This window comes from Bombina bombina, chromosome 4, assembly GCF_027579735.1.
Source record: "Bombina bombina isolate aBomBom1 chromosome 4, aBomBom1.pri, whole genome shotgun sequence".
Taxonomy (NCBI): domain Eukaryota; kingdom Metazoa; phylum Chordata; class Amphibia; order Anura; family Bombinatoridae; genus Bombina; species Bombina bombina.
In genome coordinates this window covers 290,361,984-290,434,072 of record NC_069502.1, presented here as the reverse complement: position 1 = coordinate 290,434,072, position 72,089 = coordinate 290,361,984, and positions in this window count along the sequence as shown.

The following is a 72,089-nucleotide window of genomic DNA, read 5'->3' as shown; positions in this document are numbered from 1 at the left end:
TCGGCAGATTAGGGGTTAATACTTGAAGTTAGGTGTTGGCGATGTTAGGGAGGGCAGATTAGGGGTTAATACTATTTATTATAGGGTTATTGAGGCGGGAGTGAGGCGGATTAGGGGTTAATACATTTATTATAATAGCGGCGCGGTCCGGTCGGCAGATTAGGGGTTAATAAGTGTTGGTAGGTAGCGGCGACGTTGGGGGTGGCATATTAGGGGTTAATAAATATAATATAGGGGTCGACGGTGTTAGGGGCAGCAGATTAGGGGTTCATAGGGATAACGTAGGTGGCAGCGGTGTGCGGTCGGCAGATTAGGGGTTAAAAAATTTTAATAGAGTGGCGGCGATGTGGGGGGACCTCGGTTTAGGGGTACATAGGTAGTTTATGGGTGTTAGTGTACTTTAGAGCACAGTAGTTAAGAGCTTTATAAACTGGCGTTAGCCCAGAAAGCTCTTAACTACTGACTTTTTTCTGCGGCTGGAGTTTTGTCGTTAGATTTCTAACTCTCACTTCAGCCACCACTCTAAATACTGGCGTTAGAAAGATCCCATTGAAAAGATAGGATACGCAATTGACGTAAGGGGATCTGCGGTATGGAAAAGTCGCGGCTGGAAAGTGAGCTGACTGACTCCAAATACCAGAGGGCGGTAAAAACCAGCGTTAGGAGCCTCTAACGCTGGTTTTGACGGCTACCGCCCAACTCTAAATCTGGCCATCCCTCAAATTCCGATTGGCTGATAGGATTCTATCAGCCAATCGGAATTAAGGTAGGAATATTTGCCTTTATTTAATTGTATTTAATTGTAGGTATTGGTAGCTAATTGTTAGGTTTAATTGTAACTTAGGTTAGGATTTATTTTACAAGTAATTTTGTAATTATTTTAACTAGGTAGCTATTAAATAGTTAATAACTATTTAATAGCTATTGTACCGAGTTAAAATAAATACAAATTTGCCTGTAAAATAAATATAAATCCTAAAATAGCTACAATACAATTATTTGTTATATTGCAGCTATATTAGGGTTTATTTTACAGGTAAGTATTTTGTTTTAAATAGGAATACTTTAGTTAATAAGAGTTAATTTATTTTGTTAGATTAAAATTATATTTAATTTAGGGGGGTGTTAGGGTTAGGGTTAGACTTTAGGGGTTAATACATTTATTATAGTAGCGGCGAGGTCCGGTCGGCAGATTAGGGGTTAATACTTGAAGTTAGGTGGAGGCAACATTGGGAGGGGGCAAATTAGGGGTTAATAAATATTATGTAGGTGTCGGCGATGTTGGGGGCAGCAGATTAGGGGTTCATAGGGATAATGTAGGTGGCGACATTGTCCGGAGCGGCAAATTAGGGGTTAATTGTATAATGCAGGTGTCAGCGATAGCGGGGTCGGCAGATTAGGGGTTAATAAGTGTAAGGTTAGGGGTGTTTAGACTCGGGGTTCATGTTAGGGTGTGAGGTGCCGACTTAGAAAGTGTTTCCCCATAGGAAACAATGGGGCTGCGTTGGGAGCTTAACACTGCTTTTTTGCAGGTGATTTTTTTCAGCCCAAACTGCCCCATTGTTTCCTATAGGGGAATCGTGCATGAGCACGTTTTGCCAGCTTACCGCTATCGTAAGCAACGCTGGTATTGAGAGTTAAAGTGGCGGTAAATTCAGCTCAACGCTCCCTTTTTGGAGCCTAACGCAGCCCTTCAGACAACTCTAAATACCAGCGTTGTTTGGAAGCAGCGATAGGAAAAAAAGCCGCATTAGCTACGCAGGTCTTTACCGACAAAACTCTAAATCTAGCCGTTTGTGTTTTACGAGTGTTCATTTTTAGCTTAAATTCCTTTTGTGGCACTCCATATAGTCCTACTCCTACTAGCATTTGTTTTTGGTACTTTTATATCTTGGATTATCTAGTGAGCTGGACTTTAGCTATAACCCACAGGAATAGCTAATTGTGGTGTTCACCTCCACTACAGGTCTGTGGTCCCCCCCTCTGAAACAAAGTTTCCATCTACAAACCCAAAGATTGGACACAGTCTAAGTCTGTGAATAAGCCACTCTGGTTGGCTATATCCAAGTCACTTGACCAGAAGTCACTAGAAGATGGAGCACTCAATCTGAGCTGCATTTTCCATCGGTACAAGAGGTTAAGGTACTTTTCTCTCTTCGCTGTGCACAGCAGAAAAAAACTCTTACTCCACACTAACGTTGCTTATCTCCTATCCTACATGCTTTTTCAGCATTCTTCTTGATACATATTATATGTGTTGTATAACCAGTTCAAGACACCCCAAAGTTGCTGGACTTTTATTTGCTGGACTTTTAACCACTGGGATTTAGTTTGTATGTCTGTTTTTTACCAGCTCTTTCTAGTTTGTTACTGTGTAAACTAACGCCTTGCCAATATTGCCTTTAATCATATTATTCATATGTTCTTAACTACACTTACAACTACACTTACAGCTTGAGATATGACTTTTATGTCTATTACGTTTATGTTTTAGCGGTTAATAGTGTATGTTTTTTAGCTTAATAGACTGATGCCGGCATATTTTTAAATTGGAATTTGGATTTTGAAGTAGTCTACTACTTTAGACTGTTTTCGTTACTGTGTTTTCTATATACACTCCTGTATTTTGACAGTTCTACTCTTTTTTGTCCTTTTATTATAATCAGCTCTTTATATAGGAGCGCTTTTCCCTACTCCCAATGTAAAAGAAGTTTGGTCCAATATTATCTGGAGATTACATTGGAGAGGAGTAGAGCAGAGAAGCAGAGGACAGGCTACAGTTGCAGGAAAAGGTTAAATCAGGTGGCTAAGAAAGCGGTATTGAAGATAGGAGGGTTAATTTTAGAGCATCCATTGATTACAGCAAGGAAGGAGGCGCTCTACATAATGGATGGGGTACACTTGACCAATCAAGGAAACGACCAGTTCATAGCAGACATCAGGTACATCCTAAAAGGTCTGGTAGAGGTAAGAGCAAGGGGGAAGTAAGCAAGGTTACGGTTTATGTAAGTTGTAGGTGGCAGAAAAGAGGACCCTCTTTTGTGCGGCGGTGAAATTTGGGGACTGGCACATAGGTGTGGCGGTGTAGGGTGGGTAAGATCCTGTGGCATACCTTGACCTGCAATAGTGGTCTTTGGTCAAACTGGTATTGGGTCCTGCTATGCTGCTAGTTCTCCCTGGGCTTCGTCGTCATGCCACAGGGAAGTGTTCCCTCCACTGAAACATGGCTCCCAAGTTCATGTGTTAATGCTGGTGCATTTATTTGAAATATGGAAATTTATGGAAATTTGATTTATGATGATATTGGGTCACTCTATTCATTTTCAATTACTTAAAAGCGCGGCCTTTCCAAAATTTTAAATGCCAAGAACTGTGTCTGTGTCTTTATTTGGGAAGGTTGGGGTTTTATGGTTTGAACAAGGTTGTAATAGTAAAAGTTGGTTGGGCTTTTTCTTTTAAAACTTTTTTTATATATTTCCTGGATTCAAACTCTAGGGGCTCCGGACCTTTCTGTTACTGACATGCAGATACCCTTTGAGTACTACACAATCAATTTATTTTTAAGATACAGTAATTTACTAAAAACAGTGTTTTGCTCAAACATTCTTACATTGTCAGCAGTCCCATTTTTAGCACCTGAATGGTGTTGTACTTTAACATCCTATATAATAAAAGGCCAGGTATCTTTGTCAGATGCAGTCATGCACAGTAGAGAAAAACATTCCTGGCCTTCAGTGACAGAGTGTGCATAAGGCAAAACAGCTGTGATCTACACGTTAGTTGAAGAGACACATTGTGCGAGGCGGCCGCGAGACAAAACAGCAGTGATCCATACATTAGTTGAAGAGATAGAGGGTGCGAGGCAGCCAAGGCAAAATAGCCCGCCATTAGGAGCAGAGAGGGTGGACGGAAGCTGCCATAGTGGGGGGCATGGCCGACAGAAGCGCTGTGATGGTGGAGTAGCTGGGATTGGATGGATGGGGCAAGGGGCTTGGCCAAGTGGGAACACAATGATGGGGCGTGACAAGGTGGGCATGGCCAGTGGAAGTGGGTGTGGCCATGAGAGAGCGCAAAGGAAGGGGGAGAGAGAAAGCAAAAGAGAGGGGGTGAAAGATAAAAATAGACAGGGGGAGATAGAGCAAAAGAGAGGGGAGATAGAGGAAAAGAGAGGAGTTAGAGAGAGAGGAAAAGAGAGTGGGAGAGCAAAAGAGAGGGGGGAGAGAGACAGAACAAAAGAGAGGAGGGAGGGAGAGCAAAAGAGAGGGGGGAGAGAGCAAAAGAGAGGAGGGAGAGCAAGTGAGGGGGAAGAGAGAGCAAAATATAGGGGGGGAGAGGGAGAGAGCCAGAGAGGGGGAAGAGAGAGAGCAAAAGAGAGGGGGAGAGAGAGAGCAAAATAGAGGGGGGAGAGAGAGCAAAAGAGAGGGTGGAGAGAGAGCAAAAGAGATGGGGGAGAGAGAGAGCAAAAGAGATGGGGGAGAGAGAGAGCAAAAGAGAGGGCTTACAGAGAGAGCAAAAGAGAGGGGGAAAGAGCAAAAGAGAGGGGGAGAGAGAGAGCAAAAGAAATGGGGGAGAGAGAGAGAGCAAAAGAGAAGGGTTATAGAGAGAGCAAAAGAGAGGGGGGAGAGAGCAAAAGAGAGGGGGAGAGGCAGATCAATAGAGAGGGGGGAGAGAGAGCAAAAGGGGGGGAGAGCAAAAAGAGAGGAGAGAGATAGCAAGAGAGGGGAGAGATAGAGAGCAAAAGAGAGGGGGGAGAGAGAGCAAGAGAGGGGAGAGAGCAAAAGAGAGGGGGGTGAGAGAGATCAAAATAGAAGGGGAGAGAGAGTAAAAGAGAGGGGAAGAGAGAGCAAAAGAGAGGGGGGAAGAGAGAGAGAGAGCAAAAGCAAGGGGGGAGAGAGAGAGAGCAAAAGCAAGGGGTAGAGAGAGTGAACAAAAGAGAGGGGGGAGTTAGCAAAAGCGAGGGGGGAGAGAGAGAGAGAGAGAGAGAGAGAGAGAGAGAGAGAGCAAAAAGAGAAGCGGGAGAAAGAGAGATCAAAATAGAGGGAGAGAAAGCAAAAGAGAGGGGATGGAGAGCAAAAGAGAGGGAGGAGAACAAGAGAGGAGGAAGAGAGAGAGTGCAAAATAGAGGGGGGAGAGAGAAAGAGGGCAAAAGAGAGGGGGGAGAGAGAGCAAAAGAGAGGGGAGAGAGAGAGCAAAAGACAGGGGAGAGAGCAAGAGAGGGGGATGAGAAAGAGAGCAATAGAGAGGGGGGAGAGAGAGAGCAAAAAGAGAGGGGCAACAAAAGAGATGGTGAGAGAGAAAAGGAGAGGGGGAGAGAGAGCATAAGAGAGGGGGGACAGAGCAAAAGAGAGGGGGGGGGGGGAGAGCAAGAGAGGGGGGAGAGAGAGAGAGCAAAAGAGAGGGGGAGAGAGAGAGCAAAATTGAGTGGGGATATAGAAAACGAAAGGGGGAGAGCAAAAGAGAGGGGGAAGAGTGAGAGAGCAAAAGAGAGGGGGAGAGAGATAGCAAAAGAGAGGGGTAGAGAGCAAAAGAGAGGAGGGAGAAAAAGAGCAAAAGAGAGGGGGAGGGAGAGAGAGAGAGCAAAAGAAAGGGATGAGAGAGAGCTAAAGAGAGGGAGAGCAAAAGAAAGGGGGAGAGAGAGCAAAATAGAGGGGGGAGAGAGAGCAAAAGAGAGAGGGGAGAGGGAGAGAGCAAGAGAGGGGGAAGAGAGAGAGAGAGAGAGCAAAAGAGAGGGGGAGGGAGAGAGAGAGGGAGAGAATTAAGTAGGAAAAATCTGATTGGCTGATTGAATCAGCCAATCAGATTCAAGTTCAATCCGATTGGCTGTTCCGATCAGCCAATAGAATGCAAGCTCAATCTGAGTGGCTGATTGGATCCGCCAATCGGATTGAACTTGAATCTGATTGGCTTATTCAATCAGCCAATCAGATTTTTCCTACCTTAATTCTGATTGGCTGATAGAATCCTATCAGCCAATCGGAATTTGAGGGACGCCATCTTGGATGACGTCATTTAAAGGAACCTTCATTCGCTGTTAGGACGTCGTTAGAAGAGGATGGATCGGTAGTTTTGTATCACTGTTGTGTATCACCATTTAACTGCAGAGTTAGATCCCAGGTGAGTACTAAATGAGATTGGACACTTCCTGTTGGAGGCGGGGCATGCAGGTGGCTGCAGGTAGCTGCAGGTGCTGAGGACGCTCCGTGCCTCTGAGAGAGGCCTAAATCAAACACCAACACATGCATTGGTTTCCCTTGGCCGCATCCAGGCTTGGGAACACGGATTACGATCCTAGCATGGGAAGTCCAAGTTGCAGCCTAAAAGTGCACGGTGGCTGGTGCACACCATTTCTATAAAAGCTCCTAAGCATTGAACCACCACTATTTCAAGACAAGCCCTTTGTTACACTTAAGGCTTTATATTAAGGACTGGCAGCGTCTCTATCCATTACACTTGGCAGCTGAATGGCGTCTATAGAGAGGTTCTAGGCTCACCTGTACAAGAGTCGCTCCCTGAACAAACATATCTACACGCTGGTACACAGGACACAGAAGGTGGACCCTGACACTCACCTGGTTGAGTGTCTGGTGTGCCTAGTGGCAGTAATTCTCCCCTCTGGCGGTGCTGATTGGGGTATCTGGAGTTCCAGGTGCGGGTGAAGAAGGAGTCCCTCTCACGGGTTGAGAGTGGAGCGGTGGCGACGCGGAGCTTGCTGCAAGGAATCCGGGGCTCCCTCGTTGGGCAGACAGCGGAGTTGGTACCGCCCCCTTCAGCGTGAGTCATTGGGAGCGACGCGGCACTTCAGTCCTGGTTGCTGTGTGCCTAGGCCCCCCCTCGCCGATAACCGGCATCCCAGCTGAGAAGGAGGAGTGTCGGAGGTGTTCGTTTGATTGGCCGGCAGCTCCCTCTGGCGAGGACGCGCTGTCCCCCTCTCGCAGAGAGGATCTTCTGTCTTGGCTGCAGTTGGGGCGCTTTGGATCTCAGTACACCACAATCGTCGAAGAGCGAGCAGACAGGCAAGGCACGCTGAGAGTTTGGGTAACGGCTGTAAGGTACTGTACTCTGAGCTATGCATACACGCCTGCCGGGGGTAATTTCTTTTTGGATTCATTGATCTTAACTATGCAGCTGGCTTAAGCGCCCTAAAAAATCTTTTTGCACTCAGCACATTGGCCCTCTTGGTTGGAGCCTCAGAATGAATTGGCAGCTCAAGACTGACTGTATAAATTGGCTGCGAAGGCAGTAAAGACTATGTTGTAAAATATCATTTGAGCTGATTAGCATTATGAGAAAAGCTATTACTCTCTTTTGTGCGGATTGTCTATGTATGTATATCCTGCTTTAGCACAAAGTTCTTTCTACCTATATGCTCTGATATTATCTATGTATACTCTGCATTATTGGAAAATTCCCTCCTGTTCCAAGTTACTGTTTCTGTGAATGTAAGTTGTTGGGAGATAATATAGGCTTGAAAAGGTGGTTACAGTTAATCACTAGACATTAGAATATAGTGGCTGTATGGAATTCTCTCTTAACTAGTTTAATATCTGAATGAGCTTGTTCAGGCTGAGAGACATATACCTGAGGCTCACAATATAGATTAAGTTTCTGGTTGAATTCACTGAGATTAACACATAATACTAAGTCCCCTATAGGTGTGTCTTTGATAAATCAATTGTGCTAAATATTAAGACATCGGTCTATATTATATGAAATTAAGTCTAGAACTACATACTAGGGTAGACGTATATACACAAGCTGCATTGGGTATTTTTTATTGTGTTGTTCTACATTTTGAAACTGAGTATCTATGCTGATATCTATCTTTCCACACTAAGGCCTAGATTTGGAGTTTGGCGGTAGATGGGCTGTTAACGCTCCGCGGGCTTTTTTCTGGCCGCACCATAAATTTAACTCTGGTATCGAGAGTTCAAACAAATGCTGCGTTAGGCTCCAAAAAAGGAGCGTAGAGCATTTTTACCGCAAATGCCACTCTCGATACCAGAGTTGCTTACGGACGCGGCCAGCCTCAAAAACGTGCTCGTGCACGATATCCCCATAGGAAACAATGGGGCTGTTTGAGCTGAAAAAAAACCTAACACCTGCAAAAAAGCAGCGTTCAGCTCCTAACGCAGCCCCATTGTTTCCTATGGGGAAACACTTCCTACGTCTGCACCTAACACTCTAACATGTACCCCGAGTCTAAACACCCCTATCCTTACACTTATTAACCCCTAATCTGCCGCTCCCGCTATCGCTGACCCCTGCATATTTTTTTTAACCCCTAATCTGCCGCTCCGTAAACCGCCGCAACCTACGTTATCCCTATGTACCCCTAATCTGCTGCCCCTAACACCGCCGACCCCTAGATTATATTTATTAACCCCTAATCTGCCCCCCTCAACGTCGCCGACACCTGCCTACACTTATTAACCCCTAATCTGCCGAGCGGACCTGAGCGCTACTATAATAAAGTTATTAACCCCTAATCCGCCTCACTAACCCTATCATAAATAGTATTAACCCCTAATCTGCCCTCCCTAACATCGCCGACACCTACCTTCAATTATTAACCCCTAATCTGACGACCGGAGCTCATCGCTACTATAATAAATGTATTAACCCCTAAAGCTAAGTCTAACCCTAACACTAACACCCCCCTAACTTAAATATAATTTAAATCTAACGAAATTAATTAACTCTTATTAAATAAATTATTCCTATTTAAAGCTAAATACTTACCTGTAAAATAAATCCTAATATAGCTACAATATAAATTATAATTATATTATAGCTATTTTAGGATTAATATTTATTTTACAGGCAACTTTGTAATTATTTTAACCAGGTACAATAGCTATTAAATAGTTAATAACTATTTAATAGTTACCTAGTTAAAATAATAACAAATTTACCTGTAAAATAAATCATAACCTAAGTTATAATTAAACCTAACACTACCCTATCAATAAATTAATTAAATAAACTACCTACAATTACCTACAATTAACCTAACACTACACTATCAATAAATAAATTAAATACAATTGCTACAAATAACTACAATGAAATAAACTAACTAAAGTACAAAAAATAAAAAAGAACTAAGTTACAAAAAATAAAAAAATATTTACAAACATAAGAAAATTATTACAACAATTTTAAACTAATTACACCTACTTTAAGCCCCCTAATAAAATAACAAAGCCCCCCAAAATAAAAAATGCCCTACCCTATTCTAAATTAAAATCAGATTGAGCTAGCATTCTATTGGCTGATCGGAACAGCCAATAGAATGCGAGCTCAATCTGATTGGCTGATTGGATCAGCCAATAGGATTGAACTTGATTCTGATTGGCTGATTCCATCAGCCAATCAGAATATTCCTACCTTAATTCCGATTGGCTGATAGAATCCTATCAGCCAATCGGAATTTGAGGGACGCCATCTTGGATGACGTCATTTAAAGGAACCGTCATTCGTCGTCTAGTCGTCGGAGAAGAAGGATGGATCCGCGATGGAGGTCTTCAAGATGGACCCGCTCCGCACCGGATGGAAGAAGATCGAAGATGCCGCTTGGAGAAGATGTTTGCCGGTCCGGATGTCCTCTTCTTGCCGGATAGGAGGAAGACTTTGGACCCTCTTCTGGACCTCTTCAGCACCGGATGCCAGGACGGATCGGTGATACCTGGATGGTGAAGACAAGGTAGGAAGATCTTCAGGGGCTTAGTGTTAGGTTTATTTAAGGGGGGTTTGGGTTAGATTAGGGGTATGTGGGTGGTGGGTTGTAATGTTGGAGGGGGGTATTGTATGTTTTTTTTACAGGCAAAAGAGCTGATTTTCTTGGGGCATGCCCCGCAAAGGGCCCTGTTCAGGGCTGGTAAGGTAAAAGAGCTTTTACATTTATTAATTTAGAATAGGGTAGGGAATTTTTTATTTTGGGGGTCTTTGTTATTTTATTAGGGGGCTTAGAGTAGGTGTAATTAGTTTAAAATTGTTGTAATATTTTTCTTATGTTGGTAAATATTTTTTTATTTTTTGTAACTTAGTTCTTTTTTATTTTTTGTACTTTAGTTAGTTTATGTAATTGTAGTTATTTGTAGCAATTGTATTTAATTTATTTATTGATAGTGTAGTGTTAGGTTAATTGTAGGTAATTGTAGGTAGTTTATTTAATTAATTTATTGATAGGGTAGTGTTAGGTTTAATTATAACTTAGGTTAGGACTTATTTTACAGGTAATTTTGTTATTATTTTAACTAGGTAACTATTAAATAGTTCTTAACTATTTAATAGCTATTGTACCTGGTTAAAATAATTACCAAGTTGCCTGTAAAATAAATATTAATCCTAAAATAGCTACAATATGATTATAATTTATATTGTAGCTATATTAGGGTTTATTTTACAGGTAAGTGTTTAGCTTTAAATAGGAATAATTTATTTAATAAGAGTTAATTAATTTCATAAGATTTAAATTATATTTAAGTTAGGGGGGTGTTAGTGTTAGGGTTAGACTTAGCTTTAGGGGTTAATCCATTTATTATAGTAGCGATGAGCTCCGGTCGGCAGATTAGGGGTTAATAATTGAAGGTAGGTGTCGGCGATGTTAGGGAGGGCAGATTAGGGGTTAATACTATTTATGATAGGGTTAGTGAGGCGGATTAGGGGTTAATAACTTTATTATAGTAGCGCTCAGGTCCGCTCGGCAGATTAGGGGTTAATAAGTGTAGGCAGGTGGATGCGACGTTGAGGGGGGCAGATTAGGGGTTAATAAATATAATCTAGGGGTCGGCGGTGTTAGGGGCAGCAGATTAGGGGTACATAAGTATAACGTAGGTGGCGGCGCTTTGCGGTCGGCAGATTAGGGGTTAATTATTGTAAGTAGCTGGCGGCGACATTGTGGGGGGCAGGTTAGGGGTTAATAAATGTAATACAGGGCTCGGTGGGGTTAGGGGCAGCAGATTAGGGGTACATAAGTATAACGTAGGTGGCGGTTGGCAGATTAGGGGTTAAAACATTTTAATCGAGTGGCGGCGATGTGGGGGGACCTCGGTTTTGGGGTACATAGGTAGTTTATGGGTGTTAGTGTACTTTAGGGTACAGTAGTTAAGAGCTTTATGAACCGGAGTTAGCCCAGAAAGCTCTTAACTCCTGCTTTTTTCCTGCGGCTGGAGTTTTGTCGTTAGAGCTCTAACGCTCACTTCAGAAACGACTCTAAATACCGGCGTTAGAAAGATCCCATTGAAAAGATAGGATATGCAATTGACGTAAGGGGATCTGCGGTATGGAAAAGTCGCGGCTGAAAAGTGAGCGTTAGACCCTTTAATCACTGACTCCAAATACCGGCGGTAGCCTAAAACCAGCGTTAGGAGCCTCTAACGCTGGTTTTCACGGCTAACGCCAAACTCCAAATCTAGGCCTAATTTGGGTAAAAATATTGTGTTTCTATTTGTTCTCTTGTTTATCTGTTTTCTTAAATTAAGAGGATTTAGAAGTTAGGAATATTTTCCTCACACTTTAGATTAAATTAAAACTTAGAGATTTGAGGATCAGAAGGGATACTTGAACAAAAATGTTGTATCACATTTTGGAGAATAAATTTCTTAACTCATAAGAAAAGCTAGCACTCTAGGAAGGGCTACACAAAGAGTTTTACTTAGAGATAGTTTATTAAAGTATTATAAGTTTTGATATGCGCACTACTGTGCTGAATCTCCCAGATAATATATAGTACTTTGCAGACAAACACTAGCTGAGTCTTGTTCATGGATAAATATATGCAGCAAAGGAGCTCTCCCTCCAATATGCCCCCCAAATCCCGAGAAAAAAAGGGGAGCAGCAGGAACTTGGAGTCGAGCGCTATATCCCCTCTGGAAAAAAGTGTCTCCAATCCTTCTCCTAATAATCTGACTGAATTTGCAGCTGAAGTAGCTAAAATATTGACGCCTCAATTCGATATGATCAAACAGGAGATCATAAATGAGATATCAAACCTCACTTTGGAGGTTAGGCAGTTTTTAACCAGACTAGATGAAATTGAGAATCGGATCTCAGATTTGGAAGATAGATTTAATGTCATTGATCCAATAATGGACACTCATAGCAAATCTATTATTGCGTTGCAAGCCAAAGTTGAAGATCTTGAGGATAGATCGAGGCGCAATAACCTCAAAGTGATTGGCTTGCCTGAGTCTCCTGAGTTTCAAGATCTAATGAATTTTGTCACTATTACATTACCACAGGCTTTGCAGATCCCAGTTCCTGCTGCTCCCTTCCTGATCGAAAGGGTACATAGGATAGGCCAAAGACGTGAACAGAGTGAGGCCTCGAGGCCTAGGCCAGTAATCTTTAAATTTGTCAACTTTCAGGACAAATTAACATACCTTAAACATTACAGGAAATGTGGTTCTCTCTCTCTGGGCTCACATAAATTACTATTGTTTCAGGATTTCTCTGCAGAAACATTAACCAAGAGCAGAGATATGTCCTTTTTTATGGGAGGTTACAGAAAGAGAACTACAATATTAGATTAATTTACCCAGCAAAGCTAATAGTGCAGAAAGATGGCAGTACACATACACTTAACAATGTTATGGAGGCTGAGACCTTTTGTAGGGAGGCAGGGGTCCCATGATCATGTCTCTAACACAACGGGAAGAGGTTTTTTTCTTGATCACAGAATCTGAATATTTTATCACTTAGAGTTACTGAAATGAGTAATATGGTCTCTGAATTTAAGAATATGATAGTTTTAGAAATGGTGTTTTTATGTTTGTTATGGGGTCTGTGTGGGGTCGGGTTGTGTTCATTTTGTTGGTGTTTTTTCCCCTTTTTTTTTTTTTCTCTTCTCTCTCTCTCTATCTCTCTCCTCTCTCCCCCTTTCACCCTTTCACACCTTCCCCCTCCCTCTCGACTCTCTGTTATGGCTCACAGTGGAGACGGGTCTTTGTCTTTCCCTTAGGATAAACATAGTGAGACCCTTGACTCTTTGCCATATACTAGATCAGCAAGATGATCAGTTCTGATGATGTATAATCTTAATCTTTTATCCTGGAATATAGGGGGCATCAATTCACCTATTAAAAGAAAAGCTGTAATAAAATATTTGGGCAAATTCAACCCTGACATAGTCCTTCTACAAGAGTTACATCTTAACGCTATTGAAATACCCAAACTTAAATCTAAGTGGGTGGGGGAAGTTGTGGCGGCTCCATTTACCTCTAGGAAGAGGGGGGTGGCAATATTGTTGAACCGTAAGCTAGAATATAGGATAAGTAAGGTTGAACCTGATTCTGAAGGGAGATTTTTAATATTGGAGTTGGAAATTAAAGGTATTAGATATATACTCTGTAACATATATGTTCCTAATCAAGTTGACCATAATTTCTGGTCCGCCCTACTTGTAAAATTACATAGTTTCATAGGATCAAACTTAATTATTGCAGGCGATCTTAACCTACTAGCAGACCCCTTCTTGGATAACTCTAACAATAGGATGCGAAACAGTAGAGGTAGAAAATTGAGGATATTTCAGAGATTATGTTCCCACCTGGGGGTGGTTGACTTATGGCGAGTTCAGAATCCGGATGTTCACTCTTATACATGTATTTCGCATGCTCAACGATCTTTCTCTCGACTTGACTATTTTCTGGTTTCAGAAACCATGCTAGTTCAGAACTGGACCACCAGAATTGAAGACATAACTATTTCTGACCATGCTGTGATTGTATTGGGACTTAGTGCCGTAGGTAGGCGGCTTGGTAAGAACTATATCTCCTTCCCTAGATATCTGAGCAATAATATTAAATTTCAGAACCATCTTCGATTGAAATGGGTTGAATATCTCAATAATAATCATAATTATATAGACAAGATCGAGACGTTTTGGGAGGCTTCTAAAGCCGTTTTACGCGGAGAGATTAAGTCTTATACACTTCACTTGTCAAAAAGCAGTAGTTCAGGGGCCAGACAATTAGCCAACCGTGTTAAGAATACATATAGAGCGTATATTATTAGACGTACGAGAGAATGCTGGGAAGCCTATGTCACAGCGAAGACACTCCGGGACTCATTCTTGAAACAGATCAGTGCCCAGGAAGAACTTAGAATGAAAGCAAGGTATGGAGGGTTTACGGGTAGATCAGCGAAGTTTCTAGCAAGGCTAGTCAAATCTTCACCTAGATACACAATTACCTCTATTAAACAAGGAACCTTAAGATACACAAGCCATTCTGACATAGAAAAAGTATTTTTTGACTTCTTCCAGGATTTATATACCAAAGAGCCTATTAAACTACATAAAAAGGAGACATTCTGGGGAAAGATTAAAGTCCCACGTATATTTATAGAAGCCAGAGAGGCTATCAATGCTCCCATTACGGAAGAGGAAATAATTTGGGCAATTAAAAACGCGAAGCCCAATAAAGCATCTGGTCCAGATGCTCTCCCTATAGAATACTACAGAATCCTCCAACCCCAGGTGTTACCTATTTTAGTTAAGCTGTTTAATTTTTATTTTTCCGAGAATACGAGCTGTTCTGCATCCTTTACATCTGCAAATATCTCGCTGATCCTAAAAAAGGGGAAAGATCCTGAATTACCAAGTTCTTTCAGGCCTATCTCGGTTTTAAACACCGACTATAAGCTGCTCGCGTCTATCATAGCCCTACGATTAAAACCTTATATGGGCGACCTAATTCATGAGAATCAATCTGGTTTCATGCATGGACGTAAGCCGACAAGGAATATAAGGAAATTACTAATTCTGATTGAATCTTTTTGGAACATATATAAAACTAAGGAATCTCATGGTAACATAGATAAGGCTATTCTGACAGTTGACGCGGAAAAGGCTTTCGATAGGGTCAGTTGAGATCATTTGTTTTCCACGCTAGATGAATTCGGGTTCTCGGGTCCTTTCAACAACTATATTCGTTTAATTTATAGTAACCCCTCCTCTGCAGTAATTATCAATAACGCCTCTACTCCGCGTTTCAATCTGTTCAGAGGGACTAGACAGAGCTGCCCACTATCTCCCTTCTTGTTCAATCTTAGTATAGAACCTCTGGCCATTTAATTACGGCAAGAACTTGAGGGGATCTCATTAGCGGGTGAGAAGTTGATTCTTCTTCTCTATGCGGATGATCTTCTTCTATTTCTATCTAATCTTGAAGTGTCATTACCTACCCTACAGAGTATTACTCAAGAGTTCGGGGAAATCTCAGGGTTTAAGATTAATACATCTAAATATGAACTCATGTGGATAGATAAAAATCCTGCACTGCAGGTGAACCACCCTTACAGGGAGGTCCCTCAGATTACATATCTGGTCTTACGATTATCTAGAAACCCGGAGGATTGGTATGGATTAAACTACAGGACAGTAATGGACTCTTGCAAGAGTAAGCTGGATGAATGGACCAGGCTACCTATTTCATTATCGGCTCGGGTGACTTTGATTAAATCAGTCATCTTCCCAAAGCTCCTCTATATTATGCAAAATATCCCATGGTTTCTACATAAGAAAGATATCACTATATATAATAAGGCCTGTTCCAAATTCCTATGGAATGGCAAAAGACCGCGGATTTCCTCATATAGGCTTATGAATTCTAAGACATCAGCAGGTTTGGCACTCCCCAACATTCAGATATATAATCAGGTTATAATAGCTAGATTTGCACTTGATTGGCTAACTGGGAAGGAGCAAATTACGTCTTTCACCTGGGAATCACAGCTTGTGGCTCCATTCAACTTGAAAGCTCTTTTGCACTGTCCACTTACCTCAATCCCATCTAATGTATTCTATTTAGATACTCTGAAGAATGTCATTATCGCATGGCAAAAATTATGTATAGAAATGGGGAATTCGCCTTATGTTTCACAATATCTACCTATAGTGGGCAACCCAGAATTTAGTCCTGGCCTCTCGAACCGGATATTCTCAGACTGAGAATCTAAAGGTCGCCAAACCTTATGTCAGTTGCGGGACGCGGGAGGACATACATTATTATTCCAAGAAATTGTATCTCGGTTTGATATAGGGACACGTGAGTTCTACGCCTACCTGCAAGTTAGACACTTTCTCCAAGAGATGCTCACGAAATACAGGAACGACTGGTCCTTGGGTGAGCTGCAGACCAGGATCGCAATGTACGCAGCAGGAATATATGCAATTTCCCCTTTATATTTACTATTAAATCAGAAAACATCAAAAGCACAAGTAGACAAGATGGTTGTTAAATGGGCTAATTTATTTCCGGATATAGATGAGCAGATTATCATAGAGAGTTTTAAAATAACGCAACAGTCCTGGGTTCCGACATCTTGGAGGGAGTCACAGATAAAAGTCGGGCTACAGAGATATCTTACGCCTGCTGTCTTAGCCAAATGGTATAAAACAAAGGCTTTATGCCCTAGATGCTCAACTACAGGCGCTGATCTATTCCACTGTTTATGGAGCTGCCCAAAGGCACGTCAATACTGGGGGTAAATCATATATTGGATGACGGTTGTTTTAAAGATGGACTATAAAATATCCCCTATTGAGATTTTTTTTTGGTAAAATATCAGCACACAATTAAGAATTATAACTTGATAAATACCATTATATTAACTGCACGAAATCTTATTTTTAAGGCATGGAAAGCATCTGCTCTACCTACAATGGTACAATTTAAAAGGGCTTTGACTGATCAGTTCATAATAGAACAGACTAATATACCTTACCCACAAGACAAACACCTAGCGGTATTTCTTAAGAAATGGGAGATATTTTTAAGATCTTTGCCCCTAATGCATCAAAAAAAATTAATTAAACCAATCATTAATTCGGAATATTTACAGATGAACATTTTGGCAGGTCATTTCCCTGGTGAATGGGCAACAGACACGGAGTGAGTGTTTGGGGGAGAGGTGGGGGTGGGGGGATGAGAGGAGGGGAGTGTTTCTTCTTTCTTTTTTTTTTTTTTTTATGTCTGTTTTTTGTTTTTGTTGTTATTTGGTTTGGGTGGTCCGGTCACATTGTTTACCTGATACCATATATATAATGAGGGGGGTAGGTTACACTGTACATTTGGTAGCGTACACATAATGTGGGGTAAGAAGGTGAGAAAATAATTGAGTAGAAGAAAGCATAGCGAGTTTACTCAGGGCCACTTGATTACACTATATAATTTTAGTCAAATCTGAATGTTTACATTAAAAGATAGCAGTAAGAATTTTTTTTCAATTAGTCACAGATATTATTGACTCACTGGTTTGGTTCACCTTGATTGTATCTAACTATGTATGGATTTGTGTATAATCACTGTTTCTCTTTACCCTTAGTTTAAGAAAGAAGGTAATCTTTTAATTACAAATGTTTTCTCATATTTTAATATACAGACATATGCGTTTATGGATAAAGGGTTTTTTAGTAGATGTTCATATAAGCACATTATCTCTCACAAAGGATTCAAGACGATTATGTTTTTTCCTTGGTTCTCAAATTGTACTGTTTATGATGCACTATATTAACCTGAATATTATAGATATGTTTTTGTTCTTCTTTTTTTTTCCTCTTTTTCTTTCCTCTGTTACTGTATGTGGACAAAGTGTCTGTTTGTAATTATTCGTAATCTCAATAAAAAAAGATTTAAAAAAAAAAAAAAAAAAAAAAAAAAAGAAGAGGATGGATCCGCGCCGGCTGCTTCAAGATGGACCCACTCCGGATGGAAGAAGATAGAAGATGCCGTCTGGATGAAGACTTCCGACCCTCTGGAGGACCTCTTCCGGCCGGATAGGATGAAGACGTCGGACCCTCTGGAGGACCTCTTCTGGCCGGATAAGATGAAGACTTCGGACCCTCTTCTGGATGGATCGGATGGTACCCGGCTGGGTGAAGACAAGGTAGGAAGATCTTCAGGGGCTTAGTGTTTATGGATAAAGGGTTTTTTAGTAGATGTTCATATAAGCACATTATCTCTCACAAAGGATTCAAGACGATTATGTTTTTTCCTTGGTTCTCAAATTGTACTGTTTATGATGCACTATATTAACCTGAATATTATAGATATGTTTTTGTTCTTCTTTTTTTTTCCTCTTTTTCTTTCCTCTGTTACTGTATGTGGACAAAGTGTCTGTTTGTAATTATTCGTAATCTCAATAAAAAAAGATTTAAAAAAAAAAAAAAAAAGAAGAGGATGGATCCGCGCCGGCTGCTTCAAGATGGACCCACTCCGGATGGAAGAAGATAGAAGATGCCGTCTGGATGAAGACTTCCGACCCTCTGGAGGACCTCTTCCGGCCGGATAGGATGAAGACGTCGGACCCTCTGGAGGACCTCTTCTGGCCGGATAAGATGAAGACTTCGGACCCTCTTCTGGATGGATCGGATGGTACCCGGCTGGGTGAAGACAAGGTAGGAAGATCTTCAGGGGCTTAGTGTTAGGTTTTTTAAGGGGGTTTGGGTGGGTTAGATTAAGGGTATGTGGGTGGTGGGTTAGAATGTTGGGGGGGGTTATTGTATGGGTTTTTTTTACAGGCAAAAGAGCTGATTTCTTTGGGGCTGGTAAGGTAATAGAGCTGTTAACTTTTTATTTTAGAATAGGGTAGGGCATTTTTTTATTTTGGGGGGCTTTGTTATTTTTTTAGGGGGCTTAGAGTAGGTGTAATTAGTTTAAAATTCTTGTCATCTTTTTTTATTTTTTGTAATTTAGTGTTTTTTTTTTTAATTTAGTTTAGTTGATTTAATTGTAGGTAATTGTAGGTAGTTTAGTTAATTAAGTTATTGATAGTGTTAGGTTTAATTGTAACTTAGGTTAGGATTTATTTTACAGGTAATTTTGTAATTATTTTAACTAGGTAGCTATTAAATAGTAAATAACTATTTAATAGCTATTGTACCTGGTTAAAATAAATACAAAGTTGCCTGTAAAATAAATAATAAATCCTAAAATAGCTACAATGTAATTATTATTTATATTGTAGCTATATTAGGGTTTATTTTACAGGTAAGTATTTAGCTTTAAATAGGATTAATTTTTTTAATAAGAAATAATTTATTTAGTTAGAATAAAATTATATTTAACTTAGGGGGGTGTTAGGGTTAGGGTTAGACTTAGCTTTAATACATTTATTAGAGTAGTGGCGAGGTCCGGTCGGCAGATTAGGGGTTAATACTTGAAGTTAGTTGTCGCAGATGTTAGGGAGGGCAGATTAGGGGTTAATAAAATTTAGTATAGGGTTTGCGAGGCGGGAGTGAGGCGGTTTAGGGGTTAATACATTTATTATAGTGGCGGTGAGGTCCGGTCAGCAGATTAGGGGTTAATAAGTGTAAGTAAGGTAGCAACAACGTGGGGGGGCAGATTAAGGGTTAATAAATATAATATAGGTGTTGGTGATGTTGTGGGTAGCAGATTAGGGGTACATAGGGATAATGTAAGTTGCGGCGGTGTCTGGAGCGGCAGATTAGGGGTTAATAATAATATGCAGGGGTCAGCAATAGCGGGGGCGGCAGATAAGGGTTTAATAAGTGTAAGGTTATAGGTGTTTAGACTCGGGGTACATGTTAGAGTGTTAGGTGCAGACTTAGAAACTGTTTCCCCATAGGAAACAATGGGGCTGCGTTAGGAGCTGAACGCTGCTTTTTTGCATGTGTTTTGCATTTGCAGGTTTTTCTTCAGCCAAAACTGCCCCATTGTTTCCTATGGGGGAATCGTGCACAAGCACGTTTTTCAAGCTAGCCGCTACCGTAAGCAACGCTGGTATTGAGAGTTGAAGCGGCAGTAAATATGCCTGTACGCTCCGTTTTTGGAGCCTAACGCAGCCCTTCAGAGAACTCTAAATACTAGCGTTATTTAAAGGTGCGGGGGAAAAAAACACGCGTAGCTATTAGCTTACGCACCCCTTTGGCCACAAAACTCTAAATCTAGGCGTAAGATAGCTACAATATAATTAATAATTACATTATAGCTATTTTAGGATTTATTTTTATTTTACAGGCAACTTTGTTTTTATTTTAACTAGGTACAATAATTATTAAATAGTTATTAACTATTTAATAGCTACCTAGTTAAAATAAATACAAATTTACCTGTAAAATAAATCCTAACCTAAGTTACACTAACACCTAACACTACACTATCATTAAATCAATTAAATTAATTAACTACAATTACATAAAATTAAATACAATAAAATAAAATAAACTAAAGTACAAAAAAACAAAACACTAAATTACAGAAAATAAAATAAAAAGAAGTTTAAACTAATTACACCTAATCTAAGCCCCCTAATAAAATAAAAAAGCCCCCCAAAATAATAAAATTCCCTACCCTATACTAAATTACAAATAGCCCTTAAAAGGTCTTTTTGCGGGGCATTGCCCCAAAGTAATCAGCTCTTTTACCTGTAAAAAAAGATATACAACCCCCCAACATTAAAACCCACCACTCACACACCCAACCCTACTCTAAAACCCACCCAATCCCCCCTTAAAAAAACCTAACACTACCCCCTTGAAGATCTCCTTACCTTGAGCCGTCTTCACCCAGCCGGGCACAAGTGGACCTCCAGAGGGGCAGAAGTCTTCATCCGATCCGGCCAGAAGAGGACATCCAGACTGGCAGAAGTTTTCATCCAGGCAGCATCTTCTATCTTCTTTCATCCGGAGCAGAGCGGGTCCATCTTGAAGACATCCGACGCGGAGCATCCTCTTCCATCCGACGGCGACTAAAGAATGAAGGTTCCTTTAAATGACGTCATCCAAGATGGCGTCCCTTCAATTCCGATTGGCTGATAGAATTCTATCAGCCAATCGGAATTAAGGTAGGAAAAATCCTATTGGCTGATGCAATCAGCCAATAGGATTGAAGTTCAATCCGATTGGCTGATCCAATCAGCCAATAGGATTGACCTCACATTCTGTTGGCTGTTCCAATCAGCAAATAGAATGCGAGCTCAATCATATTGGTTGATTGCATTAGCCAATAGGATTTTTCCTACCTTAATTCCGATTGACTGATAGAATTCTATCAGCCAATCGGAATTGAAGGGACGCCATCTTGGATGACGTCATTTAAAGGAACCTTCATTCTTCAGTCGCCGTCGGATGGAATGGATGTAGGATGGATGGAGTAGGGTTGGGTGTGTGTGGGTGGTGGGTTTTAATGTCGGGGGGGTTGTATATCTTTTTTTACAGGTAAAAGAGCTGATTACTTTGGGGCAATGCCCCGCAAAAAGACCTTTTAAGGGCTATTTGTAATTTAGTATAGGGTAGGGAATTTTATTATTTTGGGGGGCTTTTTAATTTTATTAGGGGGCTTAGATTAAGTGTAATTAGTTTAAACTTCTTGTAGTTTTTTATTTTATTTTCTGTAATTTAGTGTTTTGTTCTTTTTGTACATTAGTTTATTTTATTTAATTGTATTTAATTTTAGGTAATTGTAGTTAATTAATTTAATTTATTTAATCATAGTGTAATGTTAGGTGTTAGTGTAACTTAGGTTAGGATATATTTTACAGGTAAATTTGTATTTATTTTAACTAGGTAGCTATTAAATAGTTAATAACTGTTTAATAACTATTGTACCTAGTTAAAATAAATACAAAGTTGCTTGTAAAATAAAAATAAATCCTAAAATAGCTATAATGTAATTATTAATTATATTGTAGCTATCTTAGGGTTTATTTTATAGGTAAGTATTTAGTTTTAAATAGGAATAATTTAGTTAATAATAGTAAATTTATTTAGATTTATTTAAATAATATTTCAGTTAGGTGGGTGTTAGGGTTAGGGTTAGACTTAGGTTTAAGAGTAATTAACTTTATTATGGTGGCGGCGACGTTGGCGGCAGCAGATTAGGGGTTAATACATTTAATAGGCTATGTGGGCTATGGCGGTTTAGGGGTTAATACTTGAACAGGTTTATTGCGTTGTGGGCTATGCCGGTTTAGGGGTTAATAATATACGCCTAGATTTAGAGTTCTGCGTTAGCCGTCCAAACCAGCGTTAGGGGGTCCTAACGCTGGTTTTTACCACCCGCTGGTATTTAGAGTCAGTCAGGAAAGGGTATAACGCTCACTTTCCAGCCGCAACTTTTCCATACCGCAGATCCCCTTATGTCAATTGCATATCCTATCTTTTCAATGGGATCTTTCTAACGCCGGTATTTAGAGTCTTGGCTGAAGTGAGCGTTAGAAATCTAACGACAAGACTCCAGCCGCAGAGAAAAGCCAGGAGTTAAGAGCTATCTGGGCTAACGCCTGTTCATAAAGCTCTTAACTACTGTGCTCTAAAGTACACTAACACCCATAAACTACCTATGTACCCCTAAACCGAGGCCCCCCCCACATCGCCGCCACTCTATTACATTTTTTTAACCCCTAATCTGCCGACCGCACACCGCCGCCACCTACATTATCCCTATGTACCCCTAATCTGCTGCCCCTATCATCGCCGACCCCTACATAATATTTATTAACTCCTAATCTGCCCCCCCAACGTCGCCGCTACCTACCTACAATTATTAACCCCTAATCTGCCGACCGGACCTCACCGCTACTATAATAAAGTTATTAACCCCTAATCCGCCTCACTCCCGCCTCAAAAACCCTATAATAAATAGTATTAACCCATAATCCGCCTCACTCCCACCTCAAAAACCCTATAATAAATAGTATTAACCCCTAATCTGCCCTCCCTAACATCGCCGACACCTAACTTCAAGTATTAACCCCTAATCTTCCGACCGGACCTCGCCGCTAGTCTAACCCTAACACTAACACCCCCCTAAATTAAATATAATTTAAATCTAACAAAATAAAATAAATCTTATTAAATAAATTATTCCTATTTAAAGCTAAATACTTACCTGTAAAATAAACCCTAACATAGCTACAATATAAATAATAATTATATTGTAGCTATTTTAGGATTAATATTTATTTTACAGGCAACTATGTATTTATTTTAACCATGTACTATAGCTATTTAATAGTTAATAACTATTTAATAGCTACCTAGATAAAATAATTACAAAATTACCTGTAAAATAAATCCTAACCTAAGTTACAATTAAACCTAACACTACACTATCAATAAATAAATTAAATAAACTATCTACAATTGTCTATAATTATATCAACTAAACTAAATTACAAAAAAAACAAACACTAAATTACAAAAAATAAAAAAAGATTACAAGAATTTTAAACTAATTACACCTACTCTAAGCCCCCTAAAAAAATAACAAAGCCCCCCAAAATAAAAAAAAATGCCCTACCCTATTCTAAAATAAAAATTGTAAAGCTCTTTTACCTTACTAGCCCTTAAAAGGGCCTTTTGTGGGGCATGCCCCAAAGAATTCTGCTCTTTTGCCTGTAAAAAAAAACATACAATACCCCCCCAACATTACAACCCACCACCTACATACCCCTAATCTAACCCAAACCCCCCTTAAATAAACCTAACACTAAGCCCCTGAAGATCTTCCTACCTTGTCTTCACCACGCCGGGTATCACCGATCCGTCCAGAAGAGGGTCCGAAGTCTTCCTCCTATCCAGCAAGAAGAGCTCCTCCAGAGGGTCCAAAGTCTTCATCCTATCCGGGCAGAAGAGGACATCCGAACCGGCAGTTATCTTCATCCAAGAGGCATCTTCTATCTTCTTCCATCCGGCGCGGAGCGGGACCATCTTCAAGCAGCCGACGCTGGCGTCCCTCAACTTCCGATTGGCTGATAGGATTCTATCAGCCAATCGGAATTAAGCTAGGAAAAATCTGATTGGCTGATTGAATCAGAAAATCAGATTCAAGTTCAATCCGATTGGCTGATTGGATCAGCCAATCAGATTGAGCTAGCATTCTATTGGCTGATCGGAACAGCCAATAGAATGCGAGCTCAATCTGATTGGCTGATTGGATCAGTCAATCGGATTGAACTTGAATCTGATTGGCTGATTCCATCAGCCAATCAGATTTTTCCTAGCTTAATTCCGATTGGCTTATAGAATCCTATGTTTTTTTTTACAGGCAAAAGAGCAGAATTCTTTGGGGCATGCACCGCAAAAGGCCCTTTTAAGGGCTGGTAAGGTAAAAGAGTTTTACAATTTTTATTTTAGAATAGGGTAGGGCATTTTTTTATTTTGGGGGGCTTTGTTATTTTTTTAGGGGGCTTAGAGTAGGTGTAATTAGTTTAAAATTCTTGTAATCTTTTTTTATTTTTTGTAATTTAGTGTTTGTTTTTGTAATTTAGTGGTTTTTTTTTAAAATGTAGTTTAGTTGATATAATTGTAGGTAATTGTAGGTAGTTTATTTAATTTATTTATTGCTAGTGTAGTGTTAGGTTTAATTGTAACTTAGGTTAGGATTTATTTTACAGGTAATTTTGTAATTATTTTATCTAGGTAGCTATTAAATAGTTATTAACTATTTAATAGCTATTGTACCTGGTTAAAATAAATACAAAGTTGCCTGTAAAATAAATATTAATCCTAAAATAGCTACAATATAATTATTATTTATATTGTAGCTATATTAGGGTTTATTTTACAGGTAAGTATTTAGCTTTAAATAGGAATAATTTATTTAATAAGATTTATTTTATTTCGTTAGATTAAAATTATATTTAATTTAGGGGGGTGTTAGTGTTAGGGTTAGACTTAGCTTTAGGGGTTAATACATTTATTATAGTAGTGGTAAGGTCCGGTCGGCAGATTAGGGGTTAATAATTGTAGGTAGGTAGCGGCGACATTGGGGGGGGGGCAGATTAGGAGGTAATAAATATAATATAAGGGTTGGCGGGGGTTAGGGGCAGCAGATTAGGGGTACATAGGGATAACGTAGGTTGAGGCGATGTACGGAGCGGCAGATTAGGGGTTAAAAATAATATGCAGGGGTCAGCGATAGCGGGGGAGGCAGATTAGGGGTTAATAAGTGTAAGGTTAGGGGTGTTTAGACTCGGGGTACATGTTAGGGTGTTAGGTGCAGACATAGAAAGTGTTTTCCCATAGGAAACAATGGGGCTGCGTTAGGAGCTGAACGCTGCTTTTTTGCAGGTGTTAGGTTTTTTTCAGCCCAAACTGCCCCATTGTTTCCTATGGGGGAATCTTTTTTGAAGCTGGCCGCGTCCGTAAGCACCGCTGGTATTTAGAGTTGCAGTGGCGGTAAATTATGCTCTACGCTCCCTTTTTAGAGCCTAACGCAGCCCTTCTGTGAACTCTAAATACCAGCTGTATTTAAAAGGTGCGGGGGAAAAAATACATGCGTAGCTAACGCACCCCTTTGGCCGCAGAACTCTAAATCTAGGCGTTAGTTATTACTTGCGGTGTGGGTTTGATGGCGGTTTAGGGGTTAATAGACTTTATTAGTTATTGCGGTGGGAGATTGCAGTTGACTGGTAGATAGACATTGCGCATGCGTTAGGTGTTAGTTTTTTTTTGCAGGCATTTTCGGGAGTTACGGTGCTCCCATACTCAGCGCAAGGCCTGCTACGGCTGCCTTTTATGGCGAGGTAAAAATGGAGTAAGTTTTCTCCATTTTCGCCACATAAGGCCTTGCGCTGGATATTGGATACCGATTTACGACGCGGTCCCATGTCAGCTTATGGGAGTAAAAATTGTGACAGGTGAAATATACGCGCGGAACTTGTATGCTACGCCGTATATGTAATACCAAAATCCCGTAAAATCTGGCGTTGCCGGCTTTTGCGTGTGACGCTGCATATGTAATGGAGTCCAAGAAGTGAGCGTTGAGCAAAATTTTACTCATTACCGCACTCCAATACCAGCGCTGCTTAAGTCACCGATGAGCTGGTCGTACGTGCTTGTGCACAATTTCCCCATAGGAATCAACGGGGAGAGCCGGCTGAGAAAAAGTCTAACACCTGCAAAAAAGCAGCGTAAAACTCAGTAACGCAGCCCCATTGATTCCTATGTGGAAATACATTTTATGTCTACACCTAACACCCTAACATGCACCCCGAGTCTAAACACCCCTAATCTTACACTTATTAACCCCTAATCTTCCGCCCCTGACATCGCCGACACCTGAATTATATTTATTAACCCCTAATCTGCCGCTCCGGACACCACCGCCACCTACATTATACTTATTAACCCCTAATCTGCTGCCCCAACATCGCCAACACCTACATTATATTTATTAACCCCTAATCTGCCGCCCCCAATGTCATCGCCACCACCTACCTACACTTATTAACCCCTAATCTGCCGATCCCAACGTTGCCGCCAATATAATAAACATATTAACCCCTAAACCACCGCACTCCCGCCTTGCAAACATTAGTAAAATATTTGTAACCCCTAATCTGCCGTCCCTAACATCGCCACCACCTACCTACATTTATTATCCCTTAATCTGCTGCCCCAACGTCGCCGCCAGTATACTAAATATATTAACCCCTAAACCTAATTCTAACTCTAACCCTAACACCTCCTAATTTTAAATATAATTTAAATAAGTCTAACTAAAAATTATTATCATTAACTACATTAATTAACTAATAGTTACATTGTAGCTAGCTTAGGGTTTATTTTAATTTTACAGGCAAGTTTGTATTTATTTTAACTAGGTAGAATAGTTTTTAAATAGTTATTAACTATTTAATAACTACCTAGCTAAAATAAATACAAAAGTACCTGTAAAATAAAACCTAACTTAAAGGGACATAATACTCATATGCTAAATCACTTTAAACTGATGCAGTATAACTGTAAAAAGCTAACAGGAAAATATCACCTGAGCATCTCTATGTAAAAAAGGAAGATATTTTACCTCACAATTTCTTCAGCTCAGCAGAGTAAGTTCTGTGTAAAAAGTTATACTCAGCTGCAGGCCAGCTGCAGGAAAAAAAAAAAAAAAAAAATGAAGAAATGAACAGCAGCCAATCAGCATCAGCAGTGCTGAGGTCATGAACTCTTTTACTGTGATCTCATGAGATTTCACTTAACTCTCATGAGATTTCATAGCAAACTTCCTTTAAATTGAATAGGGAAATAAGATGAGAGTGCACGTAAGCTCGCCCCTTCCGCTGTCCCGGGACAAACATACTAATTTGCTGCTTAGAAATCCTTTACAATGGGATGTGGCTACTGAGAAACCTTTGAGGTAAAATATCTTTCTATTTTACATAGAGATATTCAGGTGATATTTTCTAGTCAGCTTTTTACAGCTATGCTGCATCACTTCAAGTGTTTAAACATGTGGGTATTATGGCCCTTTAAGTTACAATAACACCTAACACTACACTACAATTAAATAAATTAACTAAATTAAAAACAATTAAATACATTAAATTAAATTAGCTAAAGTACAAAAAACCCCACTAAATTACAGAAAATAATAAACAAATTACAAGATATTTAAAGTAATTCCACCTTATCTAATAGCCCTATCAAAATAAAAAAGCCCCCCCAAAATAAAAAAAACCCCTAGCCTAAACTAAACTACCAATAGCCCTTAAAAGGGCCTTTTGCGGGGCATTGCCCCAAAGTAATCAGCTCTTTAACCTGTAAAAAAAATACAAACAACCCACCCAACAGAAAAACCCACCACCCACACAAACAACCCCCCAAATAAAATACTATCTAAAAAATCTAAGCTCCCCATTGCCCTGAAATGGGCATTTGGATGGGCATTGCCCTTAAAATCTATCTATCTTCATCCATCCGACGTGGATGAAGCAGGTCCATCTTCAAGACATCCTACGTGGAGCATCCTCTTCATCCGATGACTACCCGACGAATGAAGATTCCTTTAAGTGATCTCATCCAAGATGGTGTCCCTTAGATTCCGATTCGCTGATAGAATTTTATCAGCCAATCGTAATCTAAGGGACGCTATTTTGGATGACGTTACTTAAAGGTACCTTCATTCGTCGTTAGTCCGTCGGAAGAAGAGGATGCTCTGCGTCGGATGGATGAAGATAGAAGATGCCATCTGTATGAAGACTTCTGCCCATCTGGAGAACCACTTCGCCCAGCTTGGATGAAGACTTCTCCCGGTAAGTCGATCTTCAGGGGGTTAGTGTTAGGTTTTTTTAAGGGTGTATTGGGTGGGTTTTATTTTTAGCTTAGGGTTTGGGCTTGCAAAAGAGCTAACTGCCCTTTTAAGGGCAATACCCATCCAAATGCCCTTTTCAGGGCAATGGGGAGCTTAGGTTTTTTTAGTTAGTATTTTATTTGGGGGGTTGGTTGTGTGGGTGGTGGATTTTGGTGGGTATGTTAGTATTATTTTTTTTACAGGTAAAAGAGTTGATTACTTTGGGGCAATGCCCCGCAAAAGGCCCTTTTAAGGGCTATTGGTAGTTTAGTTTAGGCTAGGGTTTTTTTCTTATTTTGGGGGTGTTTTTTTATTTTAATAGGGCTATTAGATTAGGTGTAATTAGTTTAAATATCTTGTAATTAGTTTATTATTTTCTGTAATTTAGTAGGTTTTTTGTACTTTAGCTAATTTAATTTAATTTATCTAATTGTATTTAATTTAGTTAATTTATTTAATTATAGTGTAGTGTTAGGTGTTATTGTAACTTAGGTTAGGTTTTATTTTACAGGTACTTTTGTATTTATTTTAACTAGGTAGTTATTAAATAGTTAATAACTATTTAATAACTATTCTACCTAGTTAAAATAAATACAAACTTGCCTGTAAAATAAAAATAAACCCTAAGCTAGATACAATGTAACTATTAGTTATATTGTAGCTATCTTAGGGTTTATTTTATAGGTAAGTATTTAGTTTTAAAAATTAATAATTTAGCTAATTAATTTTATTTAGATTTATTTTAATTATATTTAAGTTAGGAGGTGTTAGGGTTAGTGTTAGACTTAGGTTTAGGGGTTAATATATTTAATATAGTGGTGGCGATAATGGGGGCGGCAGATTAGGGGTTAATAAATGTAGGTAGGTGGCGGCAATGTTAGGGATGGCAGATTAGGGGTTAATAATATTTAAATAATGTTTGCGAGGCGGGAGTGCAGTGGTTTAGGGGTTAATATGTTTATTATAGTGTCGGCGACGTTGGGGGCGGCAGATTAGTGGTTAATAAGTGTAGGTAGGTTGTGGCGACATTAGGAGCGGCAGATTTGGGGTTGATAAATATAATGTAGGTGTTGGCAATGTTGGGAGCAGTAGATTAGGGGTTCATAAATATAATGTAGGTGGCGGCGGTGTCCGGTGTAGGTGGCGGCGGCGTCCGGAGTGGCAGATTAAGGGTTAAAAATTTTATTTTAGTGTTTGCAATGCGGGAGGGCCTCGGTTTAGGGGTTAATAGGTAGTTTATGGGTGTTAGTGTACTTTTTAGCACTTTAGTTATGAGTTTTATGTTACGGCATTGTACCATAAAACTCTTAACTACTGACTTTAAAATGCGTTATGGATCTTGACAGGGTAGGGTGTACCGCTCACTTTTTGGCCTCCCAGGACATACTCATAATATCAGTGCTATGGAAGTCCCATAGAAAAAAGACTTTACGAAGTTTACGTAAGTCGTTTTGCGGTAAGGCCAAAGAAGTGTGCGGTGACCCTAAACCTTCAAGACTCGTAATACCAGCGGGCATAAAAAAGCAGCGTTAGGACCTCTTAACGCTGCTTTTTTACCCTAACGCACAACTCCTAATCTAGCCGTTAATTTGCACAAAGTTTATATTCACTCTTTCTAGCTTAAAAAGGCAAAATAAACTTTTAGATTGTTATTTCAAAATGTGAACAGTCATTTAAAACCCATAAAATACACACATATTCAATAAGATTATATAAATAATTAAGAATAAAAAAAATAATAATAATTTGCAGAGTTTAAACATTAGTACAACCTGCAACTATAAAATAAAAAAAAAAATCTATATAAATATTAAGGAAGCAGTAAAAATGGAAACTGATTTACTCTTGCACAACAATATCACAATAATCACATATATTTTTTTTTAGAAACTAGCAATTTAATAGAAAGCAAAGGAGGAGCTAATATAAATAGGGTTCATCAATAGGGTAAGAAAATGTCTCTTTTAATCATTATATATCTAAGGTATCTATTATAATAAACAAAAATAATATACTCCCATCGCTGATATTTTTAAACATGGTATGGTATATAATCAATATACTGCATTGGATAAAATCCAAAGTATCCAGCACCTGAGACGGGTTGCAGCAGGTGTGCCATGCTATAGGGGTTATGCACCTTACCCCAAACAGATCAGCAAAAGAAAATAAATAGCAGGACCACCAGTACTTGATAGCATCAAGGAGACTTTTATTCAGCGAGACTGTGAATCAACAACAATGTTTCAGACCCATGTCCTTAGTTATGTCTACATTGGAAGACACTGAGAGCAGTAAGCTGTAACCCAAGGCACCCTGATTAGTTTTGACGTTCAAGACATACCTCCTGAAAGCTGGTCCTAAGAGTGTTGGATTTGACTGCAGGACAGTGATGTGGAGTTTTGAAGAACCCCTGGTGATAGGTGGAGACTAAGGTTATTGCATGGTAGATGGTGTGCTGGTGGAGGTTGATCCTGTGATGTCAGACTATACCTTAGTTATCTGGGTAACCTACTTAATAATAGCCTAACCTGTCTCTCTGGTATTTTCCTTACCAGGTAAACTACTATGATATTTTCTACCCCTAGTTATACGAATAGGTGGGACAGCATGACTCATATGGCCTGCACTATATTCTATAGGCACAGATATTACCAAAATTAAGATATATAATTATGGTTAAATAATATTCATATAATACAGGGAGTGCAGAATTATTAGGCAAATGAGTATTTTGACCACATCATCCTCTTTATGCATGTTGTCTTACTCCAAACTGTATAGGCTCGAAAGCCTACTACCAATTAAGCATATTAGGTGATGTGCATCTCTGTAATGAGAAGGGGTGTGGTCTAATGACATCAACACCCTATATCAGGTGTGCATAATTATTAGGCAACTTCCTTTCCTTTGGCAAAATGGGTCAAAAGAACTACTTGACAGGCTCAGAAAAGTCAAAAATAGTGAGATATCTTGCAGAGGGATGTAGCACTCTTAAAATTGCAAAGCTTCTGAAGCGTGATCATCGAACAATCAAGCGTTTCATTCAAAATAGTCAACAGGGTCGCAAGAAGCGTGTGGAAAAACCAAGGCGCAAAATAACTGCCCATGAACTGAGAAAAGTCAAGCGTGCAGCTGACAAGATGCCACTTGCCACCAGTTTGGCCATATTTCAGAGCTGCAACATCACTGGAGTGCCCAAAAGCACAAGGTGTGCAATACTCAGAGACATGGCCAAGGTAAGAAAGGCTGAAAGACGACCACCACTGAACAAGACACACAAGCTGAAACATCAAGACTGGGCCAAGAAATATCTCAAGACTGATTTTTCTAAGGTTTTATGGACTGATGAAATGAGAGTGAGTCTTGATGGGCCAGATGGATGGGCCCGTGGCTGGATTGGTAAAGGGCAGAGAGCTCCAGTCCGACTCAGACGCCAGCAAGGTGGAGGTGGAGTACTGGTTTGGGCTGGTATCATCAAAGATGAGCTTGTGGGGCCTTTTCGGGTTGAGGATGGAGTCAAGCTCAGCTCCCAGTCCTACTGCCAGTTTCTGGAAGACACCTTCTTCAAGCAGTGGTACAGGAAGAAGTCTGCATCCTTCAAGAAAAACATGATTTTCATGCAGGACAATGCTCCATCACACGCGTCCAAGTACTCCACAGCGTGGCTGGCAAGAAAGGGTATAAAAGAAGAAAATCTAATGACATGGCCTCCTTGTTCACCTGATCTGAACCCCATTGAGAACCTGTGGTCCATCATCAAATGTGAGATTTACAAGGAGGGAAAACAGTACACCTCTCTGAACAGTGTCTGGGAGGCTGTGGTTGCTGCTGCACGCAATGTTGATGGTGAACAGATTAAAACACTGACAGAATCCATGGATGGCAGGCTTTTGAGTGTCCTTGCAAAGAAAGGTGGCTATATTGGTCACTGATTTGTTTTTGTTTTGTTTTTGAATGTCAGAAATGTATATTTGTGAATGTTGAGATGTTATATTGGTTTCACTGGTAAAAATAAATAATTGAAATGGGTATATATTTGTTTTTTGTTAAGTTGCCTAATAATTATGCACAGTAATAGTCACCTGCACACACAGATATCCCCCTAAAATAGCTAAAACTATTCAGCTTTGATATTAATGAGTTTTTTGGGTTCATTGAGAACATGGTTGTTGTTCAATAATAAAATTAATCCTCAAAAATACAACTTGCCTAATAATTCTGCACTCCCTGTATATATTCATATAATATAAGGGCCATATTCCTATACTGTATCATCTTTAGTTTGAAATAGAATTAATATTATTTCTTTACTTTGTGCTTCAATACAATGTGAATACAGATATTTGAAATGTGTTTAATAGCGTTACAGCTTTGTTTAATTAAATCTGTAATTTTTTTATAGGCATCACTAGACTCTATTGTAAATTACTTTGGAGCTGTTCATGAGATATAGTATAAACAGTTCATCCAGTATATGATGATCGCTGTTGTATGGAATGGAACTGAGATATGGATTCCTGCATACCACATACTTTTCCTATTGTGTGACAAGATTCCTGGATTTTTTCCCATGGTCTTAGTTAGTAGGGAATTTCTAGTAACATTTTCAGAGGCAGCAAAATTCCATTCTGGATTTCCTTGTTTTTTTTTTTTTTATTTGTAGCCTTAGTTACCCACCTTATTGTCTCTTTCTTTTTTCACTTTAATGAACAGTTGACTTTACAGAAACAAACCAAAAATATCCACGCAAAACATGTTTTATTGCTGCATCAGCCTGATGTTCTTCAAGTGCACAGACTAATTGAATCAATGACTCCCAGTGTGTTCTATTGTTATAAATGACTTCCTATAAATGATTTTGATAATAATCATAAATAATACAGTGTGAAATGTAGTTCTTATCCACCTTATTCTTACTCCAGTGATTTAGATTAAATTGGCGGTGTTCTAGCTACTTTATGGTATAGGCTTTAGGAAAACATATTTCATAGATATATGTCCCCTTAGCCTCTTTAATTGTGCTACAAATATTACATCATAGCAATGTAAGAAAAGACCCAAATTCTATCTATCTATCTATCTATCTATCTATCTATCTATCTATTTTAGTTCATTTTCTATTATAGGGTTTGCAGTAATATAACATTTCAAATAATTTAACCAGGAATTAGAAGGAAGTGGAATATAAATGTGGCATTGCATACAGTTAAGTTGTTACAATTGGAGTGATGTAAATATGTTATATTGAGAAGTGTAGTTTTGTGAAAGGGTTTCCCTTTGATAATAATAGAACCATAGTTCTTATATTATTAGGATATGTTTGCAAAATATACATATATTTATCAAAGCGTCAACTTAACTGCATTCAACGGCACCAATACGCTCGCCTAAGATCACCTAACATCGCTGCTGCGGCCCTGAATACGTTCTCCAAAATAATCAAAAAAGCTGTCAAAAAGCCACGCACCAAGTATGGTGCGATGAGCAGCAGACTGTTGTTAACTAACAGTCATCGATATCGCTGCTCTTCGGCTTTTTTAAAGCTTTCTTGGTACCCTGTCACTAAACACCCACACTATACTATACTGTTTACCCCCTATACCGCCGCACCCGGAGCCCACTGCAACCCTAATAAATGTATTAACCCCTAAACCGCTGCTCACAGAGCCCACCGCAACTAAATACAAGTATTAACCGCTAAACCGCCGCTCCCAGACCCGCCACAACTAAATACAATTATTAACCCCTAAACCGCCGCTCCCGGAGCCCACCGCCACCTACATTATACTTATTAACCCCTAATCTGCCGCCCCCTACACCGCTGCCACCTACATTATATTTATTAACCCCTAATCTGCCCCCCCTACACCGCCGCCACCTACCTACAATTATTAACCCCTAATCTGCTGCCCCCAACGTCGCCGCCACTATATTAAATTTATTAACCACTAAACCTAAGTCTAACATTAACACCCCTTAACTTAAATATAATTTAAAAAAATCTAAATAAATATTCCTATCATTAAATAAATTATTCCTATTTAAAACTAAATACTTACCTGTAAAGTAAACCCTAAGATAGCTACAATATAACTAATAGTTACATTGTAGCTATCTTAGGGTTTATATTTATTTTAAAGGCAAGTTTGTATTTATTTTAACTAGGTAGAATAGTTATTAAATAGGTATTAACTATTTAATAACTTCCTAGTTAAAATAAAGACAAATTTACCTGTAAAATAAAACCTAACCTAAGTTACAATTACATCTAATACTAAACTATAATTAAATACATTAACTAAACTAAATACAATTAAATACAACTAAATTTTTTTTATCTAAAGTACAAAAAACAAACAAACACTAATTAACAGAAAATAATAAAATAATTACAAGATTTTTAAACTAATTACACCTAACCTAATCCCCTAACAAAATAAAAAAGCCCCCCAAAATAAAAAAAGCCCTACCCTACACTAAATTACAAATAGCCCTTAAAAGGGCATTTTGCGGGGCATTGCCCCAAAGTAATCAGCTCTTTTACCTGTAAAAAAAGAAATACAATCCCCCCAACATTAAAACCCACCACCCACACAACCAACCCTACTCTAAAACCCACCCAATCCCCCCTTAAAAAAACCACTAACCCCTTGAAGATCACCCTACCTTGAGAAGTCTTCACCCAACCGGGCCGAAGTCCTCAACGAATCCGGCAGATGTGGTCCTCCAGACGGGCAGAAGTGGTCCTCCAGACGGGCAGAAGTCTTCATCCAGGTGACATCTTAAACCATCCGGCGCGGAGTGGGTCCATCTTCAAGACATCCGACGTGGAGCATCCTCTTCATTCAACGGCAACTGAAGAATGAAGGTTCCTTTAAGTGACGTCATCCAAGATGGGGTCCCTTCAATTCCGATTGGCTGATAGAATTCTATCAGTCAATTGGAATTAAGGTAGGAAAAATCCTATTGGCTGATGCAATCAGCTAATAGGATTGAGCTTGCATTCTATTGGCTGATTGGAACAGACTGCAGCCACTTCCAGCCTGCTCTCCTTCATGCTTGTCTCTCCCATGCCACAGCCACTGCCCTCCCCCCGTCTACCAGCACAGCACAGGTAACTCCCTTTGCTTAACTTTCTTCCTACAGCCACTGCCCTGCCACCCGCCTCCCAGCCCTCCCACCTCCCAGCACCTATTTAATGGAAGTTGCTGCACGTCTGCGCAGTGGGCGCATGCAGCGGGTATGGCGCTGGCGCGCTGAAGGCGCACCAAAGGCAAGCCCGTCTGCGCCCTTCCATGCCTGGACCGCTTCCAGCGCCACTAACCCTGGCTCCCACAACCACCGCCACTACGACGCCAGCACCCTCCTCCATCTCAACACCGGTAGATCATCTGCCTGCCACCATGCATCCCCGACGAACACCATCGGACCCTTCACCTGCTGCAACTGCGCCTTCTCCTCCCTCCGAATCACTAACCTGCCAGTCACCTCTCACGCCTTCTCCTCCCTCCGAACCACTAACCTGCCAGTCACCTCACGCAAAAACAACAGGCAACCACCTCAACTGCATCCTCCTCAACACCCGCTCTGTCCACAAGCACGCCGTCGAAATCTGGAACCTGCTCAACTCCACCTCCCCGGACGTTGCCTTCCTTACTGAAACCTGGCTGAACCCCACATCAATGCCAGACATTGCCATCGCCATCCCCAACGGATACAAGATCTCCCACAAGAACCGGAGCAACCGACCGGGAGGAGGCATCGCCATCGTCCACAAACACTCCCTCCACGTCACAACCAGCTCCGACTACCACTCACCAGGCTTGGACACCTACACTTCAAGATCCAGGTCAGTCCCAACACTACCCTCTGTGGCACCCTCATTTACAGACCTCCCGGACCTCGTCCTGCCTTCTGTGACTCACCGACCTCATCGCACCCCACGCTCTCCCCTCAACAGACTACATCCTCCTTGGTGACCTCAACTTCCACCTAGACAACCCCAATGACCACAACACTGCCAACCTCTTAGAAAACCTTGGAACCATCGGTCCAAAGCAACTCGTCAACTCCCCAACCCACTCAGCCGGACACAAACTCGACCCTATCTTCTCTGCAGGCAACCACATCTCAGTCAACCACATCACTGAACTCCATTGGACCGACCACCATTGCATACATTTTTCCTTCAACAAACCCACCGCACACCTCCGGCAGCACCACCCACCCCGCAGAAACTGGAACAACATCACAGAAGACCAACTGCACTCCACCCTGAACAAGTGCCCCCAGCCACCTCCACAGATGCCAACTCCTCCACCCGCAACCTCCACCACTGGCTCACAGACTGCGCCAACACCCTCGCCCCTCTCAAGAAACCATCCAACCGCCAACCCACCAACAAGGCTAGTTGGTTCACCCCTGCCCTCCCGGACTCCAAACGCCACTGCAGGCGATTGGAAAGTACCTGGAGATCCAGCAAGACCCCCTCAAATAAAACAGCCTACAAAGAAGTCATCACTACCCTTCACCACCTCATCAAAACCACGAAGAAGACAGCCATCCAAGATAGAATCAATGCCAACATCCACAACAGCAAGGAGCTGTTCACAGTAATCAAGGAATTCTCCAATCAAAACAGCAACACCAACGACATCCCGTCCTCCCAGGACCTCTGCGATAACCTCGCAATGTACTTCCATTGCAAGATTGTCAACATCTATGACAGCTTTGTGCCCCAGAACTCACCCACCACTGCCTATCCACCAACTCCCACTGATACCTCACCCAAATAAACCACCACCTACCCCCTACTGACCATCTTGAGCCCCCTCACCACAGAGGACACCATCAGGATCATGAGATCGATCCACTCCGGAGCACCCTTGGACCCATGCCCGCATCACATTTTCAACAAAGCGGTTGACACCATCGCCCCCGAGCTCTGCAGCACCATCAACTGCTCCATCAAAACCGGCACCTTCCTGGATGACTGGAAGCATGCAGAATTAAAACCCCTACTGAAAAAACCCACGGCTGACCCCAATGATCCGAAGAACTACCGCTGAATCTCTTTGCTCCCCTTTGCGGCCAAAGTCATCGAGAAGTCCATCAACACGCAACTCGTTGACTACATTGAAGCCAACCACACCCTGGACCCCTCTCAATCCGGTTTCAGGAGCAATCAAAGCACCGAGACCACCCTTCTCGCCGCCACAGACAACATCCTCGCCCTACTTGACCGAGGAGAGACCGCCGCCCTCATTCTCCTAGACCTCTCAGTAGCATTCGATACTGTCTCCCACCTCACCCTCCACAACCGACTACACGATGCCGGCATATGCGACAAAGCCCTGGAATGGATCACCTCCTTCCTCACTGGCAGAATACAGAAAGTTAGACTCCCACCCTTCACCTCCAAGCCCACAGAAATCAGCTGCATTGTACCCCAAGGCTCTTCTCTGAGCCCCACCCTATTCAACATCTACATAGCCCCTCTCTCCGCCATTGCCCGATGACATGACCTCAACATCGTCTCCTACGCCGACGACAGCTAATCATCTCACTCACCAGTGACCCCACCACCGCCAAGAGAAAAGTCCACGAAGGGCTGACAGCAGTCACCACCTGGATGAACTACAACTGCCTAAAGCTGAACTCAGACAAGACCGAAGTCCTCCTCCTCGGTCCCACCAAATCCGCGTGGAATAACTCCTGGTGGCCCACAGCCCTCGGATACCCTCCAACCTCCACCGACCATGCACGAAATCTAGGCGTCATCCTGGACTCATCGCTCTCCATGGACCGGCAAATCAACACCGTCTCTTCTGCATGCTTCCATACACTTCACCTGCTGCAAAAGATCTTCAAATGGATCCCAACCGAGACCAGGAAGACTGTTACTCACACCCTCATCAGCAGCCGACTGGACTATGGTAACGCACTCTACCATCAAGCTCCAAAAGAGACTACAGCTCATCCAGAACTCCTCGGCCAGACTAATCCTTGACATCCCTCGTCAATGCCACATCACCAAATACCTGCGGGACCTGCACTGGCTCCCCATCAACAAAAGAATAACCTTCAAGCTTCTCACCCATGCATTCAAGGCCCTCCACAACATTGGTCCCGAATACTTGAACCACCGCGTTACCTTCTACACCCCTGCCAGACAACTTCGATCGCCCAACCAACCCCCTGCTGTTATCCCCCGCATCAGGATAACCACAGCGGGAGGCAGATCCTTCTCTCACCTGACTGCCAAGACTTGGAACACCCTCCCGCTGCACCTTAGACAAGCTACCTCCCTAACTAAGTTCAGAAAGGACCTCAAGACCTGGCTTTTCGACTTAACTTCAACCCTCAGCGCCTTGCGACCCTTACGGGTGAATAGCCGCGCTTTACAAGAACCCAATAGATAGATAGATAGATAGATAGATAGATAGATAGATAGATAGATAGAGCGAGCTCAATCCTATTGGCTGATTGCATCAGCTAATAGGATTTTTCCTACCTTAATTTCGATTAAGCGAGCGTACCTGGTAGGTATTTGATAACTTCCAAAAGTAGTCAGATTGTGCCGAACTTGCGTTCGGAACATCTGTAATGACGTAAGCATTGATCTGTGTTGGACTGAGTCGGCAGATTGTATGTTACGTCATAATTTCTACTTTTGCCGGTTTGTAGGGTTTGATAACTAAGGTGAATCAGGCTCGCCACAAATACACTGCGGAATTCCAGCATATTTGCGGTTGATGGCTTGATAACTAGATGCCATAACTGTGTAAGTTATGGCATCTAGTTAACTTACACAGTTATGTAAGTTGTTTCCTTAAGTGAAAGTATATTTTACAAATAAATGGAACTAGATTACTGAAAATTCTGATCATGATTTAACATACTAAGATCAGAACATTCATCAAAAAATCATTCCCATAGAAAATAAACTATTATCATGTACTGATAAAAATCTGAAATCATCATTAGCACCAGTTTTAAACAGTTCTCAACAAGTTCAACAAGAATATTGTTTTCTTTCTGAATGTTGCATATTGTCAAACAATGCACTGTGTCAGGTTAGCATGCGAGTGATGCCTCATTGATTTCTATGGGGAGAAGAAGTTAGTGAGGTTACAATGTCCAAAGTCCTGAAGTCGCATCAGGGTTCTCTCATTCTAACTTTTTACTTTTAACTTGTAATACTTGTGCTAACCCACCTGCATTAAAAATGTACTTTTAGTATATGTAATACACATATAAAAACATATATATATATATATATATATATATATATATATATGTATATATATATATATGTATATACTGTATATATAGGAATTAACATATATTAAGCAAAAAATCATCATATATATATAGAAATGTCTATTTAACAACACATGGGACATATTCTTCTATTTGAAGAACATTGAAATGTAAAAAATGCATAATTCATGTTGGATCTAGCGATCTTAGTTTAATAGTGATAGGTTTAGCGCGCAAGTATAGGTGTAAGTTTTTTTTTCAGTTTGTGTGCTCCATTGAAGTCTATGGGATGCATACATTAATGTGGTCATGATATCTAAACTTCAACTCTTTGTGCGCATCGGGTTTCACTCACACAAAATTTTTACTGTCAACTTTCGAGCGCTACCTGACAAGCGCAAAAAGTTAACTTCTAGCCAAGTTAAAGAGCAAGTGGGAGTGGTAAATTGTATAATACATATAATTGAACCCTATATGGTTGTTTGTCTTTGTGTGTGTTTATATCTGTTTGTGAATTTGTGTCTATGTACACAAACATTAAGCTCTTAAGTGTTGAAATGTGATTTAGACTATTCTCCATACAGTACCTTGATAATATTGTTTCTTTATTATTTCAATTGTAAAAAAAAAAAAAGCAAAACAAAAATATACTATACTCTTATGAGCCATTGTCTTTTAAATGAAATAAACCCATTGTATGATTTCAGGAAATAAGAAAACCTATTAACATTCATAAAGGTATCACAACAAAAGTAAATTGCTTTAGTATTCTTACTGCACTACAAAATCTTTCAAAGCTTGTAATAAAAAACTGAATGTAGCTTGTAAATCTTTTAAATATTTGTCTCTGCATTTTATAGTTTATCCTCCACTGTCTGAGCGGTAACTAATGCTTACTATATTTCAAATAGCTAGGGAATATAAGGAAGCAAAAAAAAAAAGACAGAAATTAAGGGTACAAAAACAACGTGTTTGTTTTCTTGAAATTGACTGAATATTCTTTCTTTCTTTCTGAGAATTATTGTTTTTAAATAGATTTTAAAAGTTGTTTGAGGAGTAAAAACAGGTGGTCCAGATGTTAGCAATGGTCCTTAGATTCCATGTTGTTTCACATTTCATTCAAGCAAATTAATATTCCTCCATGCAAACGACCTGCAAAGAGAACATTGTACAGTATTTTGTTGGGAATAAATATTGAAAGCATAAAATAAATACTCATGGGCTATGCTTTAATACTTGTGCAGTATTTGTACTCACATGAGAGGATGGCAACAATTGATAACACTTATTTTCAGGGTTTTATGGCTTGTTTTTAGTAGCATAAACTATGTTATGGTTCATATCGTCTCCCTGGAGATGTTATAGCTTTAAAACCCTTAACCTGTTGTTTTATAGTTTGTCTGAGACTATAATGTTGTGCCAGGTATGGGAAGTTATAGACTTAAAATAACTTTTGGTTGACTATTATAGAGATTTATTTAATATTTGTGTCATATTATTCTGTACTGGTGGGTATATAGAATTGGACCTTCAGAGAGAAAGTGAAAGTCTTATATATACATCAAAAATTGCTGTTTGTATTAGTTCTGCTTCTAGATAACAGCTTTGAACAGATTAAAAAAGGGCCTTTATACACAATGTTCACTATTTTCATTAGGGCTGACTAAATTCATGTGCTTTCTTCATCCAAGCTCTAGAAACAGGAAAGTTTCCCCTGGAAATTATTCCTATGGCATCTATAGAATGTGACCAAGTGAGTCCATGAACACATAGGGGTATCCCTAAGTGGATTACCATCTTCATGGTTGTACATGATTATTTCTCCTGAGATATACTTTTCATGATGTGTATGGGTTGTGGCTTATAGTCTTAGGGTCTCCATACATGGATTACCTTGGATGGCACATTCCTTGCAGTTGAGAACACAATATCTGCTGGTTGCTGGATATTTAATAGCATAACTTTGTCCTAGTGTATTTTACATTATCCAGATAGTAAGTCATACTCCATGTATTTTCTCATAAGTTTATGGGTTGTATGTTTCTATTTTTATTGTTATATTGGATCTACGTTTCAGCTTTATATGACTATATTCATTATGTGGCATGTAAGGGGAGTAATTTGCAAGAATAATGGCAATACATGTTTAAAGAACTGAACCCGGATATTGTAGCACTATTAAGAAATATACAGAGTCTGTATCGTAGTATACACTTCCTAAAACCTAATCTAACATTTTTTTTATGGTGAGGTTGCATTTATAAAGAAATGTGGGTGAACTAAACTCTGGTAACCTTAATCTCATTCCTCTTACATCTAAAAACCCCTCCCCCTTCACTTGTGCACTCTGGAACTCTCGCTCTGTCTGCAACAAGTTAACTTCTATCCATGATCTCTTTATCTCCCACTCTCTTAACCTTCTGGCTCTTACAGAAACCTGGCTCTCTACTTCAGACACAGCATCCACTGCTGCACTGTCACATGGGGGGTCTCCATTTTCAGCCACACTCCTAGGTCTGGCAATAGACAAGGAGGTGGGTGTCGGTACTTCTGCAACTCACTTCCTCTTTCGGTCTGTCACAATGGACTGATTCTCCCACTCACAAAGACGGTCACTCCCTTGAACTGATCTTTAGCTATCGATGCACTCTCTCAAACTTCTCAAACTCCCCTTTTCCTCTTTCTGACCACCATCTCCTTACCTGCAACATATCATCCCTTCCTACAACTCTCCCACCTTCTACTCCTCATACCAAACTTCACAGAAGCACTAGGTCTTTATATCAGCAACAACTTGCTAATTCCCTTCAACCGCTCCTCTCATCCTTCTCCTCCTTTTCCTGCCCTGAAACAATCTATCTGCCACTATAATTCCACCCTTATATCCGTCCTTGACAATCTCGCCCCTCTTACCACTGCTAGGAAATCACACACTCATCCCCAGCCCTGGCATACTCCTCTGACACGGGTACCTACGCAGATGTTCCCGTACTGCTGAACGGCATTGGAGAAAATCACGGAGTTCAGCTGATTTTCTTCATTACAAATTCATCTTGAACTCCTACAACTCTGCCCTTAATCTCCACAAGCAACACTACTTCTCTACTCTTATCTCTAATCTTTCTTCAAACCCAAAACGTCTGTTCTCCACTTTCAATACTCTCCTCCGCCCTCCCCCACTTCCAAATCAACTTCTCTGTCAGCTCAAGACTTTGCCAGTCACGTCATTAACAAAATTGATTCCATCAGACATGAAATCAGCTCTCAACACAATTCCATTCTCCCCCCCCCCCTCAAATACTCTCACTCAACCACAACCCTCATAACCTGAAACTTAGTTCATTCTCCCCTGTTACTGAGGAAGAGGTTTCAGCACTTATACTGCGCTCTCACCTCACTACCTGTCCCCTTGACCCTATCCCCTCACAAGCTGCTCCCCTCTCTCTCTGCTACCCTTACCCCTATACTAACACACATTTTCAACCTCTCCCTCAGCACTGGTACATTTCCCTCATCACTGAAACATGCACTGGTCACACCTATCCTCAAAAAACCTTCCCTTGATCCTACCTCCCCATCCAACTACCGCCCAATTTCCCTCCTCCCTCTTGCTTCAAAGCTTCTCGAAAAACTAGTATATGCACGCCTATCCCATTTCCTTACGTTAAACTCCCTTCTTGACCCTCTGCAATCTGGATTTCGTCCCTATCACTCCACAGAGACAGCTATTGTTAAGGTCACCAACGACCTACTTACAGCTAAATCAAAAGGCCACTTCTCTCTGCTTATCCTCCTTGATCTGTCTGCAGCCTTTGACACTGTCGACCACGCTCTTTTGCTCCAAACCCTCCAATCCTTCGGCATCTGTGACACAGCCCTTTCATGGCTCTCTTCCTACCTGTCAAACCGTACTTTCAGTGTAGCCTTCTCTCGGGCCTCCTCTGCCCCGTCACCCCTTTCTGTTGGAGTACCGCAAGGCTCTGTCCTCGGTCCCCTTCTCTTCTCAATCTATACGTCATCACTAGGTTCCCTTATTAAGTCCCACGGTTTCCAATATCATTTGTATGCTGATGACACCCAAATCTACTTCTCTGCACCAGAACTATCTCCTTCCTTGCTAACCCGTGTCACTAACTGTCTTTCTCACATCTCTTCCTGGATGTCCTCTCACTACCTCAAGCTAAATCTCTCAAAAACTGAGCTCCTCATTTTCCCCCCCTTCTTCCAAAATCTCCACCCCCAATATCTCTATAACTGTCGACAACTACATCATTACCCCTACCCCGCATGCCCGATGTCTCGGGGTCACACTTGACTCAGATCTTTCCTTCACTCCTCACATTCAGTCCTTGGCTACAGCCTGCCACTTCCACCTTAAAAACATCTCTAAAATTAGACACTTCCTTACACAAGACACAACTAAGATTTTAATCCACTCTCTCATTCTTTCCCGCCTTGATTACTGCAACTCTGTCCTCTCTGGTCTCCCCACCTGCCGCCTAGCTCCTTTACAATCCATAATAAATGCCTCTGCCAGACTCATCTTCCTTACACGTCGCTCTTCATCTGCTGCACCTCTCTGCCAATCCCTTCACTGGCTTCCTCTTGCCTCTAGGATGAAACACAAAACTCTCACTCTTACATACAAAGCCCTCAACTGCACTGCTCCCCCCTACATCTCAGACCTTGTCTCCATATACTCTCCCTCCCATCCCCTTCGCTCTGCTCATGACCTCCTACTCTCCTCCTCTCTTGTCACCTCATCACACTCCCATTTACAGGACTACTCCAGACTGGTTCCCATCTTGCGGAACTCTCTGCTTCGCTCTAAAGGACTCTCTTCTAGTTTTAAAAGCTTCAAGTGCTCCCTAAAGACTCTACTGTTCAGGGACGCATACAACCTATGCTAACCTTTCCTAATACCAGTTCCTCTCCTCCCCTGCAATCCCCTGAACCCTCTTAGCATGTAAGCCTAAAAGTCCAGATGTTTGTAGTTCACCTTCTTAAGAGCTGACTACAACAGTGCAAACTCTTGGCAGGGCCCCTCTACCCTATAATTGTTTTGTTGTACTCCCCCTTTGTTTATAGCGCTGCGGAATCTGTTGGCGCTCTACAAATAACCAATAATAATAATAATAACTTGAACTCTCCATTTACCCCCTCTCATGTCCATTTGCTCTCCTTTTCTCCATTGCTCATTTTTATTCTTTTTTATTTGTTTTTTTGTTTTCTTAGGACCCAGATAATAGCTTATGCTGCTGGTTTTGGGAACTGAAAAAAAAAAAAAAAAATATATATATATATATATATATATATATATATATATATATTTTTATATATATATATATATATATATATATATATATATATATATATATATATATATATAGATGTAGCTTTATGAGATAATCATAATTTCTTTGTACGCTGTATGTTCTCAAATTTTTAATAAAAACATGTAATCCCCTTTACAATTAAAAAAAATGATTACAGTAGTGTGAGAACACTATTTACAATTAAAAACTTAATTTCACTTTTCAATTTTTCACTGCTTAAAAAGTTTGCTTTTGTATAAAAATAAACACTTTCACTAACATACTACATTTAAAAGCACATACAAGTCATATTTGTAAGCAACACTGTTCAAATATAGGTCCCTATTCAAAATTAATATTGTGTCTTTTTTCAAGTGGTTTTCAAATTCAAAGCCATTCAAATTTGTTTCAGAAACCCTTGAAACACACTAGGGAATCATGGAAATCTAAAACCTTTGCATCATGGCAACAGCCTATATTACTTGCATGGTGATCAATATGCAAATAAAATACTTTCTGTTATTTTTTTTATTATTATTATTTTTGATGACTCTTTTTTTTATATGCATAAATTTTTTAGAAAGCCTGTATATGCCATGGCTTTTTTTTTTTTTATCTTTTTTCAGGTAAGGTATTTGCACTTAGTAAGCACAAACACTTCCTGGTTGCTAATTAATTAATTAAAATAATAAACTAACAACATTTTCCCCCTTGGTTAGTAAACCTGTAATATTTACCCATCTCAACAATACGATACTCTAGAAATTGTAGAGTTTTAAAGAACTTCTGTTAGACTATCTTTTAAAACCAACTCCTAATATCAAATCTATATAGAACTTGTTATATTAGGTTGACAGTCAATATTTCAGCTTTTTCTTTTACGTGTGATTCTTCTTTTTTTTTTTATAGACTGTATTTCATTTTATTGACAGTGTGTCAAGAGCTAACCCTTTTCTTTTTCTCTAGGTCATGATATTCAACTTCAATGTAAACCTGTGTGACAGGATAGAATATGAAATGGCTTATGGAAATGTATTTTGGAGCTATCAATACTTGACATGTATACGTTCTTAAAACAATAGTTCGTAGATATGTTTTACTTCTAAAATATGCACAAGTAGAGTTATATACAACAGAGAACACGGAAAAGATCATATATCACCTCTCTGTGGGTTACCTTTTCTTTAGGATGACAGAACATTTATACTAAACCTTAGTGAGCTGGGGACGAAACCTGTCATTTGTCATTTACTGAAAGTTTTTTCAGTTAAAGCTTGCTTAGTGTTTGCCCTTGTCATCACTGTGTCAACAATCAAGTCATTTTATTTTGCACAAAATTTTAAGATTTCTCACTAAAATCAGTAAAACTTAGGAAAGGTGTAATTTTTAACAACCTTTGTAAACCCATAGGGGCCTTTTCATCAAATGTCTGTCCGGCAGGATCCGATCAGCGGATCTTGTCCGACAGACATCACTGAATGCAGACAGCATTCCGCTCTCTGCATTCAGCATTGCACCAGCAGTTCTTGTGTACTGCTGGTGCAACGTTGATCCCCTGCAGATTCACAGCCAATCGGCCGCTAGCAGGGGGTGTCAATCAACCCGATCGTATTCGATCGGCTTGATTTCCGGCGATCGCTGTCCGCCTCCTCAGAGCAGGCGGCCAGGGTTATGGAGCTGCAGTCTTTAGACCCGCTGCTCCATAACTTGTGTTTCTGGCGAGCCTGAAGGCTCGCAAGAAACACAGGGCTTCAAGCTCCATATGGAGCTTGATAAATAGGCCCCATATTGTCATCTCTCAGATCTGGTGTCGCTTAGTGGTCATATTTTAAAAGGATATGCTAACATAAATAAATATTTTTTGTGCTATTTTATTATTGTAAGATTTTGTGGAATGATTTTAGTCTAGAATAGTATATAACGGGTGGGCCAGATTACAAGTGGTGCGCTAATAATAGCATAGGATGCGATAAACAGTATCGCTCGACCATGCCATCATTAGAGCCAACTAGATATTAAAAGTTCATAAGATAAATCAGATTTACCAGAGAAGGTTTACGGGGATATCTATCAAGCCATCAAATGTGTTGCATTCGCCGGTACACTCGCCTTACATCGCGGCCGCGTATCTCAATGCGCTCTATTTAGTTATAAAAAAGCCGGCAAAAAGATGTGCACCAAGTAAGGGGCGATGAGCATCGGACTGTTATTAACTAGCAGTCATCGATCTTGCGTCTATTTGGCTTTTTCCAAACTTATTTTATACCCTGTCACTAAACGCCGCCACTATACTAAAATGTTTAACCCCTATCCCGTGGCTCCCTGACCCTGCCGCAACCTAAATAAAGTTATTAACCCCTATCCCGCCCCTCCCTGACCCCGCCGCAACATAAATAAAGTTATTAACCCTCATCCCGTCGCTCACCGACCCTGCCGCAACCTAAATACATTTATTAACCCCTAGCCCGCCTCACACCGAACTCGCCGCAACCTAAAAAATGTATTAACCCCTAAACCTCTGGCCTCCCACATAACTACCACTAACTAAACCTATTAACCCCTAAACCATCAGCCCCCCACATCGCCAAAAAATAAATGAAGCTATTAACCGCTAAACCTAACAACCCGATAACTTTAAATTACAACATTCCTATCTTCAAATACATTTAAACTTACCTGTAGAATTAAAATAAACTATTTTAAAATATTAATTAACCTACCCTAACTATTATACTACAATTAAATTAAACTACCAATTAAATTAACTAAATAACATATTAAAAAACCCTAACCCTACTTAAATTATTTAAATACACTATTAAACCTTATTAAAAGTACTACATTACCAAAAGAAAAAAAAGTTACAAAAAAAACAAAACTAAACTGCGAAAAATAAAAAAACACATTATCAAAAATAAAAAAGAATTAGACCTAATCTTATAGCCCTATCAAAATAAAAAGCCCCCCAAAATAAAAAGCCTACAATAAACTACCAATGGCCCCTAAAAGGGCCTTTTGTGGGGCATTGCCCCAAAGAAATCAGCTCTTTTAACTGTAAACAAAAATACAAACACCCCCAACAGTAAAACCCACCACCCAACCAAACAACCCCCCCCCAAATAAAAAAAACTATCTAAAATAAAATAAGCTCCCCATTGCCCTGAAAAGGGCATTTGTATGGGCATTGCCCTTAAAAGGTCATTTAGCTCTTTTACATGCCCAGAACCTAATCTAAAAACAAAGCCCACACAAAAGAAAAACTTAAATAAACCTAACACTAACCCCCGATGATCCACTTACAGTTATTGAAGTCCCACTTGAAGGATCCATCCAGCCAGCAAGAAGTCTTCATCCAGGCGGCCTCTTCGATCTTCATCCAGCCGGCGAAGTCCTCATCCAGGCGGCAAGAAGTCTTCATCCAGATGGCATCTTCTATCTTCATCCATCTGGTGTGGAGCGGGTCCATCCTGTAGACATACGGCGTAGAGCATCCTCTTCATACGGTCACTGCCATAAACTGGAACTTTAATGAGAGTGACGTCATCCAAGATGGCATCCCTTGCATTTTCTATTGGCTGAAAGATTTCAATCAGCCAGTAGGATTAGAGCTGCTAAAATCATATTGGCTGTTCCAATCATCAGCTCTCATTCTATGGCTGTTCCAATCAGCCCAATAGGATGAGAGCTCCAATCCTATTGACTGATTGGAACAGCCAATAGGATGAGAGCAGCTCAAATCCTACTGGCTGATTGGAACATCCAATAGGATCTTAGCAGCTCTAATCCTATTGGCTGATTGAAATCGTTCAGCCAATAGGAATGCAAGGGATGCCATCTTGGATGATGTCACTTGCATTGAAGTTCCAGTTTACGGCGGCGACCATATGAAGAGGATGCTCCGTGCCAGATGTCTTCAGGGATGGATCCGCTCCATGCCGGATGGATAAAGATAAAAGATGCCGTCTGGATGAAGACTTCTTGCCGCCTGGATGAGGACTTTGCCTCCTGGATGAAGATCGAAGAGGCCGTCTGGATGAAGACTTCTTGCCGGCTGGATGGATCCTTTAAGTGGGACTTCAATAACTGTAAGTGGATCGTTGGGGGTTAGTGTTTATTTAAGGGTTTTTTGGATGGGTTTTATTTTTCAATTAGGGTCTGGACATGTAAAAGAGCTAAATGCCCTTTTAAGGGCAATGCCCATACAAATGCCCTTTCCAGGGCAATGGGGAGCTTAGGTTATTTTAGATAGGTTTTTTATTTGGGGGGGTTGGTTGGTTGGTTGGGTGGTGGGTTTTACTGTTGGGGGTGTTTGTATTTTTTTTTTACAGGTAAAAAAGCTGATTTCTTTGGGGCAATGCCCCACAATTGAGCTTTTAGGGGCCATTGGTAGTTTATTGTAGGCTAGTTTTTTTTTTCTTTTGGGGGGGGGGCTTTTTTATTTTGATAGGGCTATTAGATTAGGTGTAATTCTTTTTTATTTTTGATTTTTCGTAATTTAGTGTTTGTTTTTTTGTGGTGATAATGTAGTACTTTTAATAAGTTTTAATAGTATATTTAAATAATTTGAGTAGGGATAGGGCTTTTTAATATGTAATTTAGTTAATTTAATTGGTAGTTTAATTTAATTATAGTATAATAGTTAGGGTAGGTTAATTAATATTTTAAAATATTTTATTTAAATTCCACAGGTAAGTTTAAATTTATTTGAAGATAGGGATGTTGTAATTTTAATTTAAGTTAGCAGGTGGTTAGGTTTAGGGGTTAATAGCTTAATTTAGTTTATGGTTATGTGGGGGGGCTGACGGTTTAGGGGTTAATAGGTTTAGTTAGTGGTGGTGATGTGGGAGGCCAGAGGTTTAGGGGTTAATATGTTTATTTAGTGGCGGCTGTGTCGGGGAGTGGCATAATAGGGGTTAATAACTTTATTTATGTTGCGGCGGGGTTGGGTAGTGGCAGAATATGGGTTAATACATTTTATTTAGGTTGCAGCGATGTTGGGGGCAGCAGATTAGGGGTGTTTAGACTCGGGGTTTATGTTAGGGTGTTAGGTGTAAACGTCACTTGTCTTCTACCATATAAATCAATGGGATATCTAGAAGCATCGAACATAAGCTTTTGCTGCTTTCAGACTCCCATTAATTTCTAAGGCATTTGTAGCCTCCAGGGTGGCGGATTGAAAACCAGGTATGCTGGGTCTGAATAGCTCCGAGCGTACCTGTTAACTATTTGGTAAATGGGTAAAAGTGTGAGATAGAGCTGAATGTGTATTCGGAACATCTGTATTGACGTAAGCATCGATCTGCGTCGGATTGAGACCGGCGGATCGTATGTTATATCACAAATTTGATAACTAGGTCGGATCAAGCTTGCAACAATTACGCTGCGGAATTCTGGCGTATTTGCAGTTGAGGCTTTGATAAATATCCCCCTAAGTGCGGCCGACATCGCTCTAAAACACCCATTACTTTAATCATATAAATATGTTTATGTATACATGTCTATATATGTGTATATATGTGTATATGTGTGCTTATATGTGTAATATATGAATGTGCACACATAAATACACAAACATACACATAAATTCACTTATAAATACACTTTTGAGACCTTCCAAGTCGAATACCAGTCGAATACCTTGAAAATGCAACATCCTTTTAAAACAATTTTAATATGTTTTAAATAAAAATACTTCACATATTCCGGCAGACTTGATACATTCTGCAAAATGAGGCGTATGCATCACTCATTACCAACCACATATAATAATTTGTGATCATAAATCAAAGTTTTTCTGTCACACTTTCAGTCGGCAAAGCAGAGGAAGTTTTTCTTTTCAGACAGTGAGGGTTAGTAGAGAGTACGAAACTAATACTGCAAAGTGCATTTTTATTAAAATTTAAACAGATTTTGACATTTTTAAGGAAACAATATTTTTGTCATATGCATGGTACCTTTAATAAATATTATAATCTTGCAACTATACGTTTCAGGTCCATCTTTACAGACTATACTTACATTATGGCATATTTACAGGGCCTGCTCAAAGTGATAGTATATTCTCCCCTTTTTAAAATCAGATCTCAAATGCTATTGATGTTTTAGATAAAGTTCAATTTATCAGTTGTAATGAAGATGCACTGTTAGTTACTTTTTAATATAGATATGAAATCCAAATTCCATGTGCTCTGCCTCACACTTCAAAAGTCAATTTTTCTGTGAGCTAACTGCTTGAAATGTTGTCCAATCAGTGCACTAGCTACACCAAAAGTGCCATATGGGGAGAACGCTGATTGGACAACAATTCAAACTGTTAGCTCACAGAGAAAATTACTTTTGAAATGGGCAGGGAAGCGCAAGGAATTTTAATTTCGTATCTATATTAAAAAGTAACTGATAATGCATCTTCATTAAAACTGACGAATTAAATTCCATCTAAAAAATCACTAGCATTCCAGGTCTGATTTTAAAAAGAAGAGAGCTTACCATCACTTTAGTGGTCTACACAGTGCAATCTATATAAATGGACCAGATGGGACCATGGGAAGTGACATTTGGCAGAGGTTGGCATATAAGAAGAACATATTCATGGTAATAGTGTTTTAATAGAAAATAGGGTCCATCAGCTGAGTATCCGCATGCTCTAGTCTAAAATCTTAATCTGTTAAACACTAATCATTAAGGGCTCCATGTACGAAGCAGCAAAAGCTGCTCCGGAGCCTTTGCGGGGCAGGTTCGCATATGCGAGCCTGCTTCCCGCAATGTAAGAAGCAGCGGTCATTAGACCGCTGCTTCCTACACCCTACGCCACCTCTTAGGTGGCGAAGCAAAATCACTGAGAGCTCGCTCGCTCTCAGTGATTGACAGCCCCTTCAGTTGCGTGATTGGTCGCGCGACTGAAGGGGCGGGCATTACACACTCCGCTGAGTGTGTAATGGTACATACGGGCAAGCGGATAAATAGATCCGCTGCCCGTGTGTAGCGGAGGCGGGCGGACAGCTTCGCGAGTTAAGAAGCTGTCCGCTCGCCTCTTAGTACATGGAGCCCTTAGACTGCTGATTATGAATGGATTTTGACTGTAATGGACAAAGAGCTGGTGGTTGTCATTTAATTCCTGGACCCAGGCAGCACAATGCCTTGAGTCAGTCCTGGGTCTACAGTATCAGTTCTTTATAGCTACATAATTATTTCACAAGTCTATAAATCTTTTTTAAAATGTGGACAACATAGTTATTGTAGATCAGATGTGTTGGCGTATCCTATGACAAGCATAGAAGACACATGCCTTAAATTCCTCTTATACGTCTTTAGCCAGCACTTCATCTGTGAAATTTTGAAAAATCTAAATTAGGAAATAGTTCTCTGCTTCTTGAATCTGTGATTTAGTGCCACATTCCCAACTTATCACATAGCAAAATTGACTTGATCCAAGGTTCATAGAGCAAATGTATGCTTTTTGTCATGTATACTAACATTCAGCAACTGTTGTGCTATATATTATTTGAAACCACAGGCATATAAATGAACAAAATAAATCAACTTTTTTTTTTTTTTAAGAGGAAATCACTGGTAAAATTTGGATGCAGAGGTGGCCCAAGGCCTAACTCCTGCAAAGGCTATATATAAATATTATCTAATAATAATCAAAATTAAAGCCCTTTGAATTAATAGTTAGACAGGCAAGGTTCCCAACTAAATCTGACTTCTCATGTTCACGGCAAAGGAGCAGTGGACACTGTATGTCCACATACAGTATTTTCTATTGCACAAGCATTTGCTTATTCAGTTTCACCCCTGCTCTGTGACTAATCCTGCAAGAGCAGGGCCTGTCAATCCCCTGAGCAAGCAAGTGATTTAAAAATAGTAACTGAAAACCAATGGCACTACTTTTTATATACATGGACCAGCTCTATATTTTGTGATTCAATGTCTTTATTTATTCATGCATTAATCATGTTGAGCTTGTGGGTGCTGTGTATATAAGCATAGATATGTTTTTACAATGTCAGTATGTAGCCATTCTGTTATTATTAGGGTAGGATAACCAGATATATAAATTATTTTATATAAAGATGGAGGAAAAATCACATAGGCACTTCTTTCTTCTATGTCTTTTATTTTACTACACTGCTTCTGCTTCCTGTGTCAAGAGGAAGGAGGAGGTAACAACATAAAATAAACTTTATTTACACTTCTGTTAACATACAACGCATATAGGATACAACACTGTAATAGCACTTTCAGTTTATATCTCAACACTCCCACTTGCTCTCAAGTGTTTAATTTAGCATGTTTCCCCTTTTAAACATATTCATACTGACAAGAGGTCATAATTTAAGGTTGGAGGAAAAGAGATTTAATCTCCTGCAACGGAAACGTTTTTTCACTGTAAGAGCAATAAAATTGTGGAACTCATTACCAAAGGAGGTAGTGAATACCAATACCATTGATACATTTAAAAATAGTCTGGATAAATTTCTGTATACAAACAAAATTCATGGATATGATTGCTAGTATTAAATGGGTCACATTTTAATGGGGTTATTTAAGCTTAACTGGAGCTTTTTGTAAGTATTTTAAATTTGTATAGGTTGAACTCGATGGACTTCAGTCTTTTTTCAACCTTATCTACTATGTTACTATACATTACATGACTTACATTCAAAACATATAACTCAAAAACTTTTCTAACTTGAATTTTGTTGCAGGCTTTGTGATAACATCTGCTACCATCTTGTCAGTTAGACAATACTCAAGAACAATGTTACCTTCACTGATCACTGATCTAATGAAGTGGTACTTGATATCAATGTGCTTACATCTCTGACGGCAAACAGGATTCCTTGAAAGAGAAATTGAACCCTGATTGTCTCCAAAGATTTGTATTGGTTCATAATGACACCCTTTATCCATTCCTTTGAGTAACTGCATAAGGTACAGGCTTTCCTGTGTAGTCGCAGCCAATGCCATGTATTCAGCTTCACATGTAGATAAAGCTACTGTGGGCTGTTTCTTTGATTTCCATGCAATCAGTGGACCATTCTTGGTTAGGCTAAAGCAGTATCCAGTCATACTCCTCATATCATTCACATCAGAGGCCCAATCGGCATCACTATACGTCGCAAGTTTCAAGTTTTCACTACATTTTCTGTAGCACAACTCATAGTCAGTAGTACGCTAAAAGTACCTCATCACATGCTTAGCTGTGGTTAGATGTTGTTCTGTTGGCTCTGATAAGTATTGTGACAGTTTACTGATCACCCAGCTTAAATCTGGCCTTGTACAGGTCATAACATACAGCAAGCTACCTACTATCTCTCGATATTTTCTTGCATCTACTGGATCATTGTGATCATTTTGGTCTAGTTTTTGCTCACATGTTGTCGATCTGGGTTTACAATCTATCATTCCAAACTTCTCCAGAATCTTTAATATGTATCTCTTTTGGTTTATCTTTACCAAACCATCACTTTGTTCAAAATCAATACCAAGGAAATGTTTGATCCTTCCAAGATCTTTCATCTTAAATTTTGCTGTAAGCATTTACTTCACGTAATTAAGTACTGTTTCTTCATTGGCACCGATAATTAGATCATCAACCCATATTAACAGTATTACTCTATCATGTCCAAATTGTTTGATATATACACAGTGGTCTGCTGGATTTTGTTCAAACCCATTCTCATTTAAATAATCATGCAGCATCTTGTTCCAATTTCTACCTGATTGTTTTAGACCATACAATTTCTCATCTTGTTTGCACTTTACCTCAAATCCTACAGGTTGTTCCACATAAATCGCACAATCAATTGGGGCATGTAAGTAGGCTGTTTTCACATCCATCTGGTGAAGAAGTAAATCATACTGTGCTGCCAGTTGCATAAAAATACGTACTGATGTAATATTTGCAGTTGGAGAAAAAACTTCCTTGTAATCAATTCCATTTACTTGACTATAACCTTTAGCAACATATCTGGCCTTGTATGTTTCTGATCCATCAACATTGTTTTTTAATGCATACACTCATCGACCCCCCACTGAACATTTACCTTCTGGTAAAATGGTCAAAGTGAATGTGTCATTCTCTCTTAGTGAATCCATTTCCTCTGTCATAGCATTAAACCAATTCTGTGACTGAGGTGAGCTCATAGCATCTTTAAAGGTTTGTGGTACATCAAACACTCTGTAACAATAATCAATGTTTGTTAGTATCTGATCATCACATTCAAAATCTGAAACATAGTCTTCCAAGTATTGAGGAGTTTTTCTGTCTCTTTTAGGGTAACGTGTATTATGGCCACTCCCTGCCTGTCCATTGTTCTCACTCTTCAAAGTTTCTATTTCAGAAATTTGGACTATGTCTGGACACTCAATTTCAGTCTAATTAGTCTTTAGTATAGTGGGGGCATAGTCCTCCCTATGGCAATACTCATCATCATGTAACAGATCAGTTTGAGTCTGTCTTTCAACAACTTTCTTTGTGATAAACCTCACAAGCCTGTGTTTAAGGACCTTTCCAGTGTCTGGATAAAATACTAGATAAGAGGGGCTGTTCTTGTCATATCCAATAAAAATCCCTCTCTCACATTTTGAATCTAGTTTCTTTCTGTCATATTTGTATGCAAAACAGCCTGACCCAAAAACTCTCATCTTAGAAAGGTTAGGTTTTTTGCCTGTCAAAAGGTAATAAGGGGTTTGTGCTAACCGGTTATTAAAGCACCTGTTTCAAATATGAGCGGCAGTCATTACTGCATATGTCAATAACTTTTTTGGTAATTTACTCTCAACTAACAGACATCTTGCCATTTCAAACAGCGTTCTCCAATTTCTCTCAGCAGTCCCATTCTGATGGGGTGAGTAAGGTGCTGAGGTCTCATGTATTATGCCTCGCTTACTTAGCAGTGACTTAAAACTATTTGCTACAAACTCAGTACCATTGTCAGATCTTATACATTTTAAGACTCCATATGGGGCTGTGTCAGCAATAAACCTTTCAGTAGCTAACACTGCATCATTCTTGTTTTTCAGAAAATATACAAATACTGCACCATAATAATCATCAGTGAATGATATTATGTACCTGAAACCTTCTCTAGCTTGTGGTTCTATAGGACCTGCTAAATCAGTATGTACTAGTTCTAATGTAGCTGTGGCTCGGGTATCAGGTTCTCTGTTCCTACTATGAACAAATTTTCCCTGAGTGCAAACTTCACAGTTTAGACTAGACTTATCAATCTTACCTTTAATTGTCATTCCTTCTACCACATTTTGTAGTTTTGCAATATCATCATAATTACAGTGACCTAAAATTTCATGCCACATTTGAATATCATAACATCCATGACAATTGTCATCATTTTCAACAAAAGTATTCAGATAGTAAAGTCTACTGTATTTCTGGATCGTGAATTTGGTACCGTTCTTATGAATGAGTTCATTCCTGCCTTGCTGGAAGTTAACTGATGCTCCACTGTTTGTTGCTGTATCTAAATAAAAGATGTCTTGAGGATATGTAGGTATGTACAATGCATTCTTCAGTGTCATCTTCATTCGGTTTCCCTCGCTGTCAAGTAGACAAACTTCTGCATCGCCTCTTCTCAGTGCCACGCCTGTTGTCTTTTTCCCATCTGCGAGCTCCATTGTATGTTTCTCCGGTTTAAATGTTTGGTCAAAGTTCTTAAACTTTCCAATATCAGTAATTATATGGGATGTTGCTCCTGTATTAACCATTAGTCCTTTTGGTATTATCCCATCTAGCTGGTTATCTTTAATTTTGAAAGCAAATGAGTGTCTGTCGTCTGCTTCATCTGTTGCTTGCCTGACATTGTCTCTCTTTTTGCTCCTGCAATTTGCATCTTTGTGTGTTGGGCTCTTGCAATAGCTACACCACAGTGATTGACCTTTATTTGTATTGTTTGAACACTCTCTGGTCCTGTGTACCTTTTTGTCGCAATTGTAACAAACAATGTTAAAGTCATTTCTCACTTTAAATCTTGAAGTTGTGTTACTCACTTTTCAAACATTATCTTCATTTTTACTAGTGCAGTATTTTTCAGTATCCTCAAAACTTTTCAACTGTGTTTTAAACTCTGCAAAAGTTACTTTTCCATCACCCTGTGTAATGTGTATGGCAAATGGTTTAAATGATTCAGGCAAACCTTTCAAAATCATTGCAATCAACAATCCGTCACTTAATGTTTCTCCCGCATTTCTCAGTGCTGTAATGGCTGTATCTGCACATATAATATAGTCTGTCATACTCTCATTTACAGTTTACTAAAGAGATGTCAGTTCAGTGTATAAACTAATTATGCGGCGCTTTCCTTTACCTGCATAATAGTCTCTCAAAATTTGAAGAGCCTTTCTTCCATCATCAGCTGCTTCTCTCATAATCAGAGACAAACTTTTATCATCTAAACACTGAATTAATTCAGCATAAGCTTCCTCATTCTTACTGTGATCTTCATCCTCATCTTAAGAGTTTGCAGTCACACTCAGGATGGTTTCTTTCAGCTTCAGCAATCTCAGATGTCCCAAGAACTTAGTCTCCCAAAGTTCATAATTCTTTTCATCTCCATCAAAACAAAGTCTGCTCCATCGGTTTCCTGCATCCCTCCTGGGCCCATAACCTGTTGCCATTCTGTTATTATTAGGGTAGGATAACCGGATATATAAACTCATTTTATATAAAGATGGAGGAAAAATCACACAGGCACTTCTTGCTTCTATGTCTTTTATTTTACTACACTGCTTCTGCTTCCTGTGTCAGGAGGAAGGAGGAGGTAACAACATAAAATAAACTTTATTTACACTTCTGTTAACATACAATGTATATAGGCTACAACACTGTAAGAGCACTTTCAGTTTATATTTCAACACAGTATAAAGACTGAACAGCATGCCCCTTTAAGCACTCTGGATCCTTTAGGAAATTATGTAGGTGTGGAAAAGTTAAAAAAAACTAAACTTTATTGTTTGTATAATAAAAATAGGTGAAGAACACTTCAAAAAATGGTGCCATGGTTAAAGGAACAGTCTACACCAATATTGTTATTGTTTAAAAATATAGACAACACCTTTACTACCCATTCCCCAGCTTTTCACAACCAACATTGTTATATTAATATACTTTATAACATTTAAACCTCTAAATTTCTGCCTGTTTCTAAGCCACTACAGCCAGCCTCTTATCACATGTTTTTTTTTAGCTTTTCACAAGAGACTGCTAATTCATGTGTGCCATATAAATACCATTAATATAGATACCATTGTGCTCACTCCTGGGAAGTTGAGCAGGACACAGCACTAATTGGCTTAAATGCAAGTCAATAAATAATAAATAAAAAAACATGTGATGAGGAGGCTGTCAGAAGAGGCTTAGATATAATTTAATCACAGAGGTAAAAATTAGATTAATACAACCATGCTGGCTGTTCAAAACTGGGGGATGGGTAATAAAGGGATTATCTATATTTTTAAACAATAACAATTTTGGAGTAGACTGTCCCTTTAAAGGATAGTAATGTCATAACATCCATAAGCCTCATATTTTCAAATATTTAGTTTATTATTTTATCCCTTCTTTTATAAATGAGCATATACATACAGTATATAATATATCTTGCATTTGTACAATTGCCCAAACTCTCCCATTTATCCATGTATTCGATCTAGGATTTTCTGCCTTTTATAAATGAGCATATATTTTCTGCCTTATTGGCAATATCCCAGCTATTGGTCAATAAGTAACATTAACAAAAATATTATGGGCTAGATTACAAGTGGAGCACTAAATTAGATCTCCGGTCAATTTTCTATAAGTGCCCCAAATTCCCTAAAAATAGAGGGCATTGTAGTTTAATATATAAAAAAAAACTCTAGGCAGTTTTTGGGGTCTAAAGTTGGTGGGAGTGCCTTTACATTGCGGTCTATGGGAACTGTGTGTTCCCTTAGACCGCAATGTAAATATAAATGTATATGATTATATAAATATATATTTATGTGTTAATATGTGTATATAAACATAAATATATATGTATATATTCATATACACATATTTTTTAGAAATGCTGCCCATCGCTGCGCTACTTACTCCCTTCATTGTGCAAGGTTCTGATGCCGTCTGTGATGGCATCAGAACCAAGCTTCCATACAAGCCTATGGAAGTGCGCTCTCATGAGCGCAATTCTTCATAGCAATACGAACGTGAGCTCGCATTCACATTGCAATTAACTTGTAATACCAGCGCACATTATTGTGCGCTGGTATTACAAAGTGAAGCTCTAATATCCCTTGCAATGTGACCCAAAATGTTTTAACAAATGAGGCTTGTGGATATTATGACATTATTATCTACTAACCACAGCACAATTTTTAATATACAAAATATAAAGTTTTGTTTGTAACTGTAAATGTATCCTGTTCATTGTTTTGTGGAATTAAACTTGAGTGATATGGGGTTTCCAATATTCCACAGAGGAGTAATAATTTTATGGGCCTCATCAAATAATGAGAGTGGAAAACTAGGTAGCTGCATATCTCACTTAGGACTTGATGATAAAAGATTCTCCTGCTTGAAAAGAAATTGTATGCAGACTTCACAGTGGTTGAACTCACTGAATGCTAAAAGAAAACATGCAGAACCTGAAAGTCCCAGAGAGATTAGAGATGCCTCCCATAAAATGATCCTCCAGCACAGCAAGATCTCTCACAAGATTCTAGACAGACACATTTTTCGATACTTCTCTAAGGGGTGTTCTCTGCATTTCAGTAGGAGAGACAAGCGCTGCATGATATGAGAGTTTTGTTACACATACACTTTGTGCTTTGTATTTTATATCACTTTACACTTCCGATTGGGTCCTTTCAATATGATTACATTTAAGCTTTGCACTTTCTATTTTCTATTTGAATATATTTAGATTTATATACAGCATTGATTTTTAAAATTTTAATTATGTTTTTAAAGTTTTCAGGTTCTCAGGAGTATGAAAAAACATTTGACCAAACTGCTATATACATTTAGCAGCAAATTAATTTATGAGTGGTATGATATATGAATTATATAATATGAATATGAATAATTTTTGTAAATGATTAAAATATAATTCATATCTTTTAATTTTGAATTAACTTGAAAGCAATAAAGTTTTAGGAGAAGATCAGCAGAATTTTGGCCAAAGTATATATACTTGTGTATATCGTTTAGTGATGACCAAACTTGCAATTGTAGTTTCAGCTGCTTTTCTTTTAACTAATGTTGTTGATACAGCTGCAGTAAGATCATTTTCTTTTCTTTTTGATGAACCTATTTCAAAGCTATCACTGTCCATAGATATATTGAAGACCAGTGAAGATGCTGAGAATGTAAAGTATTTCTCAGCCAGAAGTATTTTTGTAAGGAAAATATTTGATTACTTTAGGGAATCCTACCAATAACAAAAATGGAATTAATTAAACAGTATATATGTAATTATCTAAATAATTAAATAGTATATAAATACACACATTAGAAATTAGATTTCTTGGCTGCACATCTCATATATATATATATATATATATATATATATATATATATATATATATATATATATATATATATATACATATACATATATATATATATATTATATATATATATATATATATATATATATGTACACAAATGTAGATAGATAGATAGATAGATAGATAGATAGATAGATAGATAGACAGGCATTTTGTTATCATATGTTATCTTTATTTTCTGACATTTAAATGTACTGAAAAATTATATTTTTTAACAGATTAACCATTAACAAATACTATATGTTTCATAACTATTGTAAGGATATTTAATACTGTATGCCAGTGGGTCAAACCACTTAGAACAATGAATAGACAAAAATGTATTATTTAACATAGTTTTAGGATTATCATAACTGTGTTGCAAAACACTGAGCTCATGTTACTTCAATTGAGAATTAAAAACGATCCATCTTGTAGCAGGGGGTCTACTAGATATTTTTAAATACTGCGCAACTGACACACACAAAAAAAAGTTAAAAAAGATAAATATTTTGAACAGAGCAACACAAGTAACTAAACAATTTTATTTCTTTAGTTATCTCATAAAATGATTTGTTCTAAATGTATGTCAATACTGTTCCAGAATAAATACTTAATACAATATAATTAAAAATAAATTATAGTCTTTTATAGAATATTTATATACTAAAAACACAGACTTTTAATAGTTTGCTTTAAGTCCAAATAATGTAACCATTCCTTAAAAATCATCTTTCTAAAAAAAAAGACACTGGATATTTTAATGAATGCAAAAAGACTATGCAGACCTTTGTAATTTGCTTCTATGCATAGATGTAGTCATCTGAAAATGAAGAATAAATCTACATGCATGCTATGTTGCATAAAAGATCTTTCATTTGCCTTCCATATCAACCTGATTACATTATGAGGAACACATATTAAAACAGAATACAAATTTTGATATACATCATTTTACATGCCAGAATTTAATCAAGAATTACGCATTTATTAATATAAGAAGATACACTCCCATTAATGGGATTAGCTTAGAAAAAGCAGAAGTAACAGTCAGGGGGCACAGGGCAGAGAGAGTAGAAAACTATTAATATTTTATAAGAATTCTGTTATGAAAAAAATATAAAAAAAATATTATTTCTTGAATATGACCTCTAATCTAGTGATTATGATTATCAAAGTATAATTTATATGTAATGTTAAACAATAGACACTAAATTAAAATATGTAATGAGAATAGATGTTTATAAATAACATATCATTTTATTGACTATGGGCTTTGTGTTAACAGGCTGTGTGTTCACTCCTTATTTATTATGCATTTTTATACTAAAAGGCACAGACAGTATACACATTGTAAAATTGTTTTGTTAAATGTTATGTGATTGTGATTGTGTTACTTTTATTGAGATTTTCCTTCAAATGCAATGTACTAATTAGGTGTTCTGCTTTGCAACCCCCAGTGGGTTGCTAGCATAAGAGAAAAAATAGGTTCTTAGCAGATAGGAAAAATCCTTGGCAACAATGTTTTCCTACTTAGCAAATATCTAACACTGATGTGATGAAATTTCAGTGTCCCATTATAATGAAGAAGCAAATAATAGATGAACTTTACTCAACTTTGTGAGCATTGAAAAATTACAGCTAACACGCTTGCATTCTTTTTTGCTTTGGCCTGGAATAGGACAAGCTGAAATTTGACATTGAGACTATCATTGGCCCAGCGTATTCTTGTATAGACACTACCAAGGAGAAGTTTGCCATGGATACTTTAAAGAAGTATCCTGCATGAAGACAGAAGATGTCCAACATTACACATATTGGGGTTGTATTATTTTAACTATAAGGGGGTAATTTCATTTTAAATTTAATATTTATTTATTCAAATTATTTTTGTAATGTGTCCTTTATTTTTATTATAACTATTAGATGTACGAGCTATAATAAGTAGCAGGGAATGTTTGCAATATGAGAGTCAATTAGGGTGTATTTAAGTTAAAGGAATAACTTTCAGGGGATTGATTGATAGTTGAACTAGAGATACATTTCTATTAGGGGTCAAAGTAAGAGCCAATGACAATAAAGAGTAATGTTATTGGAGGTTAAAAGTGGTAAGGGGGTCCTTGCAGTTATGAGCTAATTGTGGTTAGGGCTACTTATGACTTAACCCTTGTCAAAAAGTATGATCTTCCTGGTGGCATTCTGAAGTAATCTATCACATCAGAAGCCATCCTGAAGTATGCCCACAGGCCAAAATATTTAAATGAGATGACTCTAGAGTCATTCACTTCCTGTTCATGCTTGTGGAGTAATCAGTAAGGTAATCTGCTAAGCATTCGAAAGTCATCACCCAGATTTGTTTACCTTAGCTAATGACATTACAAGCCTGATGATGTCTGATGATGTGCAAATGACTTTTAAAATAGTTTTATGATCACTAAATGACTCCAGGATGGTCTCTAAAGTAATCTAGTTTATCTTGGGAAAGGGACACTAAAGGCAAAATTAAACTTTCATGATTCAGATAGAGCATGACATTTTAAGAGGCTTTCTAATTTACTTCCATTATTAAAATGTGCACAATCTTTTGATATGCACATTTTCTGAGGTATCTCTCCTAATGAGCAAGTGCAAGATTTCAGTGTATACATATATGAGTCTGTGATTATCTGATGGATGTCACATGATATAGGGGGCCTCAATTTTTTGAAATTTGTCAGAAAAAAATACACTACTAATTTAAAATTAAGATTACGTGATTTTGCATTGTCATTTTATTATACATCTATTGATTATGCAATTTCTCTTGTTAGGTGTATCGAGTCCACGGATCATCCATTACTTGTGGGATATTCTCCTTCCCAACAGGAAGTTGCAAGAGGATCACCCACAGCAGAGCTGCTATATAGCTCCTCCCCTAACTGCCATATCCTGTCATTCTCTTGCAAGCTCTCAACATAGCTGGAGGTAGTTAGAGGAAAGTGGTAAAATATAGTTAGTTTTTTCTTCAATCAAAAGTTTATTGTTTTTAAATGGTACCGGAGTGTACTATTTTATCTCAGGCAGCATTTAGAAGAAGAATCTGCCTGTGTTTTTCTATGATCTTAGCAGAAGTAACTAAGATCCACTGCCGTTCTCACATATGTCTGAAGAGTGAGGTAACTTCAGAGGGAGAATGGCGTGCAGGGTATCCTGCAATAAGGTATGTGCAGTTAAGTTTTTATAGGGATGGAATTTGCTAGAAAATGCTGCTGATACCGGATTAATGTAAGTTAAAGCCTAATTACAGTGATTTAATAGCGACTAGTATGCGGATTAATGTAAGTTAAAGCCTAAATACAGTGATTTAATAGCGACTAGTATCAGGCTTGCTATCAGAGGTATATACTCTGATTAATGTGCAATATAAAACGTTTGCTGGCATGTTTAATCGTTTTTATATATGCTTTGGTGATAAAACTTATTGGGGCCTAGTTTTTTCCACATGGCTGGCTTTATTTTTGCCTAGAAACAGTTTCCTGAGGCTTTCCACTGTTATAGTATAAAAGTTACAGTTGGTGCAGTTAAAATTACAAACTGTGACATTCAGCTTCCCTCAGCAGTCCCCTGCATGCTATAGGACATCTCTGAAGGGCTCAAAGGCTTCAAAAGTAGGAGCTGTGACAGTTGTTATGACTGTTTAAAAAACATATTTTTCGTTTTGTTAATCTGTTTTTTGCATTAGTGGGTTAATCATCCATTTGCAAGTGGGTGCAATGCTCTGCTAACCTGTTACATACACTGTAAAAATTTTGTTAGTTTAACTGCCTTTTTTCACTGTTATTTCAAATTTTGGCAAAATTTGTTTCTCTTAAAGGCACAGTAACGTTTTTTTTTATATTGCTTGTTAACTTGATTTAAAGTGTTTTCCAAGCTTGCTAGTCTCATTGCTAGTCTGTATAAACATGTCTGACATAGAGGAAACTCCTTGTTCATTATGTTTAAAAGCCATGGTGGAACCCCATAGGAGAATGTGTACTAAATGAATTGATTTCACTTTAAACAATAAAGATCAGCTGTTATCTTTAAAATAATTATCACCAGAGGATTCTAACGAGGGGGAAGTTATGCCGACTAACTCTCCCCACGTGTCGGACCCTTTGACTCCCGCTCAAGGGACTCACGCTAAAATGGCACCAAGTACATCAAAGACGCCCATAGCGATTACTTTGCAGGACATGGCGGCAATCATGGATAATACCCTGTCAGCAGTATTAGCCACTTCAAAGAACTCCAGCCACCATGTTAGTTAAAAGACCTTTATTTTCTTATCCTGGGTCCAAACATACAACGTTTCAAGCCAATATGGCTCTTAGTCATGTACATCCTAATTATACAGGTTCCTGCTCTTTATACCCTCAACTGTTAATTATTCATCAACTGTTCATTAACCCATTGTATGAAAAACATATATTGCCACATGCAATAGTGACACCTGGTGGTTGTAATATATAGTACACTCTTCTTTACTTTTGATGTCTCTTTGTTTTTCAATAGAATGGGTGAACAGTATGTATATCATTTATATATATCATGTATTTATCATCATTTATATATCATGTATATCATATCATCAGACCCATTCTATTGAAAAACAAAGAGACATCAAAAGTAAAGAAGAGTGTACTATATATTACAACCACCAGGTGTCACTATTGCATGTGGCAATATATGTTTTTCATATAATGGGTTAATGAACAGTTGATGAATAATTAACAGGTGAGGGTATAAAAAGCAGGAACCTGTATAATTAAGATGTACATGACTAAGAGCCATATTGGCTTGAAACATTGTATGTTTGGACCCAGGATAAGAAAATAAAGGTCTTTTAACTAACATGGTGTCTGGAGTTCTTTGAAGTTTGTGATTGTGCTGAGGACTTGGCAAGTCTGTTGCTCCGTGCCCCACAAGAGAAAGATTTGGGTGTGCTGTTTTCCACTTTTTGGATTAGTGGTATTAGCCAGACTGCCTGAATTCAGAGGAAAGCGCGATAGCTCTGGGGTTAGACGTAATACAGAGCGCGCAGATGTTTTAAGGCCCATGTCCGATACTGCGTCACAATATGCAGAAGCTGAGGAAGAGCTTCAGTCTGTGGGTGACGTCTCTGACTCGGGAAAACCTGATTCAGATATGTCTACTTTTAAAGTTAAGCTTGAGAAACTCAGGGTGTTGCTTGGAGAGGTTTTAGCTGCTCTGAATGACTGTGACACAATTGCAGAGCCAGAGAAATTGTGTAGACTGGATAAATACTACGCCGGTGTGTACTGACGTTTTTCCAATACCTAAAAGTTTTACAGAAATTATTACTAAGGAGTGGGACAGACCCGGTGTGCCGTTTTCCCCCCCTCCTATTTTTAGAAAAATGTTTCCAATAGACGCCACCACACGGGACTTATGGCAGACGGTCCCTAAGGTGGAGAGAGCAGTTTCTACTTTAGCAAAGCATACCACTATCTCTGTCGAGGACAGTTGTGCTTTTTCAGATCCAATGGATAAAAAATTAGAAGGTTACCTTAAGAAAAGGTTTATTCAAAAAGGTTTTATCCTGCAGCCCCTTGCATGCATTGCTCCTGTCACTGCTGCTGCGGCGTTCTGGTTTGAGTCTCTGGAAGAAGCCTTTCAGACAGCTACTCCATTGACTGAAATACTTGATAAGCTTAGAACACTTAAGCTAGCTAATTCTTTTGTTTCTGATGCCATTGTTCATTTGACTAAACTAACGGCTAAGAATTCTGGATTCGCCATCCAGGCGCGTAGGGCGCTATGGCTTAAATCTTGGTCAGGTGACGTGACTTCAAAGTCTAAATTACTTAACATTCCCTTCAAGGGGCAGACCCTATTCGGGCCTGGTTTGAAGGAAATTATTGCTGACATTACTGGAGGTAAGGGTCATACCCTTCCTCAGGACAGGGCCAAATCAAGGGCCAAACAGTCTAATTTTCATGCCTTTCAAAACTTCAAGGCAGGTGCAGCATCAACTTCCTCTGCTACAAAACAAGAGGGAACTTTTGCGCAATCCAAGCCGGCCTGGAAATCTAACCAGGCCTGGAGCAAAGGCAAGCAGGCCAGAAAGCCTGCTGCTGCCTCTAAGACAGCATGAAGGAACGGCCCCCTATCCGGCAACAGATCTAGTAGGGGGCAGACTTTCTCTCTTCGCCCAGGCGTGGGCAAGAGATGTTCAGGATCCCTGGGTGATGGAGATCATATCTCAGGGATATCTTCTGGACTTCAAAGCTTCCCCCCCACAAGGGAGATTTCACCTTTCGAGATTATCTGTAAACCAGATAAAGAAAGAGGCATTCTTACGCTGTGTGCAAGAACTCCTAATAATGGGAGTGATCCATCCAGTTCCACAGATGGAACAAGGACAGCGATTTTATTCAAATCTGTTTGTGGTTCCCAAAAAAGAGGGAACCTTCAGACCAATTTTGGATCTAAAGATCTTAAACAAATTCCTTAAAGTTCCATCGTTCAAAATGGAAACTATTCGGACAATCCTACCTATGATCCAGGAGGGTCAGTACATGAACACATTGGATTTGAAGGATGCTTACCTTCACATACCGATTCACAAAGATCATCATCGTTTCCTAAGGTTTGCCTTTCTAGACAGGCATTACCAGTTTGTGGCTCTTCCCTTCGGGTTAGTTACAGCCTCAAGAATTTTTACAAAGGTCCTAAGACCACGGGGCATAGCAGTGGCCCCTTATCTAGACGACATCCTGATACAGGCGTCAAACTTCCAAATTGCCAAATCTCATACGGACATAGTGTTGGCATTTCTGAGGTCGCATGGGTGGAAAGTGAACGAGGGAAAGAGTTCCCTATCACCCCTTACAAGGGTTTCCTTCCTAGGAACTCTGATAGATTCTGTAGAAATGAAAATTTACCTGACGGAGTCCAGGTTATCAAAGCTTCTAAATTCCTGCCGTTTTCTTCACTACATTCTGCGCCCTTCGGTGGCTCAGTGCATGGAAGTGATCGGCTTAATGGTAGCGGCGATGGACATAGTGCCATTTGCGCGCCTACATCTCAGACCGCTGCAATTATGCATGCTCAGTCAGTGGAATGGGGATTACACAGATTTGTCCCCTCTGCTAAATCTGGATCAAGAGACCAGAGATTCTCTTCTCTGGTGGCTATCTCGGGTCCATCTGTCCAAAGGTATGACCTTTCGCAGGCCAGATTGGACAATTGTAACAACAGATGCCAGCCTTCTAGGTTGGGGTGCAGTCTGGAATTCCCTGAAGGCTCAGGGATCGTGGACTCAGGAGGAGAAACTCCTCCCAATAAATATTCTGGAGTTAAGAGCAATATTCATTGCTCTTCTAGCTTGGCCTCAGTTAGCAACCCTGAGGTTCATCAGATTTCAGTCGGACAACATCACGACTGTGGCTTACATCAACCATCAAGGGGGGACCAGGAGCTCCCTAGCGATGTTAGAAGTCTCCAAGATAATTCGCTGGGCAGAGACTCACTCTTGCCATCTATCAGCGATCCATATCCCAGGTGTAGAGAACTGGGAGGCGGATTTTCTAAGTCGTCAGACTTTTCATCCGGGGGAGTGGGAACTCCATCCGGAGATGTTTGCTCAATTGGTTCATCGTTGGGGCACACCAGAATTGGATCTCATGGCATCTCGCCAGAACGCCAAGCTTCCTTGTTACGCATCCAGGTCCAGGGACCCAGAAGCGACGCTGATAGATGCTCTAGCAGCACCGTGGTTCTTCAACCTGGCTTATGTGTTTCCACCGTTTCCTCTGCTCCCTCGACTGATTGCCAAAATCAAACAGGAGAGAGCATTGGTGATCTTGATCGCACCTGCGTGGCCACGCAGGACCTGGTATGCAGACCTGGTGGACATGTCATCCTTTCCACCTTGGCCTCTGCCTCTTAGACAAGACCTTCTACTACAAGGTCCTTTCAATCATCCGAATCTAATTTCTCTGAGACTGACTGCCTGGAGATTGAACGCTTGATTTTATCAAGGCGTGGCTTCTCCGAGTCAGTCATTGATACCTTAATACAGGCACGAAAGCCTGTAACCAGGAAAATCTACCATAAGATATGGCGCTAATATCTTCATTAGTGTGAATCCAAGAATTACTCATGGAGTAAGGTTAGGATTCCTAGGATGTTGTCCTTTCTCCAAGAGGGTTTGGATAAAGGATTATCAGCTAGTTCTTTAAAGGGACAGATTTCTGCTCTGTCTATCCTTTTGCACAAGCGTCTGGCAGAGGTTCCAGACGTCCAGGCATTTTGTCAGGCTTTGGTTAGAATTAAGCCTGTGTTTAAACCGGTTGCTCCTCCATGGAGCTTAAACTTGGTTCTTAAGGTTCTTCAAGGAGTTCCGTTTGAACCCCTTCATTCCATTGATATCAAACTTTTATCTTGGAAAGTTATGTTTTTGATGGCTATTTCCTCGGCTCGTAGAGTCTCTGAGTTATCAACTTTACAATGTGATTCTCCTTATCTGATTTTCCATACAGATAAAGTAGTTCTGTGTACAAAACCTGGGTTTTTACCTGAGGTAGTTTCCAACAAGAATATCAATCAAGAGATTGTTGTTCCATCATTGTGTCCTAAATCTTCTTCAAAGAAGGAACGTCTTTTACATAATTTGGACGTATCCCGTGCTTTAAAGTTTTACTTACAAGCGACTAAAGATTTTCGTCAAACATCTTCCCTGTTTGTTGTTTACTTTGGACAGAGGAGAGGTCAAAAGGCTTCAGCAACCTCTCTTTCTTTTTGGCTTCGGAGCGTAATACGCTTAGCCTATGAGACTGCTGGACAGCAGCCCCCTGAAAGGATTACAGCTCATTCTACTAGAGCTGTGGCTTCCACCTGGGCCTTTAAAAATGAGGCTTCTGTTGAACAGATTTGCAAAGCGGCGACTTGGTCTTCGCTTCATACCTTTTCAAAATTTTACAAATTTGATACTTTTGCTTCTTCGGAGGCTATTTTTGGGAGAAAGGTTCTACAGGCAGTGGTCCCTTCCGTTTAAGTACCTGCCTTGTCCCTCCCTTCATCCGTGTACTTTAGCTTTGGTATTGGTATCCCACAAGTAATGGATGATCCGTGGACTGGATACACCTAACAAGAGAAAGCATAATTTATGCTTACCTGATAAATTTATTTCTCTTGTGGTGTATCCAGTCCACGGCCAGCCCTGTCCTTTTAAGGCAGGTCTAAATTTTAAACTACAGTCACCACTGCACCCTATGGTTTCTCCTTTCTTGGCTAGTTTCTGTCGAATGACTGGATATGGCAGTTAGGGGAGGAGCTATATAGCAGCTCTGCTGTGGGTGATCCTCTTACAACTTCCTGTTAGGAAGGAGAATATCCCACAAGTAATGGATGATCCGTGGACTGGATACACCACAAGAGAAATACATTTATCAGGTAAGCATAAATTATGTTTTTACTGTATTTAATGACTGTATTTAATGCAGTGGTTGGTTAAATTTTATACAGGGTTCTATTGATTAGAGGTTTTGCATTGGGGGTTCAGGGGCTTTGCAGTTTGAGTTAGGTGTGCTAAACAGACCCCAGGGTTATATGCATTAGGTTTATTTACTGGAGTTATTAATGTTCTTTGTAAGGGTTATAACACTGGTATCTATTTATATGTAGCAATGTTATAGTGAAGTGGGTCAGAAAATCCATGAAATGCTGTTCACTTTGTCCAGCCATTATATGCCCTTAGTGAGTGGTCACTGAATACTGTCAGCCATAATATGACCTGCTCATTAAAATTGATGCCTTAAAACAGAAATAGCAACATTTACTTGCGTGTAGTGTATCCATTTTAGCAATAAAAGGAGCTAGGCCAGAGTTTGCAAGGGTCTGTAGCGCAAAAATAACCTGCTCTGGCCTTCTAGAGCACTTATTTAGACTTAAACGTAAATCAGGTACCTTGTGTTAGTAGTTACCCAATTTTAAATTCGCCACTTTTAGCTGCATCATTTATCATTTACATATATAACCATCACCATTGTTATTATCTCATATATTTACCAATATGTGTATATTGTTTGATGCTGGCATCTTCTTTTAACTATTTTATAATGTCTTATTAAATATAATTGTATTGATACAACTGCTTTTCTCTTTATGTATCACAGTTATTAATCATAGCTAGACTGTTACGGAACATTGTATTCACTTGTTATATTTATTTTTCTCTAATTTATTGTGCATATCATACATGATATACTATATATGCACACATTTAGCAACTTATAAACATTTATTATTTTTTTCACATTTGTATCATATTTTTTCATATTTATTTATTTCTCTCCACCTTAGATTATATATTTTATACACATTAGATCATTTGAGGTCACTTGCCTTCACGTTTTTTTCACAAACACATTGTTGTACACCTTCAGGTAATTTTAAATCTCTTCAGCTGTTTAGCGCTATCCCCTTATTCTTTGCTAATCACCCACACGGGACTAGCTAGTAAGAGACAAGAGTGTAGCATCTTTAAATAAAAACCCTGTTTCTTTCTTAAAACAGAAATAGCAAAATTTACTTTGGTGTAGTGTATTCATTTTAGCAATGAGTATGGGAGCTAGGCCAGAGTTTGCAAGGGTCTGTAGTGCAAAAATAACCTGCTCTGGCCTTCTAGAGCACTTATTTAGACTTAAACGTTAAATACAATGTATACCTTCCATGTCCCTTTATTCAAGTAATTCCATATTACTAGATTAGAAATATCTGTAATTTATAAGGAAATATATATATATATATATATATATATATATAGATAGATAGATAGATAGATAGATAGATAGATATAGATATATATAGATATAGCCATAGCTTAATTTATACTTCAGTGAGTTATTAAGTTGTATCATATATTGGCCAATTATTTAAGTTACAGATAGCATTAATTAACAGAATTGCTTTATTTTTACAGCTATTTCTTCTACAAGTCATCATTACTGGCTTTAAACGAGGGAAAATAGATGGTGTATCAAACAATATTGATTTTTTACTCATTGTTATTGTTAGACTCGGTACAAAAGGCTCTGTCTTGACATTCATTTTTCTGCTGTGCTTAGTATTCCACACATTGATCAAACTGCAGTATCTGTACCTGAATGGCTTTTTGTGGCTCTAATCCAGGTACAACTGATATAGCATTCAATCTCCATGATTATAGGTATCATTTTAACGTGCAGGGACTTATCTGTCATGCGATGCGAAAACAACTTTCCTAAGCACTGAATGATATTCAAACCTTAGTACACAGTAAACACATCAAAATTATATTTACAAGTACAGTTATCTTAATAATAACACTGTCTAATAAAAATATTTAAAAAAAAATAGCATACAAAAGTTATAAGGGCTCAAAGATATGAGGTCTCAGAAAAAAGGCATGCAAATAGTTTAAACATAGAGATACATACATCATACATACACAACTAAATATGTAAGTATATATATGTGACTATATGTATGTAGATATGTATTTATGTATTTATATGGGTATATATGTATTTACAGTCATATATACAACTTTAAATACATAAAAACAAATGTTTACATATATACACATATATGTAAGTGCATTGGAACCCTTCGCAGTCAAGTAGCTAAAAACATGTAAAAACATGTTTATGTAATATTCATATTTGATAAATTGTTTAACTATTGATTTACTGTAAATATTTCACATTCTTATGTTCTTCACATAAGGGAATATGTTCTAAGTATTTTTAAATAAATATTAATTAATATATATATATATATATATATATGTATGTGTGTGTGTGTTTAAGAATAAATAGAACATATTCTTCTATGTGAAGAGCATTGGAATGTGAAATATTAATATTTAATGTTGGATTAGCGCACTTGACAAAACGCA